Below are 59,120 nucleotides of genomic sequence, written 5' to 3'. Positions count from 1 at the left end.
CGGCTAATTAGTTAATTAATTAATTAATGCATGATGGCGTAAAAGGGACTGAATGCAGTACACACGACGTCAATAAATCAAAATAAATAAGGCCTTCCCACCATATCTACGTATTTTTAATGCCTTTCATATGCAGAATGTCTTTTATCTCTTTCTATATGGATACTATGTTATTCAAGCTCGTCCATAGATATGTGTCTGTTTTGAATAATAGTTTTTATTACACAATGAGATTACACTTTATGAAAGTGATCCGTAATTTTGTTGCGATTTTTTATAAAAATTATGCATATGAATCTCCTCAACACATATGGAGCTCAAATGCAATTTTGAGCAGCGATTCCTTCTTTTGTAGCCAAATCTCAATAAATGTTTAAACAAGAAAAGCATTGATGCAAAGCATCAAAGGGCGTCCAAGCAAGAAATGCAGCAAGTGAAGATGAACTAGTACACATATGATGACAAGATATTCTTATAAACTACCAGAAATGTATACCACTTATGAATGAGCGGACGAAAGACATTGTTCATTATGAACTTTGATTGGCATGCTAGAGATTAGAATATTACTTGTTATTTCTTTATGATCGTGGTTATTAATAGCAACGGATATACATGTATGCAATCATTTATAATCCATATGTGTAACGCATGATCAACACGTACCACACATTTGTCCCTTATTATGTACATGTTATCGCTATTAGCGAAGACCCCCTTAAGGTATCTGTTCACACTTTAAGTTAGTAAAAATATGACACTGGTTATATTACCATGTTGATCATGTTGAGCATAATTGTTTATTATACAATAATTGTAATATCTATTAATTTTAATTTAAAAAAATACAAATTTTATGAATATTGTTTTCTTTTATTCTTTTTTGTGTTTTATGTGCTATTTTAATACTGAGTTTTTACTACTCTTTTTTATTAAAATTGTAAAATAAATTTTTAAGAATTCAATTGTCATATTGACCGACGATTATAAGTAAAAGCTTAACTGGAAAAAGTCAGTAAATTATGGTTTATCTTTCAATATATAATATTGTTTATTCTTAAACCATGTACATTGTATTTTTCTTTATCATTTTTTTAAATTATCGATCAATTGAATAATTCATAAAATCTAATTTGTAACTTTGAATAATTCCTCGGCATCTTTACTAAACACGGATAACAAATTGAATAATTAAATAAAATGTTTCAAAGTTGATAATGTCATTTTAATACCATAAAAAATGTACCTTTTTCTCATTTATTGTACATATCACGGATTTATATTACATATAAATCCGTGTACATATTTATTGTTTTTATCTCATATAGATAAAATGAAACATGCTATTGTTGTTTTTTTCCAATTGTAACGATATCAAACATCTACTCCAAAATCGGGAGAGACCGGACAATAAACGTGTGGTACTTTATTCGCCGGTCACTAGTAAATCCTGGTCAAAATAGACCGGGAGAGACCGGCATTTACCGATAGGAGTGATAAAAAGATATATCTATAAATAGGTTTTTGGAATATTTAGGTCATCAACTGATCATTCTAGGATACATGTACAACAATAACATACCATGACATGATAACCGACTGTGAACTACAAAATGATAAATAAAAAACCCCGAAGAGCGCGATTTATTGACGGAAAAGGTTATTTCATTTGTAAATGTTTGCATTGCGAAAATTCATTGTAACATATCGCGACATTTCATTCTTATTTAATAATAATCAAGCACCCTCATACCGATCGGAATTTTCGGCTTTTATTATGACCGACTAAAAAAAAAGGCTCGAGAAGTTGCTGTCGCCCTTTCACAAAATCTGATCTCATTCCATAAGAGCGCCGCGCTTCGGCGCGGACGCCAATCAGGATTTGTCTGAATGTTAAGCATCGCTCTGTATTGAGATTTCGTAAAATCTCTGGCTTTTTTAGTCCGTTTAGTGATACACATTGCATGTTTTGGACACATCAGAACCCACGACAGAAAGAATATCTCGATGAAGACTACATAGAAATCAAAACAAAAATGAGTAATATAGAGGAGAGTTAGGAGGGTAGAATCACAATTCGATTTTCTGAAGAAAATGATTGAATTTTATATAACTGTTTAAAACGTTTAAGCTTCACATCTGGAGCAGCGGAAATTCACACATACTTTTTACCGATGCTCATTTTTTGAGATACATATGGGGTTCTATCCCTGTTTTTATTGTGAAACAAACTGCATATGTGTTTCTAGGCCCAGGGCTTGTGTCTTATGTTGTCGTAAATGAAAGAATTGAAAGCATATAGTCCAATGATAGGCCAACGATCAGTGAAGTCGGACCGAAGGACACTAGTAGTTACCCTCGGGCTTCGAAACCATAAAAATATTCGATGTACACCAAATCATTCGGGTCCTTAAAGTGTATAGAGCAAAAAGTATTGTTTGGATTAAAAAAAATGAATACTTCCAAAATGCTTGTATGAAATAAAACTTTCTTTGAAATAGCAAACTAATATTTTGTTCTGGAACATTTTTAATCTGTTTACGTAATATGGCATATTAAACGTTGCAATATTCAATAAATTTAATGTTTGTCCTATATCCAGTATCTATATTGTATAACTCTAATTTTATATTCTATACCATAATATTTATTCATCATTTAAATATTTGTGTGCGATAATTTTCTATATGTATGTTCTATATTTGAAAATATTTATTGTATAATTAAAATATTTATTGTATAGATCTACTGAAAAATATTTATACGATAATTTGAATCATGGGATAGAACACTTAGCCTATAAAGTAAGCACGATTAAAGTAATGGAAATAATCAGCGTCCCTTGTAAATATTGCATATGCTTAATCCTCCTTATAAATGTATATGTAAAAATGGAAATAGATTTTAAAGTCTTCGTATAATAATGGTTTTTCATATGCCTAATAATTTAACCACGGTATGAACCTATGTGAGGATATCATGAAATATGCATTTACATAAAAATGCATGGAACATAAATCGGAATACATTTTGTATATCCCCTATATGAAACGAAAAATACCACAAAGAAGATAATTATATTATATATATATCGTCGCTTGAAAAACGTTTTGTTCTAAGTGCCATTTTGTTGTTTTTGAGAAAAAAGCATGTAAAGATTATGAATATTTTTTTTAATTTATTGTCGGATTTTGAAAATTTAAAATCTACTTAACGTGGTGTCGGGACAACAACTTAATATCGTTAAAGATAATTATGTGGATTTTAATATTTCCTTGCTTAAAAACCTAAGAAAACAGTCTTTGTAACTTTTTTTTCAAAGATTGTTAAAATCAAAGCGTTCAATGTGACTTAGAACATTTTGTCTTTTAAGTTGAATTGATTTATGTCACATAAAACACTATGCTTTATCTTTAAAAGTATGCCAAAAATGTTCTAGGCTAATTATCCCTTGATTAGTAGTCTTTGTCGTAGACCATATACATCTATGACAGCAGCAAACGGCCCTATTTTATCCACCGCTTCTGCGACGAAATCTCCATCACGACCGATTCTGCAAAAGCTATGGCCATTGTGATAATAATTGCATTAATATTTATTTTTTAAATTCCTTAGTAAGAGTTGATTACACAGTCCCGTAGCTACTGTCAAACATAGTTTATAATGTCCGCAGTCAATCGCCTGTCACTTTTCAACGTCGCTCTCGGCAATTGACGTCACCAACGTCCTTGAAAATTTCTTCTTTCTGCCTCTCCCTTATTTTTCTTTTTTTTTCAATTTCTCAATTACCCTTATTTAATCAGTTATTTTGATAAAAAAAAATCTGTGCTTTGGCTACCTTAACCTTTTCATTTTTCCATTATCCTTTTTTATGTTTTAGACAGTTTCTCGACGTACTATTGACACAATTGCTTATTGATCGAATTTTGTGACGTTCCGACGGCATAATTTTAACGCGAGTTTTTCTTTTACAAGTGACATATGAATTGTGAATGCACAGATAAATGTGATATAAATGAAGTCATTTTTCTGACAACGTCAAATATGGCTCATGACGTTTCGGCGTATTTTGAAATCTAATTGTGTCATATTGTAAAAATATACGCTTCATAAAGCGCCTATTATTTTTCCAACATAGTCACTTTAAAGGAACAAATGATAATAAATGCAACATAAATGTTTAACTTATTTTATTTATGGTTGGCATAAAATTTACGTCATGACTGGTCATTAAGCAACATAAAGTTAATAGAGTTTGAACCTTATATATAAAATAGAATACCGGTATTATAAAGTAGGTTTTGCTTCGTCATCGATTGCAAAAACCTGTAATTTTATGTTAGATTTTCGCCAAAAGGGTCTCGAAGAATTGAGAGAGCCTTCCGCCAACAGCGGGCTAACATAAACCAAAATTAATGACTCAGTCATGACGATTTAATTGCACATACTGGTGTGTTTAATCTTACACCACGAACGAAATTTAATTAACGTAGTATCGTGACCAAACAGGAGTTAATGGCACCAACGTACTCAAAAAGATTACGGGGTTTTAAGACTTTATCAACAGTTCCTATTTCTAATAACATAGATTCTTTTTTGTATGTCACTATTGATACGTTCCGCCAAAAAAGAACAACAGCCATATATCTATAAGAATGTCACAAACAAACCTGAGACTAAATTAATTAAGTGCTTGGAATGATGTTGCACAAACGTAGGAAAATTGATATTTATCTAAGCTTAGAAGAAAGTTTCTTCCTTATTAGCAGTTGCTGACGAAGAAGAACCCATTTTAATCCCACCGTAATGTTCAAGCAAATATGCAGGTAGATTCAATTATAAGATACTAAATTGTAGGCTCTATGAAATGAAATGCACAGGTCACACAAAAACTTCACATACAAGAGCACATGCCACACAAAACGAAAAATAATGAAAAGTGACGAGCCAACTAACCATGAAAGAATTGACTCACCGGAAAACCTAATTTTAACACATGTTCTTCACAACGATACAAATTTATTACATCTTATTTATTTATATTTTTTACGTGAATTACCTGCAATGAAAAATTTACCCATAAATGAACGAAATTACATTATTTTATCTGTGAAAATTCAACTATAAATGTTCAAAATTTCATATCTTTGGGTAATTTGCACCCATATACATGTATGTTCAATATTACGGAAATATAACTGGGTAAATTGCACCAATACTAGAAATAAATCTGGGTAAACTGCGCCCATAATAAAAAATATATCTGGGTAAACTGCACCCATAATTGAAATAAGTCTGGGTAAACTGCAACCATGTTCAATCTGATAGAAATATATCTGGGTATACTACACCCATAATAGAAATATATCTGGGTATACTGCACCCATATGATAATAGAAATAAATCTGGGTAAACTACACCCATAATAAAAAATATATCTTGGTAAACTGCACCCATAATAAAAATATATCTGGGTAAAAATGTACCCATGTTTAATCAGATAGAAATATATATGGGTATACTACACCCATTATGAAAACTTTTTTCCCAGGGTGATATATTAATTATTAAGTAAAGTTAAAATTACTGCATTGTAATCCGTCGACGGTATCACAAATACAGTTAAATATGGGTAAACTGCACCCATAATTATATTTATTATAGACACTGCAAACTTAAACCCAAAGGCGGACTGCCGGCCCAATATATCTTTACGGGCAATTGGCAGAACTTTTGTTCTCTTTATAATTTTGAAAGCAGGGTCTTCCTTAGTTAAAAACACACTGTTATCAAATTCACATAAAATACTACTATAAACATATATTGTACAAGAATCATACGAGTTGAACGAATATTTGACGGCTATCTACCTTTTACTTAACTACATGTACAACAAGGTTACTCAAACTGGATACAAACCCTATTCTAAATGAGTTGGATTTAATATTATTAAAAACATATGCTTATAAAATTTTTGCATTTTACAATAAAGCTGCACGCCTCCAGATGAAATCAAAATATTTCAAGAAAATCAAACAAAAGAAAAGTACTTTGATTTATAAGAACAATTAAAGATTCAAAAATTAAGTAATATCTTTATATGCGAATATGTTTTGCAGTATTTCCACAATCTTTGTACTGCGTTACTAAAGGCCCTGTCACACTAGAATGCGCTTTCACTGCGTTCGCATGGCGTTGTTAATTTTTACAAAGCGCCGCGAGGTCGCAATAAAAATGTGATATTGTTGATGTCATGACGACTTCACGGCGTCTTCACGGCGTCCTCACGGCGATCATGGCGATGCTACGGAGCTTCGACGGCGTTTTAGTTGGCGATTGTCTACGTTCGGACTGCGCTTCTATGACGTTCTTTGCGCTTTCACTGCGCATTTATGGCGCTCATACGACGCTCTCGCGGCGCTCACACTTCGTTGAAATCTTAAAGCTCCGTAAAAGCGTCGTGCACACGCAGTTTAAGCGCGGTAAAGACGTCGCACAGTCTCCGTACAAGCGCCGTTGATAACCACGGCGTTCATTCGGCGTTCCTTTTGCGCTTTCGCAGCGCTCCTGTTTGCGTTGTAGGAGATGCTACTGGGTTGCTACGGCGTCCTTACTGCGATGCTACTGCGCTCATTTTAGAACGCCGAGTGACGGCGTTTGTTTTGAGCATGTTCAAAATGCGCGCCGTTGGTCGGCGTTCTATGCGATGCCACTACGATGCTACGGCGATGCCGTGGCGATGTTTGCGATCTTACTGCGCTCACCTTGGCGTTCTGAATTTTCTTTGGACGCCGTGAGAACGCCGTCCTAGTGTGACAGGGGTTTAACGCAATGAGGGTTATTTTTGCATATTTTGACCTCTTTTATTTTGCTGATTTACATGGGCTGTAAGTGCTGTATCCAACGTGAAAATTATTTTCTTTGTTCAATCGACATTATTTTACTTTTTTTAAAAAAAATCAAAATTTTCATGAAAATTTACATGCTGCTTTAAATTAAATGACATGAAAATGCCTTATCGTTTGTATTGGGATATCTATTAAAAGATACAATTGTATATTATCAATACGTTTCCTTTTCTATTTTGTCGTTTAAGCTACCAATACACTCTAGATCATGTGTGTGCGGTAAAAAAAACCGGACATTTTGCCTATAGTTAATTAATAAATATATCATTGTAGCCAAACATGTACTTTTTAGTAAGTTGTTATAAGATGGAAACTTGGATATTGTCAGTAACGCATGACGAAAAATAGAGAATTTTTTCAAACTGAAGGTATAAATATTTCGTAAGTAATTTGTTAATTTTTCTACGTAAGTTAACGTTGAATCTCTAGTCCCAACTAGTACTCTTCAACCTCGATATGCTTCTGTCACACAATGAATTGCTCCGTATTATATAAACAAGGCTATATAGTTTTCATTAGGTATTTTAATGTGCGGTAAAAAAAACCGGACATTTTGCCTATAGTTAATTAATAAATATATACTTTTAATATATTTATTATTAATACAAACGTTGAGGCAATGCAACAACGTTAGTGACGTGCGTATTGTTGCAAAAGCAGGTAGCCATTTATAAATGGGTAGCTATATTAAAACTTAACAGAACCGAAAATTAACACATCACTCAATTCCAATTTCTGTACTATGCCAAGGGTGACGAACTAATTGATAATTAACTACTCTTTTCTACTTCCGGTTGAATATCTGAAGAAATGCTTAATGGTATTACGGAGGGAAGCCTAGATGCCTATTGTGGTTAGTCGTTCATTACACGTTCATTTATTCTCCATGGATCCATATATTTTGTCTATTTGAAAAATTCTTATTTCTCAGCAGTATTAATTTTTATTTTTATTTCCTAACAGACATATGCATGCAACAATTCCATTTGGTATGAATTCTGAAAGAAAATTTCTCAAGAAATGCTATTCTCCCCATTAGGCATGCCGTTAATTACCAATGATCACCTTAAATGTAAAATTCAAAACCTCAACCTAAACACATTAACATTGAGACGACGAAACCGTTGAGCAATCGCATCCATACCATTACATCATCATTGTTATTCTTCTTATTATTAATATCATAATTATTTTTAATTCTTATTTTCTTCTTTTTTTTTTCTTTTGCATTTAGTAAGAAAACTCAAAACTGATGCTCACACTAAAGACCATGAATTTGTGCAAATTATGCTGAGGAATTCGGATGGTTTAGTTTTCGGCATCGATTTCAATCACTTAATATGTAAATACTTAAATTAAACGTCACATGTTATAATGTAAGAAAATCAAAATCCTAACCTAATAACAGAAAGTCATATTATTAAGTATAAACTACTGCGATTTGAACAATATCTATAAATTTTTTAGAAATTATTGTTTTACGTTGAAAATAAAAATTGTGCAACCCGATCCTTTAAAATGGCAAATGTTTATTTATTCAAGCAATTAATGTTCCTGCAAAGGATGAATGCAGATTTAATATCCAAATAGGCATATTCCCTAGATTTTGATCTTAACCTATTAAATGACTTGTTAGGAGGAGGAGCCAAATATACAGGTCATTGCAAAAATACTGTGACGTATAGCGCAAAAATAAAGAGTTTAAACTCAAGCGCTTAAACGTCAGCGCAAATTTATACTGCGCCGGTGTGCGTTGCCATGCTTTTTAAAATCGCTGTTACGTACACGCTATTTGCGTTATCAAATTAGATATGGTATATAGTTTTCTGATTCATTGTGATATATAACAATAAGTGATAGTTTGAAAATTCTTCAATTGACAGCCCCAGTCCGGTTTATTTTTGATCATCCCTCATATGTCCTGAAGACTTTAAAATATTTTTCATTTTTAGACATACATATCTATTTATAAGGAGGATTAAGCATATGCACTATTTACATTGACATTCACAGGGACACTGATCATTCCCACTACACTATAGTCAATCAGGATGATAACGGTTTATCAGACATTCGTGCTTACTTTATAGGCGGGGCTTAATATGCTAAGTGTTCTATCCTACTATTCAAATTATCAATTAGCAACAAAAAAGGTCTTCAAATCAATGAAATTACTTAAACCGAATTCTGATAGCGACAATATCATAATACCTTTAAGATGTTGCCAATCAGGGTTATAAATGAAAAAGGGAGACAAAAGAAAAATACTTATCTATTGAGAATTGAATTTCAATTGTATCTTTCTAGAATAAGCTTTCTAGCGTCAAGATTACATTACTAGTATATAGCAGCTCAAAACCTCGATATTTAGGTTCATTAAAACAAAGATACTTTTTGTTAAATGGCAATTACAGTAAAAAATAACTATGAGAGCGTTAAAAAGTAAAATTCTACTATTTTTAATCATGATTTTAACATGAATTTACATCTTGCGACATTTAACGGCAGTGTTGCGACATTTAACATTATGGGAAATTCTTGTGACATTTAACGTTTACATTGCGACATTTAGCGGCAAATGATTTTGGGACATTTAGCGGCGGTTGCGACATTTAGCGGCAATAGTGCGACATTTAGCGGTAAGTGCGACATTAGCAGCGTTGCGACATATAACGGCGCCACAGTTGCTAATGGCTCTTTACCCTAGAGGTGTTTTACTAACCGAATCGAATCTGCAAATGCACTTTATTTAAACTTACGGGGGACTAGTAACGAAACTATGACACGTTTGCGATTCTTTCTGGACGGGTTCTAAATGTGAGGATTAACTCGTCTCCCCGCGGGGAAGACTAGAAAACTAAGACAATAAATATAAAGTAAAATTTATGTGATATAATAATAAGTAGTAATTATAACTAGTACGTACTTTTTCTTCGACTTGACGGTTAAGTTTGTTTGTAGTTACTACTGTGGTTCATACATGTGGGCTTGCTTGCCGTAACATGTTCGTTAAAGTCGTAGCTGCACGTCAGGACCATTCGCACATGTCCCTTACTCCTTGAATACAATTATTAATGAGCACCTTTAAGTCAACATAAACATAACTTTTTAGAAATTCCGATTCTTTCATGTGAGAATACATTTGGAACAATCTCGCACATTATCTATATTCATCATTCGATTTTTTACGACAAGGGTTGAGAATGTGCCATTGGTGAAGAAAATTTCCAGCAAACTAACTGAAGATCGGTGGTTCTACTGAAAAGTCTCCATATGACCTTTACAGTGTCGGTGCAACTTGAAACCCGTAAAAAAAGTATTTTCAGTTGTTTTTTCTGCATGTATGTTGTTGCTGTTTTTTAATGTCATCCCCATCTAGGGGAGCTGGAGTCTCACCATGTAACGACTTTAAACCATTAAGAGGTTTTCACCTTGACTTTAGCTTTAACCATCAGGTACATTAACACTTCACCACCATTCACCTGACTATAGCCTCTCAACTCAAAATTAATATACAATAAAAATCTTGTAGAAAATTTTACCGCTGTTGCCTCCGAAATCAACCAAATTCTTAGGTACTGGGTCCGTATTACATGGTGAGTTAGACCCAGGGGTTGGTTTGCAACAATAATGACAGGCTGTCTTGCTTGTGCTCGAACCGCAACCAGGATTGTGTTTCATGGCAATATAAGCATCATAGAAGCATTCCAGCTCACTGGCACATCTGTAGATTATCATGATATAGTGTAAAAAGACATAACCTTGTTATTTCATTTTATAAAGTTAAAAGGTACATTATGCCACAGAAACAAATAGTTTTTTCCTCGTTTAGAAATGGCGAAATTGAGTTTTATAAAGTTTTTGTAACAGTTTGAGAGCATGTTAAATGCTGATTACTTTAAAATTAGCACTGACTATGGAGTTATTTGTCATAAAAATAGCATAATGTAAACAAAGTAGTATTCCATATACAAACTACTAAATCACTATAACTGTACTAATTGCCAAAAAGGAACAAAAGCAATAAATAGTTTAGGTAATTGGCCAATGAGAAACATGATTTTAGAAACTATATAATAGGACACAAACAATGCATAGTTTCTGAGAAATAAAACTAAATTTATTTCTAGGACATACTGGGACTTTAAATGGAATAGAACTATGTTTATTCGTCATGGGGCCATTTGAAACAATGAAATAGGATTATGCGCATCATGAAGATTAAATGTAGTAATAAGCTAGATAATTTATAATATACTAGATGAGAAGAAGCGATGGAGCAATTTATCGTATACCTACGAAAGAGATAGCTCTGTTGTTAAACAGGCGTGATATTATTACGCAGTCATAGGCATGCAACTTTTTTTCTAATAACGTTAACAAAAATAAAATGAATAATTTTTTTTTTAATTCAATCACTCAATTCATGTTTAACATTCTGTATGAAAGCCTTCGCCATGCACACACCAAATACATACACACCACACAATAAAGTCATACAGTAAAATATAATAACACACAACAATAATGACACGCTACACAACATAGTCACATAGTACAATACAATTACACACAACAATACCGTCACACTACACAACAAAGTCACATGGAACAATACAATCACACTCAACAATACTGTCACACTACACAACAAAGTCACATGAAACAATACAATCACACTCAACAATACTGTCACACTGTACAACACAGTCGAAAACAATAAAATAAAATTTAAACCCCACAAAAATTTAACGGGGTAAAAATTTCCCAACAACTTAGAACAAAACTAAAAAAAAACAATTACACTACGCTTTAAATGTTTCACACAAACGAAAACACAGGCACATAAAACAACATTTTTCACCCCAAAATAAAAGCCCCAATAAACACTGCCAATACGGGTACATTTCCAAAAAAACAACCCCCCACACATAGAAAAAATCACCCCCTAAAAACACACATCAATATAAAAAATATTAAATTTATTTTGTTTTTTTCCCCATAAAATTTTCCCCAAAAAATATTTTTTAAAAAATTTAATTTCCATTAAAAAATATTTTTTTGTTTCAAAGTTAAAAGGGAACCATTCCTTTTTTGCTGTAATAATTGGGTTTCCCTACAGTATTCTTCCCCAAAGCCATGCAACGTGTTTAAATAGTTTTTAATCGTGCAGTTCTCGCTTAAACAGGGTTTTCCACACGGGGGCTTTAAAAAGGTTTACAAAATTTTGGGCCCAAAAGGGTTTCATGTTTTTCCCACTTTATATCTTTTAAAAAAAATTAAATATTGCTTTTTTTTTCAATAGCATCAAATTAACAATATAGTCATGTATGTTTATTCTATCTTTTAATGTACTTAAGACCAAAGTGTTTCAACCATGTTATTAAACAATCGGATCGGCACCGATATGATTTGCCATTCGTTTTTAATCAGTAACTATGGCACCTTGTTAACATTTGTTTTGACCTCAGAACAGTAACAAAAAGAACAACTAAAATGCACAGAAGAAAATTTGTAAGGGCAAAGAGTATTTCTTAGCCACAGTATTATATTTGGTTTCGTGATAATATATAAGAAGGGAGGCAACCATGTTTCTGTCATAATTTCTAAATTATGCAAGTTTTCTCCCTTTACTAGACTGGTTTCATATTAAAGTATATATTTAGGTGTGCAAAAGTAGAAATTGAAATAGTTCCAAAAATTGCTTGTTACATGTAAAAAATATATGTTAGTATGTCCTCAAAAATACCTTTTAGCTTCCGACATCAAAATAATTTATGTTTTAAATCAAAATTTCACTTCACAAAGGTTTCCCAAATTCTTATGATTATATGCATGTAATTGTAAATTTTTTTATTTTTTTTCCAATCCTTTGAAATTTTTTTAAATTTTTCCCAAAAAAAATTCCCAAACCCTTTTGGCCCAAATTTTTGAAAAATTTTTTTGAAAAGATATAGCTGTTTTTTTTTTTCCCCATTCCCCCCAAATAAATTTTGAACCCCAAAAATTTCCCAAAAAATTTCAAAAAATCTTAAAATGGGCGGGGCCATTTTTTTCCCCCGTGAAAAGTTTCCCCGGGAAAACTATTTTTTTTATTTTTTTTTTTAAATTTAATTTATAAATACTCCCTATTTGAACAATTATCAAATTTTTTGGGGAATTTGCCTCGGCTATTATCTAAAATTTAACTTTGGGAAAAACAAGTAATTTCCCTTACCACTGTTGAGTTTCAGATGTTAACAGAAACAGAGATAATTTAAAACGAATGTATATATTTGACACATCTAATGTGTTTGTCCTGGTACTCTTTTTGCTTTGAAAATAATGTCTGACAACAAAATTGCCCACTTGATTTCAATTTTAAAAAACAAATCCGGGACTAAATGTCAACAGGTTGGTTTTTTGTACTTTAGGTTTCTAACAACCATAATAAAATAAATACATAAATTTTTATGTATTGTTTTGCTATTGTACCTATGAATTAACTTATTATTAGGTGGACTTTTTACCCTACATATATTGGAAATTTAAAACTTGTCAACAACTCCCAAGCATGAAAATTACTATTTGTTTACATGTTCTAGTTTTCTTAGGCGTAGGTTAGACCGAAATACCGGCATCATTCTGTGTATTCATACTAATTGTGTTTCGAGGACCTTAATCCGAAGACTAAACGGGAAGGGCCGAGTATTTTGGCGATAGTTATAAAATTGAGTTATGATACCCCCCAAACCATTGAAAATTTTTTTAAATGATCTTGAAAATTTAACGGGTTGAAATCCCTTGTTAAAAAAATTTTAACATTCCCCGTTTTTTTAAAATTTGTTTTTAGCAGTTTTTTGGGTTGTTGAAAATATTTGTTGTTGTTGTTTTTGTGTCGTCGGGGGTTGTTGTCGGTTATTTGGTTTTGGGTTTAGCCCGTCGGTGTATTTTGGTGGGGGGCCGCCCCTCGGGTTTGTCGTCGGTAAAATTTGGTTTTTGGTAGTCGTGGGTTTGAAATTTGGGTTTGGGGCCCCGCCCGTGGGGGTTTGGGTTGCCCGTTGAAATTTTGGTTTGGTAGTCGTCGGTGTATTTGGGGTGGCCGCGTGGGGGTTGTGGGTGGGGTTTGTATTTTGGTTTTTGGGGTAGGAGCTATAAAATAGAAAGAAAAACCTTGCCCCCACAAATTTTTTCCCCAATCTTAAACCCCTTTTAAAAAAGTAGCCCTTTTAATCATTTTAAAAAATTTTTTCGAAATACTTTAACAACTTAAAACATTTTTAAAGAAAATTTCAAAGAAAAAAAAAAAAACCATAGTTTACCAAAAAAAATTTTTTTTTTTGGGGCCTATTTATAAAAATTAATAAAATAAATAACTAAACGTTATGATTTTCCCCAAATTTTTATAATATTTATACATTAAAAAACAGACACAATGAAAAATCTCTCATATATGTAAACTTTGCTATTCGTTCGTACAATAGGGGTTCCCAAAGGTTTAAAATCAACAAACTGGGGAAACAGGGGTTTTTTCCGTTTTTTTTCAATTCCCCTTTTCATTTTAAAAAGAACTTCACTAAGGTTAAAAGCCAAAAACGCCCTTAAACCAAAAAAAAGGAGTTGACTTTCTATCAAAAATTTAAAAAATTATAAGCAAATGTTTAAAGGGAAAAAAACGCATATAAACCCCTCTATCCCCTATTTTATTTTTTACCCTTAAATTTATTTGTTTTGTTTTTTAAATTTTTTTTTTAAAATATAAAAGCCCCCTGGGGGCCCTTACAAAACACTAAAAAAACAAAAATAGAAAAGCCCGTAAAACTCAAAAATTTTAAATTAAGTATTTTGTTTTTACTAGAAATTCCCTGGCCAATGCATGTAAAAGGTTTTACCCCCTTTAGACCTTTAAATCAAAAAGGCCCTTTAAAGGGGGAACCCCTTTTAAATATGTCCACATCGCGGGGGAAAGTTTTAAAAGTCGCACCCGGCAACCCTTAAAGGTTTAAATAAAATAATTTTTACTTGTTGTCGGGATAGAGACTGGAAACGTCACAAAGTTTGTGTCCGGGTTGTCAAGACAAAAATGAGGTTGTAGTGGATTAACGACTTTACGGGCAATTTAAAACACGGGGGGTCCCTTTAAATCGGGTTCCCCTTTTTTAAAATTTTGGAAACCCGCAACCGGAGTATTTTAACTGGTGGACCCAGGGGGTTTCTGCAAAACCCCCCTTTTGGGAAACCACGCTGTAAAAAAAGGCCAGAAAAAGTCAGTAATTCAGGGTGGATCGGGGCCCTTGCCCCATTGAAATTTATCCCCCAAACGAATTTAAAATTAAATTTAAAGTAATACTAAGTTTACAAAATACCAAAAATTTAAACAGTTTTAAAATGAACAAACTAAATTTAAAACATTTCTTTAGCCCACAAAAGTAGTTTACTTAATTTTTAAAAACGGTCATTTTGTTTATAAATGTATACAGGGGGTGGGCAGCCAGTTATTTTTCATTTGGGAACAAAAAGTTGAGGCAGTTATGGGTGTTTTTTAAATAAATTTTTTCCTTTTTTTAAAGTCTTTGTAATTTTTATAGGGGTTAAGGGATAATCGCCCCCTTTTTGATGTTTCACCCCAGTAAAACCCGGAAAGACCACTTGCGCGCGGCCCCTAATTTAATAAGCAGTAGCCATGATAGAACTCGAACCTTTTGACCTTTCAAAAAACCCTTAGCGGGGTGTCCAAATAGTGAGTCATTTGTTTAAAGACAAATTATACATGTACATAGGGGTTTGATTTGCAGTTTCTTTAATGTTTTAATGTCCCGGGAGTGATAAAGAGCCCCCGTCCCCTTATAATCAAGGGGGGGTTTACTTTTAACATAGAATAAAAATATATTTACGTTTTTTTTTTTTAAATTAAATTAAAATTTTGGGGCCGGGGACTCCTTTTTTTTGGTTTAAATTTAGTTTTTTACTCTTTTTTAGGGGGTAAACCACTTTTTTTCCTAAAAAGTTTTTTGGAAATTTTCGAAAATATTTTGGAAATAAGTGTAAGCTTTTTGCCCAAAAAATTCCCTGTTGTGGGTCACATCGCTGGGCGGGGCCCGGGGGAAAGAAATCGCCCAAAAAATACAACATTTTTAAAATAATAAAATTTAAAAACAAAATTCATCAAAGATCGTCCCCATATAAATCACAATTGACATAACTAAAAGATGTTTCAGATTACGGGAAAAAAGTCAAAATACAAAAAGAAACTAGTACTAATTATCTTTTTTAAAATGTTATAAACCCCCAAAAACCCACATTTAAAATCAAAAAAATTTTTTTAACCTTAAAACCGGGTTTATTTTCCACAAGGGACTTTTTTAAATTTTTTCATTCCCGGAACTGTCCATTTTTTCCAATTTGGGGAAATATTTTAAATAAAAACAGTTTACTAGTTTTGTTTTAACGTAGTACAGAATAAAAAAGCCAAAAAAATCCCTGAAGAAAAAATTCAAAAAGGCAAAAAAAATCGGGGTTTGGGGTTTTATTGTTCCTGTTCGGGTTTGGGCCTATTTAAAGGTTACAAATCAAAGTTAAAGGGCAAACGATTGTTTTAAAAATGTAGCCCCCTTTTTAGTGAAATTTCTGAAAATTCCCCCAAAATTTTTATCTTTTTGGTTTGATTAATAACAAAATCTAAAGGGAAACCCCCCCCCCCCAGTCAGTGTCCGAAAGGGCGTATGAACACCCATTAAACACGAATTTTCATTTCGAAAAAGGTCCCCGGGTCCCCTTCCCGGGGGCAAATTCCCTTATTTTGGGAATTTAAAGCCCAAAGCTTCTTTTTAAAAAAACAAATTTTGAGTGTCCGAAAGGATTTTTGAAAAGCGGGGAAAACAAATTAAATTTTTTTTTTTTAAACCGAAAAATTTTTTTGTTGGGAAAATGTCACAAAAATACATTAAAAGTTAACATCAAAGAAAATGTAAAATGTAAAAAAACGTAAAGCCTTTTCGTGTTTTGGTTTTTCTTGAAAATTCCATTTTTTTTGGGCGTTTAAATTGATAGTAATATTTAATTTCTGAAATGTATATAAATACATCATTGTAAAGGAAAATTTTTACATGTAAAATGAAATATTTATAATGTAGTTATTGGGAAACCCCTTCAAAAGTGATTTTGCTTGGGGTAGCCCAAATTCCCCGTTCACCCAAATTTGGAAAAAACCCCCTTTTTTTGTCCCCCAACGCCGCTTTAAAAAGTCCCCCAAATTGCCAAAAATTTTTCGCCCCCATTGACGCTAAATGTTTGCAACCCCCGCTAAAAAGTTTGCAAAACCAAATTTTACCCTTAAAAAGTCGCCAAAGTTAAAGTTTTAAAAGTCGCCAATTTCCCCTTCCGTTAAAAGTCGGGAAAACTAACCTTAAAAGTTTGCAAGATGTAAATTTTTTTTTTGAATCAAGTTTATTTTTTATCATTTTAATTAAAAACTGAATACTTCCCAAATTTTAAAACGAGTGAAAATTTAAATTTTATAATTTGGGAAAGCGCTACAATTTAGGGCCCCGGGGATAATACTTTATTTTTGTAAATAAATGTATATTGTTTTGGGGTTTTTTTTTTAGCGATCTTATACATATTGATAATTAAACAAATTTTTTACTATTTGTTTTGAAAACTGCAAAAAAATTTTCATTGTTTCTGTAAAAAAGTTTTGTACAATTTTTTGTTGTAAAAAGGAAAAGAAAACAGGGGTTTCCAGGTGGCCCCCTTTGATGGGGCCCTTTTTGCTGAGGAGGCAAATTGTCTTCCCCTTTTCGTAAGAAAGGGAAACCTAAATTGGCCCGACGACCTGGACCTTAACAAAAATTTCCCTTAAAAGCCCTGTTTAGCCTAAAAGTTTGCCTAGTTCCCCTTTGGGGGAGGCCGCCTTTAAAAATTTTCCCAACAGGCCCATCGATGTCCCGCTTTGCAACCTTTAAGTTTCCCCAATCCCAACAGCTTTTGAGTCGGGGAGCCTAGTAGCTTAAAATTTTGTGACTTTAATTTCATAAAATATTGGGAAAAAAAATTTTAAAAAAACGTAAAATCACTAAAAAAGGCCATGCAAAAGCACAAAACACTGCCAAAGATTAAAGGGCAAAAACGCCTTTACCTTTAGGGAACTTAACCCTTTTAGTTCCCAAGAGCCTAAAAACGGGGGGGGCCCGTCCAAGCTTTGGGAAAACAAAGGGCTTATTTTTTTTAAAAACATTTTTTTAAACAATACAAAAAAAACATGATCATGGCAAAAAACATAATTATTGCTAAATTTTTTAAAAAGTTTTTGCCATTTTCCCGCAGTTTGAGAATGGAAATTAAAAAATTAAAATTAAAAACCCACAAGTTGGATTTATTTAAGTAATGGTTTTTATATTTTTGGGGTTCTAAATTTTCCCCACTAACTTTCAAAAATTCCATGATTTTTGGGGCCCTCCAAATTTTTCAAAAATTTTTTCCTTTTTTTTCACTTTGAAAATAGGACCTTTTATGGTTTTTAAACCCATTTCGGTAGACCTTTTTTTAATGATATCTTTAATTTTCTTTGGGAGGTTTGGGTTTCAATTAATGGCCGTGTATTTTTTATGGATGAGGGGTCCTTTTAGTGTCAAAGGGCACTGGTGTGGGAAATTTTTTTTTAACAAATTTTTCTCATTTAAACCCTTTTTTTGTTTAAGATTTTGTATTTTCCTGTTTTTAAAACAACCAAAGCCAAGGAGGTTTCCCCTTTCCCCTTTTGGGGGTTAAATTTGGGGGGGCCCCTTTGGGGAAAAAGGCCAAAGTCCCAATGCCAAAAAAAGATTTTAAAAAATTTTTACAAAGGTGTTTTAACATTATTCTTTTGAAAGATGTCTTTTATATTTGGTAGGAACATGGAATTGAAAGGTCTTCTCCTTTTTGGATTGAGTTATGGTTCAGGTTGGGGTCAAGGTCCACCAGTTCTAAAATAAGATTTTCTACACTTTTAAGCAGCCTTTATTTATTGCGACAAATGTATTTTCATATTTGAAAGGTAGAAGATAAACTTGGCATTTGGATTTTCTTCCTTTATTTGAGGAAGGGATCAATGGGCCCCTGGTGCACAAAATTTAATATGCTTAAAATAGATTTTAATTTGGCGATGATGAATTTTCACACAGATGTTTAAAGCTCATTTTCAAATTGCTAGTCGTATGCGTGTTTTTATTTTCCATTTTAACGCCAGAAACGGCAAATGGTCATTCATATTATTGTTGCAATAAAATTTAAACAGATATTTTCTTTACAAAAATCATTTTCCCTTTTTTTGTTTTTTTAAAAATTTAAAATTTTTTAAAATTATTTTTTAAAAAAAGATACATAATTTTTGCGGGATTTTTGTATTTTTTGGTCATTTGAACATCAAAAATGACGTACTCGACATGCGCATTTTTAAAGGGCGAGGGATAAAAGTGGTTTTCCAGATTTTCTAAAACCCGTATCGCGTTTAATTTAAAGACGAAATAAAAAATTTTGTGTTTGTGTTTTTTTTGAAAAAATTTTTCAGAAATTTTAATTTTATTGAAATATTTAAAAAAGAAGCGTTTTCAGAAAAAAGGGTTTTCAAATTTCAGGGAAAGCTATATATAAAAGCCCTAAAAAATTTCTTGCCCAAAAAAAGGGTAGCTTTTCTTCCCGCCCCAAAAAGGGAAGGGCCCAAAATGAGCTTAATTTTGTTATTTTCCCAAAAAATCACTTGGGCCCCAATGTCAAAGAGTAAAAAAAGGTTTTTTTTTTACAAAACCCTAAAAAATTTTCTAAATCTTTTTGTACTTAATTTTTTTAAATTTTTAATCTGCTTTTACTGTGTGGGGGGCGTTTTAAATTTTTATCCCCCCACCGGTTTGGGCCATATGGGCGAGTCCTCCAAAAAGAAATACAAATCATTTTTTGAAATTTTTGAGGATATTTGGGAAAATTTCAGAAAATAAAAAAGATTTCCCCGATTTTCCCGAAGCTTTCCCCTTTTTTTAACGTGCCAAGTTGTTTAAGCACCCATACAGGGGGCCTCGATTTTTAAATTTCATTTCGAAAAAAACTAATCCGGGGAATTTTAGTTGGCCAGCTCAAAGGGAAAAAAACCCCAAAAAGGTCGAGGTTTCCCAAATCTTGCGGGTTTTTAATGCGAGCTTTGGGTTTGGGGTTTTAAAAAATTTTTGGGGGCAAAAAAATTTTTAAAATTCCCCTTATAAACTTTTGCACCCAAATGGGGGGTATTTGAAAAACTAAAAAGATTTAAGGGAAGGTTTTCTACAAAGGAAAAATTTTCCCAATTTTTTTGATCTGGGCCCGGGGGGCATTTCATACTATTTTTTTTTTCCTTAAATTTTTTTTTTTCCCGGGTTCCTTTTAAAATTTTAAAAAAATTTGGGGTTTTTTAAAATTCAAAAACAATTTTTCACGTTTTTGGAAAATGAATATTTTTTGATGTTTTTTTTTTTTTTTTTTTTTGAAAAAAATAAAAAAGGGGGGATTAATTTTTTTTAAAAAAATTTTTTTTTCGGGGGGCCAATTTTGTTTTTTAGAAATGGGTTAAATACTTTTTTAAAATAAAAAAGTAATTTTTTAAATTTAAAATGAATATCCCTTTGAAAATTTTGCCCCTAAAACCCAAAAAGGGTTAAAACCCAAACGAAATTCCTCAGAAAAAATTTAAAGGGGAAAAAACTTTTGCAAAAATTTTAACTAGGATTTTCTGCCTTTTTTATTTTTGCCCCCTTTTATGATCATGTGAAAAAACAAACCAGTTTTTTAAATAAAATTTAGTAGTTTTTTTGGGAAAATTAGTAAAAAAAGTACTTAAAATCACTTAAAAAGCATTGAAATAAAAAGAAAATTTATTTGTTTTACATATAAGATTGAAATATATTTCATTCGTGAACACCAGCTATTATATTTTCACTCGTGGCTACGCCACTCGTGAAAATATTGCGTCTGGTGTTCACTCAGTGAAATTATATTTCAATCTTACATGCAAAACAAACAAATATCCTCTATAGAGCACAGGTATTACCTTTTCACTATAGTACTAAAACAACGTCAAATAAAACTGTTCTAGTCGAAAAATTGTGACAAAATCAAACGTTACTTTTACTTTAGAGTTAAAGCGAATTAAACCCAAACTGAATACAATTTCAGACAAAAGTTTGAATTAAGATAGATCGAAAGCATCCTACTTCCATTTTACCACCTGTTATGGAGTGAGACTAAATAAAGGATTGGAGCACCACACTTAATACCGTATTCCGGTATATACATGTACCGGACAAGGCGCTTGAATCGTAAAATGCCAAAATCTTGTTTTTTTTCCGCAACGGAATGAACTTTAATAGGTCTTATTCATCTTTTCACACTGATTTATGTATGATAATGCATGAAAAATGTTAAAATCAGCGAAAAAAACGATATTTGTCTATTTTGTGATCATGATTTCTGCAAGCGTCTAGAGGTACTGCTCCAACCCTGTATTGAGCTAAATCCCCTGTTATGTGCATAACCGAATTATCCGTAAAAATATACATTTGTTTTTTTTTTAATTTCCTTATCCAATTAAAGCAATCTTATGTCAAAAGGTTAACATTCAATTATATATACAAGAAAATATTTCACAATCAAATAATTTTTTTCTGAATTTAATTCTTTCAAACTGTTGATAAAAAAGCAACTTGTGATAGCAGTGGTCTGTGTAGCGAAGGCAAGGGGGAGCAATGCGTTGTGATTAATGGTATTGGACTGAAATTATTTCGATACGACCTGTAGAGTTTAAACATAACTTGTCTTTATGACGAAATTTGACAACGTTTTTTTAAATTAACGAAGCTTTAAATAAATGTAGTTTGTAATTAAAAAATAACGTTCACTAGTTACAAAAATGTTCCGTGCCTTTGATCAAACAGTATTGTGCGAATTGTCAAATTTTAGTCATAATTGTAAATTATCCAGCCGAAGTTGGTAAATCTGTTAATTTACCCTTAATTTCATTCTATACTGAGTTCGTTGTCAGTGTTCTATTTGTTTTAAGATTTACAATGTAAGAATTTTTCAGTCAAAATGTCTCAACGTTAACGAATGTGACGCAAACATACGGAGAAAATACTTACGTAAACTCGCAACAATAAAGTTTAATATTCCCATTTCTAAAGAAATCGCTTAAATATTTTAACATAAATACATCGAATAGTTTTGTATTGTTATAGCCCGTTATATCATTCTATCTGATAAGACATTGATATACAGAAGTCAAGGTCATTACAGTTCTTATTGTGGTCAAGAAAGTTAACTCTTACTACATTATATAAGAATTTCAGGAATAAGAATTTTTTTCCGAGGTTACATCCCTTTACTTGTCGGTTATACAGTGATAGATAGTGATAGGTATTTAAATAATTTATTATTCATTTAATATTACAAACAGCTAGATATGCGTGTACATTTATCTCAACTTACTACAGTCTATCCTTTTACTTTTGATAAATTTCCGAATTTTGACTACTTGCCATCTAGTGTTTTATTAAAAAGTTGTGTCCATATAGCTGTTGTTTTTTAATTTACTTTTTGAATATTAATAATAATTACGTTTTTACGAAATTATGTTTTTTTTGTTGTTTTTTTTCACGAAGTAATATGACAATGTGACGGTTTTAATTAAAATGGTACGTAATTACAAAATATTGTTATGTTTTTAGGAAATTTTATTATGTAAAAGTTGAACAAAAATTATGTCACTTTAAAGGTAAAGTAAGGACATACTTCATTGAGGTATTTTGACATGACGAGGCCTAAAATAATTTATTTAATGTTCCATTTGATGTAGGTCTCGACCAATATTTCAGATTATTTGATCACTCCGTCCTGTCCACAATGATCATTCTAGTAGTGAAAAAATGACCCAAAATTGAAAACGTCGCAAAAATAGCTCAAAACTCCGATTTCCAATTTATTCCAATCTATTTGTTTTAAAAGCCCCAGATGATCTATATAAGAAATTTAAACAGTTTTATTAAAGGAAATTAGTTATTTCTTTTCACAAAAGACGAACGTGTGCAGATGCATTTCCTTTTATGTCTGTCTCACGGAAACTGCCGAATATTGTCCGCTAATTTCCGTAAGGTTCAGAAAACAGGAAAACAGAATAAACAATACATGATTAATGACATAATGATAGTCAAATACGAGGCTTTCGTACTTACAACAGCTACTTCAAGGAAGCTTATAGAACATGTGTAAATAATGTATCTATACAAATACAGGTGCAAAGTGATAGTTTGACTACATATGTAATAACAAAATAATGGACAGAATTGTCACTAGATGATAATATGAGTAAGCGCTATGCCAGGTTTTAAAATAAAAAGATTAACAGCAAACCGTCTCCAAGCAGATGATGCAGTCTTTACCCCGGTTGCCAATCTTCCGAATCCCCGTTCCAATGCTCCGATGGGAAGATAAAAAGGTGAAACGGGGGCGTGAAATGACCTAAAACATTATTTCATACTTCAGAAATCATTGTGTGGCGTAAAGCTCCGTCTCCAAATGACAAAACACTCCGACTAAAAGAACCCATTAGTGGTATTACAGAAATGACAATGATTTTTGCAAATCAAAAAGCATAATAAAATCTTAAAATTCCTGTACAACATTTTACATTTTCAACGTTTTAGACTTGCTGCGTCTCAGCAAATGTACTTCATGTAATTAGGGGGTGATGGCCCCGGTCAAATTTATTTATAACATGGTGTTTTCAATGTAATGAAAACGTTTGATATTTCTCTGTCATTCTCGTTTGTGTGTAGGAAATGAGCTGTATTTTTTTTTACCCGAAACGAAACTTTTAGTAGCTTTGTATGCATTTGTGACTCTCCGAATGAAGGTAAAAAAGTTAAAAATCAAGCTTTGACAGTTGACGCTAAACAAGTAAGAATCTTTGGATAAATTTTGTGAAAAATCTAAATGTATGACCGGCAGTTTGTTGGAAATTTTTGAAAATGCCGTTGATTTCACAGTGTGTAAGTGATATTTTTCAAGGAGTCAGGTGAATTCTGGAGTATCCTGCACCTCATGAAGATGGCCCATATGAATATTTCAGGTGTTATATTGTTGGGTGAGGGGTACATATAAATTGCTGTCAGTCATAATCTTTAGGAGCAATGCAAGCAAACTATTATTTTCTTCAATGTATGTCATATATCCTTGAATAATGCTGCGAAAATGGTTATCTGCCTGTTAATATATGGAATAGTGTTTCTGGTCACACTTAACTACAAAATTGTTCATTTGTAGGTCGCCTGCCCCCTTATCACTGAATTTATCGCTTTCTGCCACCATTGCACATGACGTTTTACGGTTAATTGGTGAATATGCAGATATGATATCAACTTTTGTAGTTCCTTTTCTCTTACCTTTTTATGTTTTGTAACCGTAACGGTAGTTACGTCGAATTATCACATTGAACCTATACTGCTATTGACCTGGTTTGGCTCGAGAATTTTCCCGCGCCAGTTCTAAGAAAACGTATCGTCTGCTTCCAACTACAGTCTTACAGATGTAAATACCTTTCTATAATTTACCTCATCATAAATGTTGTTCTCGTGATCAATTATTGCACGTGGAATTATTGTACAAGTGGTGTTACTCATTGATGCTAACAGCTGCTAGTAGCTAGTAATATACTTATGTTGAAAGTACTAACAATAAGGTCACTGTTTTATGCTGAAGTACATTAATTTCGGTGTTTGTGCTAGAAACGCGAATTGATAATTGGCTGTGTAAATCATATTAGTAAAATTATAATTTCTATATTTACTTATGGTTAAGTATCGTGTTTTAATTTTGGGTGATACTGAAGTATTTTAGTATTTAACTTGATATTTACGGGAGTACTATGAAAGACAACATACACGTATTTCTTTTGTGACTTTTGTGAATATCGTTGTTGTTGTTTTTTTTTATTTATTCGATTGATTTTTCATTTATTATTTCATTCATATACATTAAAGTTATTTACTACATAAACAGTATTTCAGTATTTTTATTTTTTACGGTAACCTATAAGGACCGTTGACAAGTGGTGTCACGTGTACGTCACTTGGCTAAAGAACGCTCTAGCAATATGATTGAAAATCTAATCATGGATTACACTTTTTTTAAGTTTTGGTCAAATAATAATTTAACAAATTGTTGAAACGTGGAATTAAAAAAAAAATGGCACTTCAACTTTAAAGTGACATTATGTTCATTGTTTCTCAATCAAGTTGATCTGAATTGACTTTATATTTCAAAAGATTGACTGTTTTAACGGTGATTGGCCAATAGTTGATATTGGGAAATGTGTGCGATAAAATATAAATCTGCCCACTTTTTTATAAAATGAACTGTATTTCCAACAGACATTTATGAACATTTTCCTCGGGTCACGTGAGTTATTTATCGTACATGTAAAATTTAAAGTAAATTATAATATTGAAAGGAATTATGACAAAATGTTTACTTCTTCTGACAATCACCTGTACAATCACTATGTACTCTTATATAGACATAATTTCACTTTAATATTACTAATACATGTAATAAGTTTATTCGGTACTTTGTGTAAATTAAATACTTATATCTTTAATTTGATATACAAAAAAAATATATACAATTTTGAATATATTTATATACTTATTGTCACAATTTCGCAATTCTCTGTATACTTTCAGGTTAAATTACATTAAAAAGTAGCCATTTTGCAAACATAATTACGTTATCATAACAGTTGTAATAATAAACAATAGCTTTTATGAAATGACTTTTTTCATATACATAAGGGCACCCAGGTGCTTATCCCACAACGTCTGGGATCGGGCTAATTTTGCTGTTGCTTATCTCGGTTTAGTCATCTTGTTACTATCTCTCAATGCTGATAAAACACCAAAGGCTTACGCTCGGCAAAAAGTAAACAAACACATGTGCAGAAAGAATGCCAAGAAATGCTTTAAGCATCTAGCGTTCTTACTTTGAAAGATTTTTGTATTTCACATTTCTATTGCTGTCATGATTTTACAACCAACTTAAGACTAGCCTTCGCCACGCACTCACGCACAATTAGTGCTTCACTGATGATTCGCCAAATAGCTTGCCTGTTTGTACTCAAATGATGCTTTTGTGATAAAGGGTGACACAGTCTTGAAACATCCTATCGTAGCAAATAATGTGACATCTCTTAAAGGCCCATTTAGTCTCAGAAGTAAATTTATCTTTTATTTCTGTAAAAAGTGAATAATTAAAGATGCTTTAAGAAGTGAAATAATCTGTTATAAAGAATGCAATTGAATATTCAATTTGATATCTAATCTTGACTTTCATAAAAAATACCAAATCACTATAACTGTACACATTGTCAAATTTGTCTCAGCTAAATGGCCTGAATGAGATTATTTTCTTGTTGTTATTGTTTGATGTTTTTTATTGTAACATGGAACCAAAAATCTGAAGCTTTTGAAAAAAGAAAGAAAATATTTTCTTTAACGAACCTTAAGAAGAGTTCCTTCTAAAATGGTCGACGTATATTTTTCAACTCGGGTATTTTTTTTTCTTGAAGAACGTTAAAACTATGATTCAGCAGCGGCAAATCTTAAGAATACTTTAAGAGATTCGTTTGTTCTTTAGTGGCTTCACTAAACAGTTGTCGTTTTTTTTTGAATATGTTTATTAATGATTGAACTGTTTTTTTTTTGTTTTTTTGTTTTTGTTGAGTTTTGGTAGAAGATATCAGGACGCTTTTACCTACTTATTTTATCTACAAGTATAAGTCTATAATCATTATATTATACATGTAGAATTCTAAAATTAGAATTTTTCTTTTGCATTTTGTATGTATACTTTATATTAACTATTATTTCGCCAGTCTAAATTCGCTTTCTTCTGTAAAGCAGTAGAGCCAGTCTATCTACCAGCGCACGCGCGCGTTACCATACTTGTCAATGCGACTACCAGTCAGTTCTCAGTAAACATTCTTTGTAGTTATAAAAATAGATTCGGCATTTCCAGACTTACATTCATGCTCACAGAATGATGGCATAGATATTTGAGTTCTATTTATAGAGTATGAGTAAAATTGTGAGATGGAATTTGGCCGATGGGCAATATCAAATAGCTTTATGATTAAGAAAATATTAATGCACATACTAAAAATTCCTCATCAACAGGTTATTAAAACCACAAAAAGAGATAACGTTTTGCTTATCGCCTTTACTTGTTGGAAATAAAACTTGAATTTTGATATTCGAATAACTGTTGCAATGAAGTCGGCTAATTTTTTTTTCGTTTTAAACTTTTACCATGATATGCACAGTTTACTTAATGCAAATTGAAAGCGTGTATTTTGTTGACTTATGGACTTTAGTAACACGTCTAGTTTTGCACTGTTTTAATAAAATTGCAATTCTGTATAAACAGACTTCTTAACTTTGGTCCATTTGTTGTTTTTGTTGTTTTCTTTTATTCTTAAAAAACTGGATAGCGACAAAGCTTGTGTGTAGGTCAAATTCTTAAGGGGTATGGAGAGGAAAGGAGGTCTGTGTGCAAGCAGATTTATTACATTGCTCTGGATTGTCTGATGGGTGGGACGGGGTGTTGGCGACTTTTATGTACAGCAAATATATTCAGGGGGGGGGGGGGGGTTATTAGAAGTTGCATGCAGAAAATTACATTTATTTTGTCACCTTTCTGGAAAAAAGTGTATACAGACCGGCCTGCATGTCCTAGTTAACTATTTACGCCGCAAAGTTCAGATTGAAAATATACATGTAGATCACCCCGTGTAGATACTGTACCATGTACCACGTTGTTTTACGATGTGTTGTTAAACAACACGTGTTTGCGATTTTCATACAATAAATTAATATACCCGATCTGTGATTATTAATAGTGTTAACATTTCGCTAGTATAATACAGTAAAGTTGTCAAAATACTGCTGTCTTTACATTATGCTACTTTTATGAAAAATAATTTCACGTTCTTCGGTCACAGATTTTAAAAAAAGATGTTCATTTCTGGGACATAATGAGCCTTTAAAAAGTTCATTCTCTGTTTTGCATAAAAATAATAAATACACATATGAAGAGTAGTATTCATTTTAAACAAATTGCATATCACTTATAGCATTCAACCATTCATTATTATGGTTCAAAATTTCGAATTAATTCAAAATAAAAACAAAATTAGAAGAATATACAAGAATATGCTCATATAGTACGTAAATAAAAGGGACACTATGTCTCGGAAACGTATTAATTATTACTTCTTTCTGTGTAACGGGCAAGTTTTACACGAGTACCAGTTTTTTTTTTTAAATAATGGTTTTAGCCGGTGGTGGGGGCGTGAGGGATATTTCACGTATTCATTATCCCTCATGTACAGACTCAATGAAACCGATTCTGTAATTCTCTTGTAATTTTGTTGTGATTACTGCTAACGAGGGATCACTTTGTTTTCGGATGTTAAGAGCATGTGAGATACTTCTCGTGTTGAATGTGATATAATCTAAATTCAAGAAGCAAAATGTAAACAAAGTAGTATTTTAAGTTCCATACAAAATACTGGACAACTATAATTGTACTAAGAAGATGGTTCAGGTAATTGTTCGATGAGTAACTTTTTAACCCAAATACAGAAAGCTTTTGATAATTAGAGAATGCAACCTTTTCTTGGGCATAATGGGCCTCGAAAGCGTATGAAATATATCTTTAATACAGTAAATAGTTTCGGTACCTTCACTTACACGTATTCAATCTTAGTGTGGATTAATTTCTTTCGAAATGAAAATAAATAAAAGGTAAATTAATAAATTCTTATGATAATGATAAAATGATATAACAAACCCGACCCCCCCCCCCCTCAGAAAAAAACAGCAACAAAAACGATATAACAATTTGAAAATAACAATCTGGTAACATAATACATGTATGGAGTATTTCGACTTCAGAAGGAACCTGTGGTGCCTGTTGTAAGTTAGTGCGGGAGGTTAAAATAAAAGTGGTCTGTAAAACTAGATATAAATAAATAAGGAACATTTATACTTTATGATCATAAGAAATCAGCAAAGCAATACACATTTAAAAAAATATCTTCCCAAGCGGGGAATCGAACCCCGGCCGCCGCGGTGAGAGCGCGGAATCCTAACCACTAGACCACTTGGGAACTTGATGTACCATATGATCAATGTTATACAAATACATTTGTAATATGAATATAAAATGGGTATAGAAAAAATAATACGTATGAAGGAAAATGATGATTACTTTTCCCCCTTTTATGTAAAATAACAGTGTTATATAATATAACTATAAAATATTTCATTTCGTGAGAATATTAGTGTTTTAAACACTTGTTTTGCTAACATAACATGATTAAACGTGTTTAACTACCCGCGAATTTCTTTTAACAGGTAGTACACGTGACTTAGGTAGCGTCCTTTAATACAATCTAAAAGGGTTTAGTTAAGTATGCCTAAACATTTTATAAACAGGTGCACACATATATCCTTTAAGATATGACATCGTTTATTTTCAACATACATTTAGATCTATACATGTATACGTAAATACCGGTTCATAAAAACATTAAATTACAATAATTTTCGTCTTTAAAAATAATTCTATTTCAGAGTAGCCGTTGCCTTGAAACATTTATTTTGATTGTTAACACAACTGTTGGGTATGTCTTTATTTAATTAGTTTGAGAGAAATTAATGTAACATGTTCATAATATGTTATGATCATGATAATCCATTTTAAATTACATGCTATATAACGTATATTCCATCAACGAAAAATTCCGATTACCTTCTTCAATATTTTCTTGGAAGGCTTTGCAATTCCGCCTTATTTACCACAAGGCCATCGGGCCGTAATTATGCATTAAAGAATTGATAACTATGTATTACTATCATTAAAATCCATAGGTTAATTGTAATTGATTATGGAAACTAACAAAAAAATACCGAACATTAATCAGTTACTATTATAGAACAATATAATGTTTGATAAATTTAAACAAAATATTGAAGGATTAGAATTTCTTTATACCAGAATTTTTTTATAAAAAAAAATTTCTTCCCAAGCGGGGAATCGAACCCCGGCCGCCGCGGTGAGAGCGCGGAATCCTAACCACTAGACCACTTGGGAACTTATACATGTTGGCAACTTCTTACTATATATAATAACTATTTTTATATCTCTGAAACTACGACAGTAATATTATCAGTGAAATATCTATTTGCTTTTGTCTGAGCTTTTTATAATTTCATGATTTAAATGGAAACTATTGCTACGGTGCTTCATAAATGACATCATAAATAACATTTTACGACCTTTAGGTAAGATTAATGTCACATTTATTACCGCAAGCTGTAACAGGACATACACCCGTAACTTTAATGTGTTTGGTATAGTATAAACATTAATAGATCAAAGTTGTTAGGTTTAATAATATGGCAAGTTTTCGGGTTTACTGCTGAGAGAAATGAACGTGTAACTTAGTAAAACAACTAATCGTTCAGTAACTAGCTAGAAGTTATTTTTATTATTAAAAAAAATAAATTAAGTCACCAGCGGAAGTTGCATCAGAGTGGTAAGCACCATGGGTGTTGATTCTCAATCATTAAGCAGAACAGCTGAACCACGAAGTTCCCCCGTGACCTTGCAGGGCTAGTTTAAATTTTATTACTCCCATACCTATATCCAGATTCATTTTTGATTTCTTAATGTCCATCACTAACTACACGTGGGAACAAAATTCTTAAAATAAATGAAACGAATTACATTTTAAAAGATAGTTTATTTCATTGTTGAACTTTCGTTGAACTTTTATAACCTAACAACATGAGATATTTTTTTAAAATGATAGATATTAACATCTTGTAATACTGAAACACAAGGTGAATAAAATAAATAAACGGTGTACATTTATATCATGACTTAATTAAGTTGAAATTCGGCATCTCTTATATTCTATAGTTTACTTTAAAATTTCTTCCTTTTAGTTGTCAAATTTTTATTACATGTATTCAACATAATGAATGGACGTTATTTATTATAAAAATTATGTAGGCAATTATATCCAACAACAAAAACAACGACAACAAAAAACTGTTTTTCTTCCTTTTAAATAATTCATAAATTTTAAACAAACAAGTTTTTAAAAATTGTATCAAAGTTATCGCGAGGCATTTTAAGTTTTTTTTTTTTTAATTTCTTGAGTTCATTTAAAATAAATAATCAATAATAACAATTTTGAAATGTTTGATAAATGTATAAAATATTGATGGATTGCATTATTATTTTCTATTTTTCTAAGAAATGTAAAAATAACTTCCCAAGCGGGGAATCGAACCCCGGCCGCCGCGGTGAGAGCGCGGAATCCTAACCACTAGACCACTTGGGAACTTACAATGAGCGACATACTAACTATATCAAATAACTATTTCTTCTATGATAGTAATCGCATTGAAAATATTCATTATTTACTTACTTTTTGTCTTTATTTCCCGTCTCACCTTAAAAGATTAAAATGATAGCATTGATTACGAAATGTATCGTAGAGTGTTTCATTAAAGGCATCATAAATTACAGTTAGGATTAAGTTGAGTCACATTTGAGCAAAATTGTTAATGTAATATGGCAAGTTTTCGGAATAATCTAATAAGTTCAAGAATGAGTTGACAGCTTATAGCCATACATTAGCTAGATAGTTTTTTCCATATAAAAATACTCCACTCAATTTAAGTCACTAACGGGAATCCAACCAAATGCGCCATAACCAGTGCGTCCCCTCGAAGTCCCCTTTAACCTTGCTCAAGGGTTATTTACTTTTATTAATCCGATACCAGATTCAGTTTGATTTTTTTTAAACCTTTATCATTTTTACATTAATTTTCTTGAATCATATTCGCATGCTTTGAATACATGAGATGAAGTATATGTAATCAAATAAAAATTCATTACATAATTCAACTTTCGTATTGAAAGTGGTATGTTCGGATATTCAACTTCAGTTTTCAAGTTTTTATCATTTTAATGAAATGTGCAAGATATATGATATCTTAATAAAAGATAATATTTCTTTAACATGATGTGCCTTGTTTTTTTCCAGGAGAAATTCTCTCCTCCACAATTCCCTCTAAATTTATACACTTGTGAATGACGAAAGCCCACTTCTTTATAATATATCAGTTACATGTACATTATTTCAAAACTTTAAAATGGCATCCTAGTTATCACGAGGCATTCTAAAGTCTGTTGCTGATAGGTAAGATATATATCCATAGAATACAAATGATAAAATGTTATTGATAAATGTATCAAAATATTAAGCATTTTCTATTCCAAGAACTTAAAAAATATCTTCCCAAGCGGGGAATCGAACCCCGGCCGCCGCGGTGAGAGCGCGGAATCCTAACCACAAGACCACTTGGGAACTTACGTTCACATGGGAAAATACGGGATACTAACCGTATTTAATAACTATTTCTACTATGATAGTAATCACATAGAAAAAAAAAACATTATTTATTTACTTTTTGTCTTTATTTCTCGTCTCACCTAAAAGGTTAAAATGATAACATTGATTACAAAATGTTTCGTAGAGTGTGTCATTAAAGGCATCATAAATTACTGTTACGATTAAGTTAAGTCACATTTGAATGCAAGTTGCAACTTGTTGTTTTGCATTAGCAACAAGTGTATATTATTATGCCCAAGAAATCTATATTTATTAAATTATTAAGAAATGTCTTATGTATTTAATAATGTTTAATTAATAGATTTAGAGTATGTTAAATGTTTAACAGCCGAAAAAGTAGCGCTGAATGTGCAGTAATGTGCCGTAAAAGTAGCAAAATGTAAACATAGTATTATTTTGACTTCTATACTAAATACTAATTCACTATAATTATACAAAATGCCAACAAAGCGAGAAGCAAAGATAGTTAATTTATATGACAAATGTGTATGTTTTGGGAAACTGTGACAAGATACAAAAAAGTTTAAAAGTATTTGTGAAATAAAAATGTTAGTATTTCTGAGACATAAAGTGGAATTCACTGTCTGATATGTTTACATGTTAATATAATATTAAGATAATGTGCAAGATATATGTTATCTTGATAAAGAGGGTATCAATTATTTATTTAATTTTACCCATGTTATGTATCTATTAATCTAAACTAATATATAAAAAAATCACGTATTTTATCATTTTCTTTCTTTTCAAACAAACAATGTTTCATTGATATATTCATGGTTCACCAGTTACATCATATCAGTTCAACAATATCCTGAAAAAAGTTCTACAATGTTTTTTGTTTTCTGACAAAATCCAAATACTATATCATTTACATGCACATAATTTTGAAATCAAGTTAACGAGAGGAATTTTCAGGTCTAGATAGAAGGAAATATAGTATATTCATAGGGTACAAGGTCTAGATAGAAGGAAATATAGTATATTCATAGGGTACAATAATAACTTAATTATTACATGTATACAATTTTATTATGATTGAAAAATAAATTAAGATATTGAAGGATTAGATATTTTCTATTCCAGAAACTCTAAAACAATTCCCAAGCGGGGAATCGAACACGGCCGCCGCGGTGAGAGCGCGGAATCCTAATCACTAGACTACTTGGGAACTTACGAAGCACGAGATAATAACTTTCTATATTTAGCATTTGAAACTATAATAGTAACCGCATATCAAAAGATAATTTTTTGTGTTTTCGTCTTTAATTTCTGTCTGACCGTATATAATTTAAATTTAATTTAATTTAAATGGTAACGTTGGTTACAAAGTGTTTTGTAGACTGTTTCATTAAAGGTATCATAATTTACAGTTAGGATTAAGTTGAGTCACATTTGAAAGCTGGTTATAACTTGTAATTTTGTTCTTGTCTAGAAAAAAATAAGGAAATATGGCAAGTTTCCGGATCTACCGTCGAAATATAATCTGTCAATTATTTCAGGAACGAGCGGGCAACTTAATAATATAAGTTATCGTCGATACCTTTTCCTTCATCATTATTTAACTTACGTATTATATAATCATATACATGTAACACAAAAAACATTCTATTTAAAGACAAATATCAACATTTTGTTATATTGAAACAGGATGAATTTACGTAATTTTACACATGCTATATATTGTCTATTTAAAATTTAATAAGCGTCTAATCACACTCAGAAGCTTAGAGTTATGTCTCCGAATAATTATGAAGAAAGTGGTAAAATTTAATTCCACGCAATGTCAATTGAAATGAGACAAGAATATTTTTCAAAACGAAAAAAAAAAAAAAACGCTTCTTTTTGTATCTAAACAACCCTAGTTCCCAAGGTGTTATGCACCTCTGTTAATACATAGAATCAACATGCTCTGTTTATCTAAAGTGATCTAAACTGACCAAGTGGTCAGCACGACATAGCAGTCATGATGGATTAATCAGTATGTATTATATTGATGACGTAATATTTTATTGGTAGCAGACCGTGGGAATGTGTGACCACGTGACGCGTGCCGGTTGTAACTTCTGGTGTGATCGAGGTAGCTACGAGCGATACTTATCTAGTTAATTAATGAGATCGATTATCAACAGTTGGTGATGGAATACGAATACTGTAGTACGCTACTATAGGTACAAATAAAAAAGTACTTTTTTTCCTATACAATAACATTGAAAACATCGATCAAAGTTTAATACAACATATGAACTCTACCATAAATTATATATCGTATAGGTTACATAGAGCCAGGGTAGAGTTTTATTAAAAAAAAAAATTAAAAATATAAATAACTGATAAATACTAAAAATGTGTGCCAAATAACGGCTCTATTTCAACGATTATTGTTGTTCTATACCAACTTAAACAACTTTTGTTATAACAATTATAGAGGTACAGTATCAAAACTTGTAATTACAAAACATATAAAAGGTCTTTGAAAACTATTAACATTTATTTCTATCTAAATTTTAAACATAATGTGATGTGATACATGGAAATAACAAAATTATATATTTTAACTTCAGCCTAGATATACTTTATTTTATTTTTTAAATAGAAGCATGCTGTACATATGTTGTTTTTTTCTAAATGATATTGCTTTTTGAAATGGGAGTGTGTTAGTTGGTGTTTTTCATTTTTTTTTAAATTTAGACTGATATAGAGAAACATATAATTGATTCCGTTACCATATCTTTAAGACTTTTAAAATAACTTACAATAATTGGGACAAAATCATTCATAATTGGCAGATGACCAGCTTATATTAAATTAATTCAAATGTATTAAAATGAAGAAACATTTAAAAGTTGCACCCACAAAAATATAAAACGAGAGTTTAAGATCATTAACCTATTCTTTGACTTCACGTGTCAACTGGTCATGCAACACGTGGCTCACTGCATCGTGTATTAAACCACCCCATGTCATAGTGGAGTGTGTATTTAAACAATAACGTGTCACATCTGGGGGTTGAGTGGGTTGTCATTATAACACGTGTACGTCATTATAATATACAAATGTTCCCTGAAAAAAATTAAGACATATAACTTCAAAATAGTCTCATCCTGCACCGTATGCAAAAATTATTATCATTAATTAAAACCTTATTGACAACATTGGTGCCCCCCCCCCCCCAGTCACCGTTCTCAATAAAGATTAAATTGAAGTACAACTTTGATATTTTATATAGAAAAAAAATACACAAATAATAAGGGGATATTTTCATCGAGTGGTACAAAAATTATTATTTCATGAGTGGCGATAGCTACGAGTAAAATATGATTTTTTTCAAAACAGAAGATGAAAATAAATAAAATCTGTATTTATAGGGAAACAAATTGAATTTTCTGTTTATTATATATATTAAAATTTTCTCTCTTTTGACACTACAATTTAAAAAACTGTCCTTTAAATTTTATGAATTAGCTGATTTTAGAAGAAAGTAGTCTAGCAAGACCTCAGTGAAATTACAGAAAAATATGTTTCACTGCAGTGAAAACTGAAAATAGGCATTTTACTTGATCAATATTTCTAAATACTTCATTATAAATATATAATAAAAGACACAATCTTACACCCAACATTTTATTTTTGCATACAAAAAATAAAAAAATGTTTTTTTTTTTGTATTATTTTAAAAAGACTTTCCACGAATTGTCTTGATTATAAAAAGACCTTTTACATTTTCTAATCTTTTGATTATAAAACGACTTTTCCCCACGAATTTTCTTGATGTTAAAAAAGATTTTTCTCACGAATTCGAATACTTATATATTCAAACCATGTCAAACTTGAAATTAAAGAAAGGTATACCTTAATATAGTTCTAAAAAATCAGAAAAAGGTTACATAGTTTAAACTGGCCATTGATCGTTCTTGTTCATCTATGGTGAAAGAAATGATTCAATATTTCCTATTTATGTAAGACATGAAATTCTTCTAAAATAATTCACTTTCTATATACATAAACAGTTCATAGCATGCGCGTCTAAAGTATTTGCGACAATAGTAACGAAAAACAAATTGGTTATTAGAAATAGAAAACTTGTTTGGCAACATATCTACAAGAGTAACATGCTTCGTGTTGTACCTCTGTTGATTCCAGTTAAAGATTACCACAGATGCCTTTGTAAACCCTCTAATATTGCTAAAATAATCTCGAGTAGCGTGCATTTTATACCTCGATCATTCCTTCAGCGTTACATAGCATTGCTTACATTCCTCGTGCAGAAAAAAAAACAACAACATAATAATCAGTGCACATTTTACACAGGAAGGTACTTTTTTCTGGGGGCGGAAGTAGGATCGGTGTCTGTGTGTGGGGGTGATGTGGTGATGGGGGAAGGGGAAGGAAGGGAAATAAGGGTCATTGAGTTAACTATGTGAACGAAGTTAAGATATTGACTGACTAAGATGGCCTAAATGTAATTTACTCGCTGGTTTACTTTAGTTATTCAGTTTTTTTTACCAAATTAGTTTATGTCATAGTCAAGTAAAATACGAACATGTATGTCATCACATTATCGTGGCCGAAATAACATATTTACAAAATACAGAAGAAATATAAGGTATATAGTGAAATGGCTTCCCGGCCAATAACACCCATCCCTCCACTCCCCACCCCACACCCCAAAAACAGTGAATCTCTTACAATCATAACTAAATAGATAACATATATAATATTTATTTAGCTTCGTCCTTTTTTACTACCTATGAATATATTGAACATTGATTTATTGATTAAATGTAAACAGCCAACCGTGACATTGTTTATGTCATTGGGGCGGGGGGGGGGGTAACATAATAAGATAATAAGATTTACAAATTCTAAAGCAACAAAAGCCCTTCTTTCTTTTTTACTTATCATGATAATAATTTTATACCATTGAAATGAGAAGAGAAAAGTGGATTTAGTTGATGTTCGCAGATATATTTTTTGTACATCTTACATTTATCCTGATAGTATAGTATTGTTCATTCAAAATATATAAGAAATGACATGACAGTTATAAATATTCTGCTTAAAATAAAAAAAAAAAAAAATATAATTCCATAATAACTTAATGACAAAAATATGTTTGTATATTTTTTCTAAACCATTGCTAACGGTGAAATAGCAGCATAATATTTATTCAAAAACGTTTTATTCTTTTTACTTACAATAACATAGACACATGTCCACTTTATGTTTATGAAATCTTTCGAGAATCGACCAAAAAATTATGAAAAGAATGCAATTTTATCATAATGAAATTCATTTAAAAAGTTGATTATAAACAATTACTGCTTGAATTACTTGAGATACTTCGCTACTGGGTTCCTCTTTATTCACGGTACTGTTAACGCTTTGATACAAGCAAAAAAATGAACTTACGGTACAAAAAAGTGTCATAAGCTGTAACATGTAGGTATTTTTTTTATGTATGACATAAGGTAACAACAACATATTCAATCAATATCAGATTTAATTGTCAAGACGGAGATCATAGGTTGGCCATTTCGAAAACAATATGTCATCATTTAAATCGCGAAACAGTGTAACACTCTAGTTTTTACATGTTTCAGTTAAAATTACTAAATATCAATTTCAGATATTAAAACTATCTTTACTTTGTAACTCAAACTCTCTGTAACTTTACTTTCAACAAACAAGAACATTACGAAAATAATGATTGCTTCATATTTATGCACACATGTGAATGAACTACATGTTTTGTGGCATTTTGCAGAAATTAGTAAAATGATGTTCTGTTTTACGTAAAAATCTACAGATTTAAACATATTTCGCACAAAAACTTTATTGTCTAGGTTTACGACTAAAATATGCCAATGTCAGACCAATTTTAACACTAGTCAATTGGAAATATGCCTTTACCGTGAAATAAATGATGACGCGTTTATTATAACTTTCTGACCTTTGAAAATTGTTAAATGAAGGAAAACTGGAATGAATGTCATTTTTTTCATGCAGACTTTGCACATTTCATAATTCTCAGCATATTACCTATTGCAACATCAGCCGTTTCTTAGAATAGGTGTTAATTGTTAGAGGAAGCACACTGATTGTCATTATTAGGCAGACGATAAAAAACACAAACGCAGACGATAATACCTGGAGAGATCTCTACATGCTCTCCACGTGAATTTTATCGTCTGCAGCCTCATGATTTTCACGTGCTGACGTTTTTCATGATTTTGATAAATATCAGAATCCTTATGACCTAAATTAGATACAAATTATTGATTTTTATCGATTATTGATTTTTATCAAATAATATGCACTGATTATATCACTCACAGATCTGTTTATCACATCAGATATTTCACTTAGAACATATGCGTCCTAGAGTATATGCATTGTTACACATATGTTAGCGTTACGGAAGTAATTGTGGCCAGATATGGTTTGAGAAGATACAGAAAATATCAGCGGACAAATGTCCTAGGGGGAAATTGTTCTACAATCGGAATTTCGCCATAGTTTACAATATGTATCACAAGAAGAGTGTATTTACTCTAACAGAAATTTTATCCTTGGTGATGATTACTTTTAGAACACATGTTTTCAACATTAAAATGAAATGTAAACATTTAGGCTGTTCATCCTGCACCCTTATAAAAACTTTTTTTTCAAAGCTAAAACTCACGTCCCGTACAAAGATACAGGAAAAAAAGTATGCGCATTGATAAGTCTATCGTTTTGCTTATTCATGAAATTACATTATAACTTTTAGCAGACGGTAAATTTTATATACAATTATGAACGTATATTTTCTTCTGTTAGATCTATATAAAAGTTTGATTATTTTATAAATGCTCATTTATATACACGTTTACACTTTAGTAAAATGAAAATAATATTTATAATATGAACTGTATAGTTTTACACGATATAATATATAGAGATATAAATTTGTACATCTGGAAGTTTCTCTCTTTTTTGTATCAAACGTGTGAGAACAGAACTGAACAGAACAGATACATTTACAATATTTTTGACTTGTACAATTTTACATAAAAAAACAATTTTACAATACATACTAACATAAATCACAAGATCAGATCTAACCATGTCAAATCAATATAGAGGATGAATTTATTAATATATTAAATTGTAGCTACTATATCTTAGAGAATTCTATGAGACATCGCATCTTTTACATACAATGATAAATTTTAAAGTATACTTTCAGCATATCAGTGAATTTAAACATACTAGGTCTGGTGTAATAGTATCTTTATATTTTTTATTATATCAGTATAACAAGAAAAAAAGATGAAATGATATTCATCTTCTATGTCGTGAAGATTGCAATACAAACAGTATCATAGGGCCAGAATGTTAAATGTTTGCAATTCTCCCATAGTATTCCGGTGTATAGATACTTATGATTTGCATTATAGAAGTGATTACTTTTATATGTCAAATCATAGTTTCAAAATAATCATACATTGAAATGAAAATTAAAAAAAACAACTAGAAGTAATTTCAGACTCGTCTATTTTTCAAGTCAATTTTTAATTTGTGTAATTCAGTTAATATTGGTGTACATTCTTTTTATATCATACACGGCCACTTATAATATAATTAATATTGATGCTTTGTGTAGTACAAATAATAATTTCATGTGAACTATCATTAAATTATAATGTATATATGTTTAAAGTGACTTATACATTCATTGGGCTGGGTGTTATGTTAAATTATTTATAATCGTTATTTGTAATTTGTCATACATATGCCACTTTAATAACGTACATTCCTACTTTTTTACTATCTTACGTACTAAATGTTTGTAGTTATTGACTATTTATTTATATTTATTCATATAATATATAATTTATTCACCGCCAGATAAACTAGATGTCAAGTACGAAAGTTTTGTCACTGTATTAATGATATTTGAAACATTTCAAGCCTCCTTCTTTGCTAGCCTATGTGTAAATAAATACATTCTATTGTATTTGTTATAACAAATAGTACAATATAAGCGTACACACACCGTAAAAAAATGTTTAGTCTACCATAAGTTAACCATGAGTAGAATTCTGTACACTATATAAGGCAGGTCACAAAAAATAAATAAAAAACTTTTGAGAAATGAAATTAAAAACATTTATGGGGCATAATGGGCCTTTAAGAAGTGAACCATTGACATAGAATGTACTATATGAGTAAGTGTGTACTATAAGTCATTAAATATGAATGGAAACAAACACGCCAGGCATTTCTACATATATTTCATGTTGTACAGATACAGCATATTTCTATGTTTAACACTAGTACAACGTAAAGATACATTGTACATTATTTGAAACCGGCCAAAATATTATATTTCTCTTTATTATTTTACGTAAATTATATAATAAATGAAATCTACAAATTGTATTTATAAAGTTTTCCTTTATTTGATAAAAAAAGTCAACTGTTCAATATATAATTAGAATATATATGGCTAAATATTATATATAATAGGACTTCACTGGTGTACATTTGGTTTAATGTTATTATAAAAAATATTATATTTTCTGTAAGTCCCCCACATTCATCCTCACGTGTACAAAAGTTCATTTAGCGAAAATAACTAAAATGGCAGATATTTCTGTAATTTATTATCACACATTATAAAGCATTTTTGTTCTGTAATTGCTGTTACAATTTAAACATGTATTCTCATATTAATTATTTGTACTTTCTCTTTTTCTTTAATCTTGTTAAAATATCACAAAACCTGTGTAAACAAAATGACAAATACATTAAACACTTCCTAAATTATTTCCATAGCAACGTTTTTGTTGAAAGATTTCGAAAAGCATGTACACATTTGCAATCCAAAACAGGCGTATCATAGACAACAGCGGGATAACACCACGTGTGTGCACTCTAGCGTGTGTGTGTATTTGAAAACGAGGCTGGCATCTGCCAGAACGAGGCGGGTGGCCTACATCTGGTTCCTTACGCCTAATACTGATAGTAAGGTCTCCCAAATATGGGCATCGTTCATAGAGAGAGGCAAATTTTCTTAGAATTGAGATCACACGCTAATATAAACGATCTGAACCGTTGCTCTTTCGTCAGTATTTCTGCAAACGTTGAGCAGTAAACAGCCTGTACCTTCTCACATCCTTACGGATTAATAACTAATAAACAAATATGTGTGACGACGAAGTTGCCGCTCTTGTTGTAGACAATGGCTCCGGTATGTGCAAAGCCGGATTCGCCGGAGACGATGCCCCAAGAGCCGTCTTCCCTTCCATCGTCGGCCGCCCAAGACATCAGGTATGTGGAGTTTTAATAGAAGTGTTTCTTGAACATAAATGATTTAATGCCTTAGCATTATAAAATTTATATGATGTTAGAAATATTATAAGGGATAATGCTCAAAGCTTTCTTATTGTACTTTGATTTTGAGGACTTCCGGTGGGGATAGTTTGAGACTCGAACCTTACATGAAATATTTAGGGAACTTTGTTATTGTATTTGAGTAACAGGGAATTAAAAGAATTGATGCTGAAAAGGAACTTGCCTGTCAGCTAAATGCCCAGCAATCTTTGTATATATTTGTATAAATGCTAGATTATATAGATTGAGATGTAACAAAATAATATTATATGTTAGCTAAAGTTCGCTGTATTAACAGAATAGCTTTATTTCGCCGAGATATTCATTACAATTGTCGAGATTCCCATATTTTATAATTCATTATGATATCGTTTTTGTACATTTGTTCTAATGATGTTTAAACTAGTTTGAATATTGAATAATATCGCAAAATTATAGATAGATTTGTTTATTGTCATTATAGCAATTATTTAACAAAATTCGTCAGAAAATATCTGTGTTCAGCTCTAAAAATAAATCATTTAGTTACAAAGAGGGAAATAAGTGTTTTTAAAACAAAGAAATCAAATCATACCGAAAAAAAAGGAAATTAATAGAATATGATTGTGAGAAAAGCGCAGCACGTGGTTTATCAAAAAATGGATTCTTATTAATATATAATTTAGGCGGAAATGATTCAGTTTGTTTTGTATGAGGTTGTAATTAAAAGGATTAATCTCATTATTTTTATCGTTACCAAAAAAGCTTGAGCCGAATAAATGCTTAGTAGCAGTATTTGATCATTTGAACACGCCGGTAACTGACCGCCATTTTGTTTCTCGTAGTAAATCACATGACGACGCCATATTGGATTTCCAAAAAAGGCAATGGTACGCGCCCCACTCGGTATGACTCACGTGTGTAAACTCTCCAAGTAGGCTTGGCTTATCAGCAAGAATAGAGATTTCGCTGATTGCCTGCTGTATGAATGAAATGTAAACTTGGCAACACAAAATTAGGTCGGAATGTTTGCTGCGCTACACATATTCCTGCGCGCGATCTTTAGATAAAAATAGATTGGCATAAAGTTACAAAATTGAGCGTCTGGGAATTTACACTTGAGATAAAAATTATTATGAGGAACACGTGGGGGTCGTTACAAAGCAATTCAAAACTAACAACTCCATGACTTTTATATCAAATTAGGAAATATTTTCTGAAATAAGATATAACCTGGAATAAAATATGATATATGATATACATTGTTTCTCGAAATATTTTTCATTGTTTGAATATCATTAAAGGCTCTGTTATAGTGTACCGATTTGAACCAATAGCTCATATTAAATATACAGTTTTGTTTTTCATGAAAAATGAAATTGATTTGAAAATATCTTTACGTATATCGATACAAGAATTTAATAATCAAACAGAAAGAATACATTTTAGAATTAAAAAAATATTTCTCATAGGCATTTTTGACCAATTACTAGATATGGAATGAAAACAAATATACATGCCTCTGACACATTACATATTCAGAAAGGAGCTTCTCCTCTGTATTTGGGAAATTAGTTTGTATATTAGATTTATTTCCGGGCATTTTTTTTTGCAACAAAAAACATTAAACATTCACACCGCACATTTACCATACAACAAGTTAATTTAAATTAACCAAGTTTAAGGAATATCTGTAGAGAACGTTAATGAAATGAGGATGATGATTCATAAAAGTTTTCTAACGAATTTATGATTTAGATGCGTAAACGAAATGAAATGATTTCCTCCACGATTTTATACGTACAATTTCCTCCAAAAGATTTCCTACACGATTTTTAGACGTATTTCGCAAAATCAGATATCTCACATGTATAAATCAGTAGTTTGATTCCTATTGCATTCGGTTTAAAATACGTACATTAATGTTTTATAAATCGTCCGTTAAAGATTTTCAACAATTTGAGAGAAAATTTAATACAGTTACGGGGTGTTATGGGCGTTATTTGTTACATTTTTTCCTCCTCTATCGGGGACTGTTTATTCAAGTTCTCCTCTTTCTTCTGTACAGGGTGTGATGGTTGGTATGGGTCAGAAGGACAGCTATGTAGGAGATGAAGCCCAGAGCAAGAGAGGTATCCTTACCTTGAAATACCCAATTGAGCACGGTATCGTCACCAACTGGGACGATATGGAGAAGATCTGGCATCACACATTCTACAATGAACTCCGTGTAGCCCCAGAAGAGCACCCAGTCTTGCTCACTGAGGCCCCACTCAACCCCAAAGCCAACAGGGAAAAGATGACCCAGATCATGTTTGAGACCTTCAACGCACCAGCCATGTACGTCGCCATCCAGGCCGTGCTCTCACTGTATGCTTCCGGTCGTACCACCGGTATCGTACTCGACTCCGGAGATGGTGTCACCCACACCGTCCCAATCTACGAAGGTGTGTATTTACGAAATATTTAACTTAAATAACTTTACAATGTTGTACAAATGATATAATTCAAATAAAATGAGCGCATATTTTTTACATATGAAGTTATAACCCACTGTTACCATTCGAATAGTAATTCTCATCCAATAGCTTAATGCTTTAAACTTAAAAATGATTAGGTAAATTTCAAACTTGAGTGTACTGTTATGCAAAATAAGTTTTTGCTTTAGATATCAAAAAAGCATTATTAACACACGTTCAATAAGATTATCTAAATTAGAGTTATATACAGACATGTACTTTCATGTTCTACCAGTACTCTAAGCGGGAGATAATAATTTCAAAGCCTTTAAGTCAGTAAAAACATACTATTAAGCGTTACAATACGTTACAAATGTTGATTGACACACAACTTTTTTTCTGCACGTGTTTCTCATGTTTTTGTTATCTTTGCTGTATTTCAGGTTACGCTCTTCCCCACGCCATCCTCCGTCTTGACTTGGCTGGTAGAGATCTTACTGATTACTTGATGAAGATCCTCACTGAACGTGGTTACTCATTCACAACCACCGCTGAACGTGAAATTGTCAGAGATATCAAGGAGAAGCTTTGCTATGTTGCTCTTGACTTCGAGCAGGAAATGGCCACCGCCGCTTCTTCATCCTCCCTCGAGAAGAGCTACGAGCTTCCCGACGGACAGGTCATCACCATCGGTAACGAGAGATTCCGTTGCCCAGAATCCCTTTTCCAGCCATCCTTCTTGGGTATGGAATCTGCTGGTATCCATGAAACCACATACAACAGCATCATGAAGTGTGACGTCGACATCCGTAAGGATCTCTACGCCAACACCGTCTTGTCTGGTGGCACCACCATGTTCCCAGGTATTGCCGACAGAATGCAGAAGGAAATTACCGCCCTTGCTCCATCAACCATGAAGATCAAAATCATTGCTCCACCAGAGAGGAAATACTCCGTCTGGATCGGTGGCTCCATCCTTGCTTCCCTCTCCACCTTCCAACAGATGTGGATCTCCAAACAGGAATACGATGAATCCGGCCCATCCATTGTCCACAGGAAATGCTTCTAAGCCATTCGACAAAATAGACACTTTAATAAATTTGACAAACAGGACAGTGCCGAGCAAAAAATTAAAACTTTATTTAAATTCGCAACATTCTGTTTTTATTATTCATTCGTATTTGAAGTTATTTATTTTTAAAATTTATTTTATCGTGATGGAAACACTTTGCTTTATTTCTTCAATTGCCCTATTTCGAACTGGACTTGTTAAGCTTTCTAGGGCGCATGCGCGAGTCACGTGATATCAAACTTTGAATTTTTTGAGATAAAACAGGAATAAAGAAAGCAAAGTGACTTCCGACTTTTGATATTTCTTACTGGATACTACCTTTCGCAAACTCCCCTAATGTGCCTTCTAAAGTGAAGAAAAAGGGCGGTAATTCGTATTTATACATATCCAATTATGCTATTTGTTGTGGTATAATTAGGAAGGTATCCACTTATACTGTTATTCATGATTCTTGAATCATATTTTAAATGATGAAAGATCATGCCCATGTTTATCGTTTATTGTATTGTGAGAAATAGACCGGATTCCGCGGATAAATAAATGTTTAAATTTGTACAAGATGTTAGTCATTCCTGATTGAAAATATCTTAGCATAAATAAATCCAAACTGATGTATTGAAGTTATTACCTGGCCCACAGTGCATTTTTTAAACACCATCAAAGAAACCAACACTGTGCAAAGGGAAATAACTTCAATATTTGAAAAGTTTTGAAATTTCGATATTTTGTTTCAAAGATGCAGTGTACTAAAGTTACTTCCCTTTGTCGAAATCTTAAAATCATTTGTAAAAGATAATTCGATTTCATTTCAAAACAAACATTAACAAAACGACAATGGCATAAAACATTTTTAATGCTGTATCTTTGAAACAAATTGTCTGTCCCATAATAATTTATTTCCCAAATATTTCTTCGTTAAAAAGCAAACAAATAGTCTGATTTTATATCGAATGTACATATAATGTGTAAGCCATTTGAAAATTAAACAGCGATATTCACCAGCTTCATTGAAATGAAGTGGAAGACCACACCCCCAACCGACCACCCACCCTCCCAAAAAGGGGAAGGCCATGCTCACCCAAATTCATAACAAAAGCCTATGAAAACATAAATAAAATTAAAATTTAAGTCAAGTTAACAGCCCATTCTAGTATTCACTATGTATCTTTTCTATGATCAAAAAGTAAGCTTTTTTACCACCCTGACACTAAAGAACAAGCATAACACTGCGAGAGAAAAAACCCCAAAAAACAACAACAACGAAAAGCAACAACAACAAAAAAAGCAATAACATTTTAATTAAACATAAGTATCGCGGTTCAATTGTAGTAAAGATTGATGCTTATTGGGACCAAGTCCGATTTTTGGACCTTACCTACAGGGTAATATACTGTCGCATCATAATTCCGTGGTACAATTACATATCAACAGTTAATAGTCATCTTTATTTTTTGGTACATCTATACCTAGCCATGTCTGAAAGTGGTGAAATTCTCTTTGGCATTTATCAAATATCTCAATGGTTGTGTAACAAAAACAATTGTCTTAAAAAGTATGTAAACTAAAAGTAAAATGGTGAAATAATTTACTTTGCTCTTAATCTGAGTAAAATAATAAGCTTTCTCATTCGTATATGAAACATTTCGATAAAAATACAATAAAAAGTAAGAGTTAAACTAATGGCACGTGCATGAAGTCAAGGAGGCACCTGAGATGTCTCAACACTAAAGCAGACGACAAACAATCTTATTTATCGCAGGCGTCTCTTACCATGATAAATGATCAATAGTTAAAAGCTTTAGCTGACTTAACGAATTACATCTAAAAAGGAAAATGAAAACGCACTAAAGAGATGAAAGAATAAATTGAAAAATTTGAAAAATCATGAAATCATGGATCAAAATAGAAAGAAAATACTTTTGTAATTGTCATGAAAAAGACTTGAATTTACGATTCAGTTTTACAGAATAACAATATCACGAATTTTAACATTACAAAAACGGCAAAAAGCACATCAACAGGAACATAGGAGGTTAAATAAAAAGTAATTAAAACCAGAGACATAGATAACATGTTTTCGAAACAAAGTGATTTTTAATATGAATAAGGAATTAAATTGAAAAATACATTCTCTTGTCAAAACAGAATAAAATTTGAGCCGCGTCACGACAAAACCAACATAATGGACTTGCGACCAGCATTGATCCAGACCAGCCTGCGCACCCTATAACAAGAAGAGAAACTGATAGCGAACAGCATGGATTCTGATCAGACTGCGCGGATGCGCAGGCTGGTCTGGATCCATGCTGGTCGCAAACCAATTATGTTGGTATATTGGTTACATGACACAGCTCAAATGTTTGAAGAATACTGTCAAAAATAAGAACAGCAAATTGTCAACTAAGGTAATTTGAGTCTACATTTCATTAATGTAATGGCAAGAGGTGAACACATTTATTATGTCAATAATATTGAAAGCAACGTGGCGTTTAAAATACAAAAGTGACAAAATTACATCCGCGTTTATGAAAAAAAAAATGACGGCTAAATATCCAAACAAAATACACGCTTTCCTAAATCTAAATATTTCTATTTTGTCCTTCAAAATATCAAATAAGTTAACGGGTATACTTAAAATATTTACCGATACTAAGTAGGTTTCAATACTTTATCTGCCATGAACCATGATTGTAAATCAAAATATAATTATATAAGTAGCATAACCTCGATTTAATGTAAAATATGTAAAAAAATACTGCCTTTAGTATTTTGATTCTAATTATTTACGCAAAAGGTTTTATTTTTCTAAAGAAAAAAGTTGAACGTCAAGGTTTCAATGTCTGTATAACGCTTAAAAATAATAAACAAGTAACTAATATACAAAGGAAAGAAAGAAAAGAAAAAGAGAACACGAGCACTTATTAATTTGCGTTACATATAGCACGCTAAAATACACGTGCCGGATGATCTTACTTTACACTGGTCGCATGGTTGAATAAATTCAGTCGCCGCCAGCCGTGAAAATGCTAAACCTTTGCCAAGACTTAGTGCCGGAACTTTGTTACGTTCTAATGTAAGTGCCGATGTCTTTGTTATCATATAAAATGTTTGTAACTTGGCATAAACCGTGCAATGTTATAGGACACCGCTTTCGAAGGCAATATTATATGAGCCGCGTCACGACAAAACCAACATAGTGCGTTTGCGACCAGCATGGATCCATGATGTTCGCCGTCAGTTTCTCCACTTGTAATAGAGTTGGTAAGCATCCTGATCAGATCCCACTATGTTGGTTTTGTCGTGACGCGGCTCATATAAGTTTTTATTAACCATTACCGTGCTGGAACTGAAATTGATCAACCTTTGCCACCAGTATCGAGCCCCCCCCCCCAGGCCAGCCTACACATCCGTGAAGACTGACCAGGATCATCTTGCCATCCCCAATATGGTAATAGGTAGTTCCTAAAAGGGAAGCTGAATAAGACTATAAACATTGTGACAGGCTAAGGGTTACAAAACTGTAACATATACCATGGAGATTCGGGATTGTATGAATATAGGACCAATGTATATTGACCTGGTATCATGGACTTAGCTGAAGTACATCAGACACTCTAACGGTTTCGAAAACTGTTTAAATTTAGACACGTGACTTGAGCATGTGCTCTAGAAAGCTTAACAAGTCTTGTCGAAAATCTTGGATGTTGTTGGGGAATGGGTCGGTGTTTGGGCCTTTCTGAAAATGCTTGCAAAATATACTATATACTACTATATATACAATGACTATAGCTCGTTAAAACATCGCTTATAGCCTATTAGGCCTATATTGCTATATTCATATGAATATTGAATTATAACATAACCTCTAAGTATTTTTGTCCTCAAACATGCGATTCGTACTGTTGTTTAAAAAGAGGACTTTTCGAAAAAAAAATGTTGCCCTTTTTTCTACCAGTATTATTTGTTCGATTATTATTATGATGATTGTTATTTTCATTGTTATTAATAATTGAATCTTTTTCAGCAGTAATTGACCATAAAATGTTTGCATTTCAAATCTAGACCCAAGATGAATACACCTTAAAAGGTTCACTTATAATTCACTATATAGATATAAATGTAGGTATAAATAAAACAATACAACCCCTGGAAAGCGACCCTCCGTAGAACAATCACCTCTATACAGTAACACTATCATTTGTTTTTTCCCAAAGAAAGACTTCACAATAATTTTAATAATTATAAGTAGAACAATATCTCTCAACAGCAACCGAAATCTTTGTTTACAAATGATGCTGCTGTGTCATCAACAACATTTTTCATGGTTTTGTTTTACGTTGCACCAACACAGTAAATGTCATATGGCAACTTTCAAGGTTTACTTGTGGAGGAAAACCTCAGGTCCTCTCTGTACATTATTTTAGGCACAAACGGACACCTGAGCAAAACCCCCGACGTTCCGTAAGCTAGCTGGATAGCTTTCTTACATGTACAATCCGACGATGGTTGAAAGCGCGCGACGACAAAATCAAATTGGTTTATAATGTTAATTTATGAGCTCAAATTTGTGTACGTTGTTTCTTAATAATCTGTTTTGGGTTTGGTTGCACACTACAAATACACAGGATTAGATTTATCAACATTTATCTTACTTTTTTAAACTTAGAGATTTACACTTAATACCTTAACTTGAAATGTAAGTTTTATACGTTATCAATATCAAATAACAATTTTCATATGTCACGTTCTTTGTAGAGGAGTAACACGGCCCGTGCCAAGATATGTACGATTTATATGCAAATATTTGGTAGCGAGTTTCAACGATTTTGTAATTGATGAAATCGTTAGTCTCTGCGGGGTATCATACTTAAATCAACAAAAAAGTAAGAAAAAAGATTTAACATATTGTCCCGATGTTTATTTATTTTGATACCCCGATTCATGAACCGGTTAAAGCTGTGAATGATATCTTAAATGATTAAAGAATATCCCTGCTTACATCTTTAATTCGTGAAACTATCCAAAACTTAAGAGATTCTTTTTTTACTTTTAAAGGCCCACCAAGCGCTAAAAATGCTATTATTTCTATTTTTGAAGTAAAGGATGATGATGATGATGATGCTGCTGCTGTTGTTGTTGTTGTTGTTGTTGTTGATGATGATGATGATGATGATGATGATGATGATGAGGATGATGATGATGATGATGATGATGATAATGTCCAAATAGAATAAAGCTAAGATTTCTTAAGCGCCTTTTGATTTATTCGTTTTTAAGTACAGTTATAATATTTATAATTAGTTTGTATGAAAGTCAAAATACCATTTTGTTTACATTTTACGACATTTTAGAAAAAACAATTTCACAATTAGCAATACTAACTTCCGAGGGTAGGCATCTAATATGCTATAAATCCATTATTAAAACATTACTAATTACATGCTTGATTTTTCAAAAAGAAATAAAATCTATTAATTACTAAAACAGAATGTGCCTTTAAGATTACAAGAAATTTAATCCCGCAAACACCGTGCATCAGTCTGATGTGTGATAAAATGTTGAATGACAGGCAAAATTTTTTTAATATAGTTTAATAGCATTTTCTTGGCGATGTTAAGACAGTGGGGACTCTCAAGATTTACTAGATAAGAGACATTTCTGCATCTCCATTTATTATTTTAGGTTCGAGCGGTCACCCCATTGGTTTCGTTGGACTTAAGTTGTTTTTTAAAAATCCTAGTACATGTAATTTAATCATATGAAACTATGGAGGTTCGAACCGGTTAGGTGCAAACGATTCTGAGGCACTTGAAGTAGAATTTCTCTTACACATATAACGAAATAGAAGATTAAACTGTAGATCATTTTAATAACAACTGTCAGATGAAATTTAATGCATACAATAAAAAATGATAATGTCAAATAATATTATAAAGCCTTTCTGTCTAAAGTATAAATGATGGATATTTGATGGTATGAAATAATCCGTACATTTTCTATCTCAGTATGTGGTCATTTCTTTTTTTCAACAATGAATCAGCAGGTATCTTAAGACGTATATTTTTAAGAATCGCTTTAAAGTCTTGATCGCCATCCTCGTGTAGGGATTTTTGTAAAGAAAATAGTCCGGCACGTTTGTTCTAATCGTCGATACCCTATTGAAGGTAGATTAAACAGTACAAAATGGGCTTTATCAAGCTTGATTTAAACTGATCAATTTTAATTACAGCGTACAATACCTTTGTCAACCCCTCTTTGTTGTAGCGTAACGTTAAATTTTGTTGGCCATAAATAACCATTTCACACATCTAAACGAAAAATTGATTCAAAAATTGATAATCTTTTCCGTAAATCTTCGCAATATGAGATAATGTAGTTTAGAGATAAATCGCAAATTCTAATCCGTAGTACATTATTACAGGCCATTTATCAACCGAACTATAGTCTACACAAAGCGACCATATTCTTACATTCAAATCGCTATAGATTCATATCAATATATAATGACAAATCTATAAGGTAAAAAATAAAACATTTTTTATTGTTAGTATATTGGATTACCGTAAAGAAGTTGTCAAATTGCGACAATATGATACACGTCTTCAAAAAATAAGGAATTATTCAGGAGTGAACTTTATATAAGGTCTGTACATTTTCTTTTTCCTTCTTTACCATTTCACTAAAATTATGTTATAATATATATTTAAATATATAATTTTAATTATTATTTTATACATTACATGTATATATTTCATAAGATTTGATTTGCTTTGCAAACGCCTCTTTAGCGTTTCGAACATAGTGCTTCCTATAATATTTATTTCCATAGGAAAATCAAGCATGAATTTTATAACGTTAAAAGAATGGTTTTAGAGCATTTTAGATGCTTGTTTTCTGTAGAAAGTAGTGAAATGTTTTGTTATAAAAGTAACAAATTGAAAAAAGTAGTATTTTGACTTCCATACAGAATACTTTATCGCTATAATTGTACTACTTGCCAATGACCAACGGAAGTAAAATGTTATTCAAGAATTTGATCGATGAGTAACTTTTTTGGAAACTATAAAAGAAACAAGAATGAGACAAAAATAAAAATCATTTCTGAGGCATTCTGGGCCTTAAACAAAGAATAAACAGTATTGTATTTGTGTTGTCTGTTTTGTTTTTGATACCTTTCTAATGCTGAATGTTTTATGATAAAGAATACCCTCTAATCATAGAAGTCGTGAATTCCAAATCTTAAAATTCTTTTTTTTAATTTTAAAACAACTAATAATAATCTATGTTTTTAAGTAAAGCATGCATGTCGGCTATTGCCGTTGTCAGTGAAAATGGTCTTTATTTTAAAAAATAATGCAGTATTTTGAATGAGCACTTTTTTTATATCGTAAGACAAAGCATGAGAGTTTAGATTCAAAAAATAATCATTTCTAGCTCTTAAATGAATTCAAACATGGTTTTTTTGTTTACATAAAAGATTGAGTTAACGACATAAATATATACGTTGTTTTTAAAAATTAAATAATTTGAAAAGCATAGTAATATCTTTAAGTTAACGACATAATAAAATATACGGGTTAATACACTTTGTATAAGCATGCGCAGGAAGACGTTCTATTAAAATGTCAATTAACTTTCTTTTTTATATAAGTTATGTACGAAATGTATAAAGTGACATACATGTGTTCAAAGTTTTTCATCAACAGAAATGTATTGCGAAAATGCATAAAACAACGCATGAAATACAATACAAATTTTGTATGAAACTGCAATACAAATTTTGTATGAACTGCAATACAAAGTTTGCATGGAACTGCAATACATATTCTTTATGAACTGAAATGCACGGGTAAAACTTATTTCTGTCCTATATAGCTGCAGACAAGATTTTCAAGAGTGGTCAATATCAGTTTCAAACTTTCTTAACAAGTATACTTTGATAATAATTAGAAATATCAATTACATAAAAATAATAATAAATAACTTTGTTATTATAATTGGCCTATATGCTTTCCCTATGGCGACCATTTAATATTTTATGACATACAATATTGTGAACCCCGACCTTCATTGTTAATTTAGGGAGGTCAAACGTGATGTCACTTCAGTTTCTCCTGGATACGATCTTACCACACAAACAATGTGTTGAATATCCTAAAGTTTTATGTATAAATTGGAGATGTAAGATATTCAAAATAATGAGTCTATGTATCTAGAAGTAAAGTATTACTATAATCGTCTGGAGATATATGTATATGTATATATAGCTATTTATCAAATGAGCCGCGTCATGACAAAACCAACATAATGTGTTTGCGACCAGCATGGATCCAGACCAGCCTGCGCATCCGCGCAGTCTGATCAGGATCCATACTATTCGCGAACAGTTTCTCTTATTACTTAATACTTATAAATGAAATATTGAGAACTATTGATAAAACGAAATGCGTATTTTCATTTCCCATATTTTCACTGCAATGAAGCATATTTTTCGTATTTTCACTGCAGCGAAATATATTTTCCGTATTTTCACTGGTGATTTGACGGACTACTTTCTGCTAAATTCAGCAAATATACAAAATTTAAGGGAAAATCTTTCAAACTGTGGTGTCAAAAAAAGAAAAGAATGAAAAAAAGAAAACAAAAGAGGAAAATGTATATTATAAACAGAAAATTCATGCTATGAAAATTATTATATTTCACTCGTTGCTACTGCAAATCACGAAATATTTATTTTCATACCAATCGTTGAAAATAAATCTTATAATTTACGTCACTCTGAATATATTTGTATGTATAATAAATGACGATGAAGAAGGCGGAACGATCGAAAGCTACGGCGAATTCAAACTACAGTTTTTAATTATTTATTTCTATTATATAAATCAGTTACACAATAGTGACTTAAAGCTACAAGTTAAAAATAAATATTCAACAGGTGATAAAGAAATCAAATTCAACGTTTTATAATACGATTTTAAAATTCAATGTAATCTTATTGTTACCCGTTTAAAATAGCATTACATTACAAGTGTGTATAACGTTACGTCGGGTGTGTCATTTAAGGTACTTGATAAACTGATAAAATGGCTGAATACAAAAATAATGGATCAAAGTTCATAACAATAAATATTGTATTTGTTCGTGCTTCTTTATTGGCGTTCATACTATTTAGGTTTTGATAAAGCGGTTGTCTTTGGGTATTTCTGTAGTATTTACGATGTTAAAATTGTTAAGCGAATTATTAAGTAATTAGAAAATAAATAAATAAATAAATAAATAAATAAATAAATAAATAAATAAATAAATAAAAATGATTAATTAATTAATTAATTTTAATTTTTATAAATAAATAAATTAATAAATAAATAAATTTCTATATAAATGAATTAAATTAAATGAATGAATGAATGAATAAATAAATGAACAACTCAACAAATAAATAAATGATGATAATGATTATGATGATAAAAGAGTAAAACAAATGATATTTAAACAATGAAACACTATTGAAAAGGAGTTGAAAAATATCAAGAAGAAATAACAAAGACCAATCTCCAGAAGCTGATGGGATAAAGGTTTTATATATCAGTGAATCAGTTTGCCGCTGGGAGATTCCACGTAACTACAAGAAGAAAGTTTAAAACAAGCCGCATGAGTTATCTTTCTTAAGTCAACGAATTGAGCAGTGAGCACCAACGACTTTTTTCATGAATAAATGAATTTAAGGCACTATATTGCTCTCGTAAATAACGTCATGAAATCTGCGTCACTTTCCGAGCGTAATAAGCTTCTGTATTATAAAGAGCAAAACATTTTCAATGGGACGCTTTGTATTATAGGACGCGACTTAGTTGGTAGCATGTCTTTTAGGTTGGATAATCTTATCGTATTACCCCTCTTAAAATGTAGGATAAAACTAAAGCTAAAACTAAATTTTATTTTAGAAGAGGAATTAAAAGTGATTAATATCACTCTTAAAATAATATTTCTCACGTCATTATTTAATGAATACATTTTATATCAATGTAAGAGTATGATAAAACATGTCACAATTTAATTGCAGTTTGAATAGGTCCCAAAAATTCTTTAAAGGGACTCAACTGCGTATTTTTTCATGACGGGGTAAAAAAGCTAAAATATACGATTTTCAAATGAATAATGTATATATTCTTTAATTATCTTTTGCATCTATTTCTGTTTTAATGGTACAAGTTGATTTTTGCTAGAAATTAAAATTTTTGCTTTTAGGCTATTGGTGTTCCTTTAATATTCAACAACAGATTCCAAAGTGCAAAAATATGGTCAAAGCCTTATATTGTGCTTATGACCATATAGGAGGGACAATTTCATATTTTCCATTTTCATATATTTCACATTTTCGACAAGTTTGACAGTACGTCTTTCCAAAAGTTTATTGAACAATAATTGGACAATAAGATAAACAGTATATTCGCACAGTTGGTCTTTTAAAAAAGGTTTTTGTGCATTATAAATGATCAAAACGAATATTCAAATTTAGAGGTGGTCTTTAACACTGGTCTACCTTATCATAAAATTAACACTGGTTTTACCGTATCATAAAATTAACACTGATTTACCGTATCATAAAATTAACACTGATTTACCGTATCATAAAATTAACACTGATTTACCGAATCATAAAATTAACACTGGTTTTACCGTATCATAAAATTAACACTGGTTTACCGTATCATTAAATTAACACTGGTTTACCGTATCATAAAATTAACACTGATTTACCGTATCATAAAATTAACACTGGTTTACCGTATCATAAAATTAACACTGGTTTACCGTATCATAAAATTAACACTGGTTAACCGTATCATAAAATTAACACTGAATTTACCGTATCATAAAATTAACACTGTTTTGTATCATAAAATTAACACTGGTTTAACCGTATCATAAAATTAACACTGAGTTTACCGTATCATAAAATTAACACTGAATTTACCGTATCATAAAATTAACACTGGTTTGTATCATAAAATTAACACTGGTTTTACCGTATCATAAAATTAACACTGAGTTTACCGTATCATAAAATTAACACTGGTTTACCGTATCATAAAATTAACACTGAGTTTACTGTATCATAAAATTTACACTGGTTTACCGTATCATAAAATTACACAGAGTTTACCGTATCAAAAAAATAACACTGAGTTTACCGTATCATAAAATTAACACTGGTGTACCGTATCATAAAATTAACACTGATTTACCGTATCATAAAATTAACACTGGTTTTACCGTATCATAAAATTAACACTGGTTTACCGTATCATAAAATTAACACTGGTTTTACCGTATCATAAAATTAACACTGGTTTACCGTATCATAAAATTAACACTGGTTTACCGTATCATAAAATTAACACTGGTTTACCGTATCATAAAATTAACACTGGTTTACCGTATCATAAAATTAACACTGGTTTACCGTATCATAAAATTAACACTGGTTTACCGTATCATAAAATTAACACTGGTTTACCGTATCATAAAATTAACACTGGTTTTACCGTATCATAAAATTAACACTGGTTTACCGTATCATAAATTTAACACTGGTTTACCGTAACATAAAATTAACACTGGTTTTACTGTATCATAAAATTAACACTGGTTTTACTGTATCATAAAATTAACACTGGTTTTACCGTATCATAAAATTAACACTGGTTTTACCGTATCATTAAAGTAACACTGGTTTACCGTATCATAAAATTAACACTGGTTTTACCGTATTATAAAAGTAACACTGGTTTACCGTATCATAAAATTAACACTGATTTTACCGTATCATAAAATTAACACTGGTTTTACCGTATCATAAAATTAACACTGGTTTTACCGTATCATAAAATTAACACTGGTTTTACCGTATCATAAAATTAAGAAATATGTTAAACAAGTTTTCTCATTAATAACACATATTTTCAAAGAGGAGAGATTTATCAGCGCGGGGGCAATAAAGGACCGATCTATCATTTTACGAAGAGTAATAACCGTAATTGATTCAGTACAGAATAGAACGTAAACACGTAATTAAATATTTCATTCTTAAAGCTCTGACCGTGTCAAAACTAAATTGAATATAACGTAATTTGATAGCTTTTGAACTGCCTAACGTTTCTAAAATAGATATTTAATGTATTATTATTACTTATTATCTATGCTGAATAAGTGTTCAGTTGTATGGATAATTTATGGAAAGAGCATTTTTAAATTAAGTTGTAAAAATAAATTATGGAATTTTATATGTTATTGGTAAATTTTAATATATTTATTTTGCGAAATTAAGTCAAATAAGTTTTCTCATAGAAATGATATAATCCAAAAATTGTGTTTTTTCATTTATTGAAAAGTACTGTAATAAAATTAAAGATTTCTTTAATGTGCTGAAGCTTGTATTTGTGACAATGTAAATTCAATGTACCTGTCAACAAGACAATTTACGCGTACAAATAATTCAATTTGTTTAATTAATGGAAGGAAGTTAGTACAAATTGACGTGATTTCTCTCCTGTAATGTTTTAGTTTTCTTATCAAGCTAACATAATTGTTATATTTTCTCTCTAATTACTGCGGAGTCTTAAATCTTTAACTATTAAAAATAAGTGAAAGCTTGGAGTACGATACAGCACCATTTTCTAAGGATATTCTAACATCGAGACAAAAGACCTAACTACATATTGTAGGTTTCAGTACGTAAGACACCGTGGATTTTGATGGCATATAAATTATTTACCTCTTAACATCAAATTGTACATAATAAAGGATATGGATAAATGTATTAAACAAATGTGCGGAACAAACGTGCAAATATCATTAAAATGATAAAACTATCAAACTATCATTTCACTGATTCACTGACAACCTTATAATGTCTGGTTTAAAACCTTTTTTTGTGGATGGGGGTGTAGTTGGGGGCATATTGTGAAGGTTATTATGGCAACTTTCTAGCTTTAGTGACCCCTTCATACATTATTTCAGGAATGAATTTTCTCACATGAAATAAATTCAAATAATAGAAAGTCTCTGACGTAATTCGAGCCAACAGCGCAGCGAGCAGCAACTGGGTTTAAGCCAAAGACCGTCACCACTTAGCCGCTTACACCCAGCATTTAAAAGATAAACATTATCAAATTTACTTCTTTTTCTTACAGGAACTTGTTTTGAAAACAACGATTAAAGGCAACTTCTAGAATACTGGAGAATTAGGTTGGTTTCAAAATGAATTAGACAGCGAGCAACAAGTAAAATGGATACGGGACGAGTTGGAGCATGCCATAAACTTGAAAACAAGAGAAGAAAATTCCTTATTGTTATAAATGACGTTGTCAAGAATAAATATGATGTGTACGCGGAATATCTTGATCACGCACACTCAGAAATTGAGCATAATTTTGAGAAATCAAAAATGTTTGTACGACGCGCATTAGTAAGACAGAAAGTGCTCCAAAAATGCATGAAAATGCGGAGAAGAAACGTCGAGGAAAATAGAACAGTATTTGGACGGTATGGAGGAAAACCTATCGAAGCATTCGGTAAAGACATCGAAAGCTTTATCGCTTATAACCATCCGAAAATGAGACGAAAACGATATTTACAGAAACTATTGCACGAAAGTTTAGATAAAGGTGCCATACTTAAACCCAACGTTGTTGAAGATCGAGTTGCAGGATGGATGGAAAGATCGTATACAAAATACAAATTGAGGAAAGCTAAACGAGAGAAAAACAAACTTAGAGCCAATAAAAGAAAAGAAA

At 31.4% G+C, this 59,120-nt stretch overlaps 2 protein-coding genes and 4 non-coding genes across 6 annotated transcripts; 2 read left to right on the top strand and 4 right to left on the bottom strand.

The window, feature by feature from the left end:
* Positions 1-29,034: 29,034 nt before the first annotated feature.
* Positions 29,035-29,106, bottom strand: Trnae-cuc (transfer RNA glutamic acid (anticodon CUC)). The gene has a single exon. It is a non-coding gene; the product is annotated as a tRNA-Glu (tRNA).
* A 914-nt stretch (positions 29,107-30,020) lies between these two features.
* Positions 30,021-30,092, bottom strand: Trnae-cuc (transfer RNA glutamic acid (anticodon CUC)). Its single transcript has one exon. It is a non-coding gene; the product is annotated as a tRNA-Glu (tRNA).
* A 1,186-nt stretch (positions 30,093-31,278) lies between these two features.
* Trnae-cuc (transfer RNA glutamic acid (anticodon CUC)) lies at positions 31,279-31,350 on the bottom strand. Its single transcript has one exon. It is a non-coding gene; the product is annotated as a tRNA-Glu (tRNA).
* Positions 31,351-32,310: 960 nt separating this feature from the next.
* Trnae-cuc (transfer RNA glutamic acid (anticodon CUC)) lies at positions 32,311-32,382 on the bottom strand. Its single transcript has one exon. It is a non-coding gene; the product is annotated as a tRNA-Glu (tRNA).
* A 9,149-nt stretch (positions 32,383-41,531) lies between these two features.
* On the top strand, positions 41,532-45,602 carry LOC132744407 (actin, adductor muscle). Its single transcript, XM_060733116.1, has 3 exons — positions 41,532-41,745; positions 43,856-44,234; positions 44,690-45,602. The coding sequence occupies exons 1-3, from the start codon at positions 41,620-41,622 to the stop codon at positions 45,313-45,315; spliced, it is 1,131 nt and encodes a 376-aa protein (XP_060589099.1). The 5' UTR covers positions 41,532-41,619; the 3' UTR covers positions 45,316-45,602.
* A 5,983-nt stretch (positions 45,603-51,585) lies between these two features.
* Positions 51,586-59,090, top strand: LOC132744406 (uncharacterized; the record flags this gene model as incomplete). The annotated part of the gene is given in 2 exon segments (XM_060733115.1): positions 51,586-51,837; positions 58,518-59,090. A coding segment is annotated over 1 exon segment (478 nt), but the record flags the coding sequence as incomplete, so codon positions are not given.
* Between the last annotated feature and the right edge of the window lie 30 nt (positions 59,091-59,120).

Source organism: Ruditapes philippinarum, unplaced genomic scaffold (assembly GCF_026571515.1).
Source record: "Ruditapes philippinarum isolate M1 unplaced genomic scaffold, ASM2657151v2 ctg5362_1_1_1_1, whole genome shotgun sequence".
Taxonomy (NCBI): Eukaryota; Metazoa; Mollusca; class Bivalvia; order Venerida; family Veneridae; genus Ruditapes; species Ruditapes philippinarum.
The sequence above is the reverse complement of the archived record's forward strand: the minus strand, read 5'-3'. Positions and strand labels throughout refer to the sequence as shown.

Bases quoted from the DNA above. Each gene is read 5' to 3' on its own strand.
- LOC132744407 (XM_060733116.1), top strand. From the start codon at position 41,620: ATGTGTGACGACGAAGTTGCCGCTCTTGTTGTAGACAATGGCTCCGGT. The intron at 41,746-43,855 runs GTATGTGGAGTT...TCTTCTGTACAG, and splicing joins TCGGCCGCCCAAGACATCAG to GGTGTGATGGTTGGTATGGG. The intron at 44,235-44,689 runs GTGTGTATTTAC...GCTGTATTTCAG, and splicing joins CACCGTCCCAATCTACGAAG to GTTACGCTCTTCCCCACGCC.